This window comes from Chlorocebus sabaeus, chromosome 16 (assembly GCF_047675955.1).
Source record: "Chlorocebus sabaeus isolate Y175 chromosome 16, mChlSab1.0.hap1, whole genome shotgun sequence".
Lineage (NCBI taxonomy): Eukaryota > Metazoa > Chordata > Mammalia > Primates > Cercopithecidae > Chlorocebus > Chlorocebus sabaeus.
The window spans coordinates 52231790-52301890 of NC_132919.1; the positions used below are offsets into that span (position 1 = coordinate 52231790).

The window sequence follows — 70101 nt, forward strand, 5'->3', positions numbered from 1 at the left end:
ACATTTGAGGAAGGCTCATCATACAGAAGAACCAAACAAAACCAAACAACAAAACAAAGACATGACCACAGAGTGGTGGGATACAGTTCAAGGAACAGAAGAGAGTTTGAAAAACATCAGCAATCAAAGAACCAAAAAAACTTTTTGAAATAAAAATCCAGTCTCTAAAATAAATATTTGACCCAAGGATTGGAAGAGAAAGTAAAATCAAGAAATAAACAATATAAAAAGCTCCCCAGATGTACAACAAAGCCCACAGATATGGAAAATATAAAACGAGAGACAAAATGAATCGATTCAGGAAAGAAAGGGAGAGGGAGAAGGTGACAGAGAAAGAGGGAAGGGACCGTCTGAAGAAAGTGGGGAGAGACTGGGAAAGTCCGATTGGGCATCAGCAGAACAAGTAGTTTCCAACAGCAGCCAGGGGAAAGTGTGCAGGGATGGAGAGGATGAAATCAGGGCAAGAGGAAGCTAATGAGAAAAGGCAACTTCATTCCTGACCTTCCCCACTGAGCCCGGCCTTGGCTTCACAGTGGCTTCAGAGTGACTCAAGACCCTAGAGGAAACGGTCTAGGTGTGGGGGCAGTGGGTCAGACAGCCCAGAGCAGGAAGAGGCAATGAGATGTCCTACAGTGGGACTGCCTGGAAGGAGCCTGGGGCATGGGCTTTCTCCAGCAAGGCTGGGTGTGAGTCCTGTGCACTGTGGGCTTCCCAAACTGCTCCTCTCCCCGCACTCCTCATGGCCAGCCTTGTCTGTCCTCTCCTCCTGGCAGTAGATCCCATAGCTCCTCAATGCCTGGGTTCCTCCTGGCTCCTCCTGCTCCTTGGCTCCCACATGCGCTCCCGTGCAAACCTGACCAGGCCTGGACCCATTTTCTTTCCTACATGCACAAAAGTCTGGGCACACCTTGCAACACACACTGTACCATAGCAAAGAATGACACCTCTTTTCTCCTGATATGTAAAATAGAGAAGTAACCACAGACATAATAGGAAGTGAGCAAGAAACTTGAAGGAGATTCGGGTAGGTTTGCAGCATTGACTTCCGAGCTTGGATTCAAATGTCTGAAGGGCACCAGACACCTGTGATCACTGAGGAGAGGAGAGGAGACAGTACCATGTGGCTGTCCCAGGCTCTGCTGCTTCTTATCCTCGCAGGTGAGTGTGGCTGGAGCTTTAAGGTGCTGGAATGACCGAGGCTGGGCTGGAGACAGAGACACTCTGTTCTTAGGAAGGAGACACGCCAGGGAAAATGACAGCGCCAATTCATCCATCCATGCCCGTATTCATTAAATAGCAGTCGATTTTTTGTTATCTGACAGGTTCTGTGTTAGATGCTGCAGAAACAAACAAAGACAAAACAAAACAGGAATAGCTTCTTGTTGGAACTTTCATAGCACGGTTTTGTGTGGAGATATGTTTTCAGTTCTCTTGGGTATATATCTAAGGGTATAATTACTGAATCCTATGTTAACTCTATGTTTAACTTTTTGAGGAATCATCAAACTTTTTTTCCAAGTATTTGTATTTGAGTACAGCTTTGGCTGTCATGTCAACAACTTTTGATATGCAGTGTTTTCATTTCTGTTAAAATGTAACAAATCTATGTGCTTCTCATATGATCTATACTCAGATCAAGCTTTGTAAGAAAATGTTTCCTTCCAATCTCAAATTTATTTTCTTTTAAAGTTGATTATTATTACTATTATTATTTGTAGAGATGAGGACTCACTTCCATGAACCTTAGGGTTCTCAACCCTGACCCTTCTATATAAACAGATGAATGAACAGATATGAATGAAGGAAGGAACTAATGAATGAGTCCATTCTTGAAGAACTTTTAAAGAGCACGGATACTCGGGTTCCGGCTCAGACCCACTCAGTCAGTCATGGCGGACTCAAGCATCTGGATGGTTTAGACGCCTCCATACATGGTCTTGACTGGTTCTTAGCCACAGCTGAGAGACTTCCTGTAAAGAGCTCAGAGTATAAGGAGGAAGAGAGGCAGTGAGACAGTGCGTAATCATTATCTGAGAAGGAGTCTTGCTCTGTAGCGCAGGCTGGAGTGCGGTGGCGCAATCTCGGCTCACTGCAACCTCTGCCTCCCAGGTTCAAGCAATTCTCCTGCCTCAGCCTCCCAAGTAGCTGGGATTACAGGTGTGCACCACCATGCCCAGCTAACTTTTTGTATTTTTAGTAGAGACGGGGTTTCACCATGTTGGCCTGCCTGGTCTGGGCTCCTTGACCTCGTGATCCACCCACCTTGGCCTCCCAAAGTACTGGGATTACAGGTGTGAGCCATGGTGCCCGGCCAGATTTCCATTTTTTAATGCTCTGGAATTAGAAAATAAAGGATTTTTTTCCCTTAGAATCTTGAAAAATTACCTATAAGGTTATCTGACAACAAAGCCTTGACCTAGGGTAAATTCTTTGAATAGCTTGTATTTCCGCCCACCCCCACATGATTATTATCTATTCAGGGTTTTTTTGGCTTGTTTTTGAATAAATTATATCATTTCCACCCCCCCCCCACCAAGAAAGCTAACAATATTATTGAGTATATATTAGCATAAAGTTCTGTAGTTATAAAGCATCCTTTTATAATTTAAAATTTTAATACATGTTGTAATACACAGTCAGCCCTACATATATATCCATGGGTTCCTCATCTGTCAATTTAACCAACTACAGGTGGAAAATATTTGGAAAAGAAAGCCCTCTACCTGCACTGAACATGTACAGACTTTTTCTTTTCATTATTCCCTAAACAGTACAGTCTAACAACTATGTATGACATAGCAATTACATTGCATTAGAATTATAAATAATCTAGAGAGATTTAAAGTGTATGGGAGGATGTGTGTAGGTTATATGTAAATATCATGGCATTTTATATCAAGGACTTGAGCATCTGTAGATTTTCATAGCCACAGGGTCCTGGAACCAATTCCCTCTGGATATCGAGGAATGACGGTGCTCATTTTGATTACATGTGCCACAAGATTTTCCACGTTATTGTTGCTTCTCCTTTTCCCACATCCTCTTTTCTCCTACATTGAACTAGTCAGTTTTGAGATCTGGTTGGTTAACGTTAACTGATTTTATTATCTAATTATTCATTTCTTATAGGTATAATTTCTTCTTATTTCCTTGGGATTAGCACTTGCTATCTTTAATAAATGAAAGATTGTGATTATTTTTCTTTCTAAATTAATTAAATTATGTTAAGACTAAGAATTTAGTTTTGTCCAATTGAGATATAATTCATACACCATAAAATTTACTCAAAGTGTGTAACTCAGTGGCTTTTGGTACATTCACAAAGTTGTACAAAGATCACCTCTATCTAATTCCAGAACATTTTCCTCACCTCAAAAAGAAACCCCATACACATTAGCAGTTAACCCCTTCCCCAGCCCTTGGCATCCACTAATCTACTCTCTTGTCTCTAGGAGTCTGCCTGTTCTGGACATTTCATATGAATGGAATCATACAACATGTGACTGTTCATGTCTGGCTTCTTTCACTTAGCATGATGTTTCAATGTCCCTCAGTGTTGTAGCACAAATAAGAGCTTCATTCTTTTTCATGGCTGCATGATATTTCACAGTGGATATACCACATTTGGTTTCTCCACTCATTTGTTAATGAACCTTAGGGTTGTTTCTACCTTTTAAAAATTGTTAGTAATAATGTTATGAATTTTCATAGCATGGTTTTGTGTGGAGATATGTTTTCAGTTCTCTTGGGTATATATCTAGGGGTATAAATGCTGAATCCTTTGTTAACTCTATGTTTAACTTTTTGAGGAATCATCAAACATTTTTTTCCAAGGATTTATATTTGAGTACAACTTTGGCTGTCATGTCAACAAATTTTGATATGCAGTGTTTTCATTTCTGTTAAAATGTAACAAATCTATGTGCTTCTTATATTATCTATACTCAGATCTAGTTTTGTAAGAAAATTTTTCCTTCCAATCTCAAATTTATTTTCTTTTAAAGTTGATTATTATTATTATTTGTAGAGATGAGGACTCACTTAAATCCCCAGGCTGGTCTCAAACTCCTGGGCTCAAGTGATCCTCCCACTTTGGCCTCCCGAAGTGCTGGGATTATAGGTGTGAGCCACCATGCTTGGCTTCAAATTTATTTTCTGTAAACAATTTTCAGATATATTCTCCTTCCTTTCCTTCCTTCTGAGACAGAGTTTGCTTGGTCACCCAGTCTGGAGTACAGTGCTGGGATCAGGGTCCATTGCAGCCTTGACCTCCCAGGCTCAAGTCATCCTCCCACCTCAGCCTACTGACTAAGGTAGCTAGGACTACAGGCATGCGGTGTGACACCCAGTTAATATTTATTTATTTATTTATTTATTTAGTCTCGCTATGTTTCCAGGTCTGCTTTCAAGCCCCAAGGCTCAAGTGATTCTCCTGCCTCAGCCTCCCAAAGTGCTGAGATTATAGGTGTGAGCTACCACACCCAGCTCTTATTTCCTATATAACTTCCAGATGTATTTTTTCTTTAAATATTTACCTTAATTGTTGTCTTTCCATTCTGATGCAGAACTTTTTTCAGAGTGAATAAATGAAGCCCCCAAACCCATCTTTCCCCAGGAGGTCGTGTGTAGTTTCTTAGTTCCCTTCGGATGCCGTAGAAAGCAGATTTGGGCATGGAGTCCAATTTCTGTTCCAGGAATTCCTCGGGTTGTGCAGCTCTGCCTGTTTGTGGTGAAACTGTCTTCCACTCCTACCATGGTGAACCCTGGTTTTTCAAGACATTCCAATGAAGTCTAAAGTTTTCATTCCTCCAGGGGTAATAATAATAATAACAAACATAATACAGTAACATAGAGGTAGATGCCATTATTAGTCCCACTTACAGGAAACGAAGGCACAGTGTGTTAGTCCATTTTCACGCTGTTGATAAAGACATACCCGAGGTTGGGTAAATTATAAAGAAAAAGAGGTTTAATGGACTCACAGTTCCACATGACTGGGGAAGCTTCACAGTCATGGTGGAAGGTGAAAGGCACGTCTTACATGGCAGCAGGCAAGAGAGAGAATAAAAGCCAAGCAAAAGGGGTTTCCCTTTATATAACCATCAGATCTCGTGAGATGTATTCACTACCACGAGAACAGTGTGGGGAAAACCACCCCATGATTCAATTATCTCCCACCGGGTCCCCCCAACAACACGTGGGAATTATGGGAGCTACAATTCAAGATGAGATTTGGGTGAGGACACAGCCAAACCATATCACACAGAGAGGTTAATTTGCCCAGGTTCACAAAACTTGTAAGTGGTAGAGCCAGGATTCAAACCCAAGCCCTCTGGCACAGCCTGAGCTCTTAACCATGACCTTGGGTGTCTCTTGGCGTTTCAGAGACAACTTCTCTCCTTCCGTGGGAATTGCTCCCAGGGCTTCTTCAAGTGCTCCAATGTGCTTCTAGTTCGATCTCAAGTTTATGCTGCAGTAATCACAGCTACGCTTTATTACCAGTGCATACATAATCAAAATCAATCGTTTCTTTAGCTGGGTCTCCCTTTAGGTCAGTTGAATTTAAAGATTTTCTGACAAAGGTCTCACTTAAGGTATTTCCACTGTTTTGAATTGTTTTCAAGTGAAAGATTAGGCTGACAAGTTCATGCAGACTAGTCTTGTCCTGGAGCAAATTGTTTGAAAAGTGGAGCTAATTAGGTATGCCCCATTCCTCACCCTTTAGCTGACTTGAATCATGTCCATTATGTTTAGAGAAGAACTAATAAGATGCAGGAGAGTGTGGAATGGGTGCCGCTCTGTTTATACCTAACCTTTACTTGCGTTTATCTAAGTTAGCTTTTCCTAGGAATTTTGGAACTGGAATTTATAACAATGTATGGCGAAATGGAGATCTGTGTGATGTGGATCCCATAGCACATACAGACCGGTTGGTATCACTATTTGGTCAATTTCAAAGGGATTCATTCAGGGTGATTAACTACAGCAGAGCCACCAGAAACCATCAGAATCACCAGGAATAGCCAAGCGTCAAGGCAGCAATCATTCTCCTGGAAAAGGGTCTTCTGCAATTTCCTCCCCATCAGACCAGTATAACACAAAGATGGTTGCAAAAGGGCGTTCCTTGGAATATAATGATTTGTTGGCCATAGGGAGAGGGAGAGGGGTGAACTGCAGGAAGCTATTATTGCTCAGTGTCAACATTTGTGTTTCGTTGGGGATCTGCAATTGTGCTCTTCAGTGATTTTCCTGGTGACTTTGACCCAGTGGAATTTTGAAGGACAAAGATTTGTCTTGTGGAAAATGTATTCCTTCCTTGACTGTTATGAGGCAGTTGGATTTGGCCAGTACTCCCAATGCAGGAGGCTGTGGCCCTGCCCTTGGGGTGGGAGGTGACGGCACATGAATTTGTGTTTTCCAGGCTATTCCATTGCCACTGAAATCACTGGTCCAACAACAGTGAATGGCTTGGAGTGGGGCTCGTTGACTGTGCAGTGTGCTTACGGCTCAGGCTGGGAAACTTACTTGAAGTGGTGGTGTCGAGGAGCTGATTGGAATGGCTGTAACATCCTTGTTCAAACAAATGGATCAGAGCAGGAGGTAAAGAAGAATCGGGTGTCCATCAGGGACAATCAGAAAAACTGCTTATTCACCGTGACCATGGAGAATCTTAAAAGAGATGATGCTGACAGTTATTGGTGTGGGATTCAGAAAACTGGAATTGATCTTGGGGTCAACGTTCAAGTGACCATTAAGCCAGGTAAGAGGAAGTGTATATACGTGTGTGTCTCTCAGGTCCTGCTCTGTCCTGGTCCCTGAGGTCCCACTTGAGTAAATTAACTGTCACTCAGAGTCACCTGTGACAGAGGGTGGCTGAGTCCTGAGGTCTTGCTATGGTTTGAATATTTGTCCTCCCAAAAACTCGTGTTGAAACTTAATCCCCAATGTGGCAGTATTGAGAGACGAGGCCTTTAAAAGGTGACTGGGTCATGGGGGTAGAGTTTCCATGAATGAATTAATCCATTCGTGGATTAAAGAATGAATGGGTTATCATGGGAATGGAACTGGTGGCTTTATAAGAAAAGGCAGACAGACCTGACCTAGCACACTCAGTTCCATCACCACGAGATGCCTTGAACCACCTTGGGACTCTGCAGAGTCCCTACCATCAAGAAGGCCCTCCCAAGATGTGGCTCCTCAACCTCGGACATCTTAGCCTTCATAACTGTAAGAAAGAAATTCCTTTTCTTTATATATTACTCAATTCCAGATATTCTGTTATAACCAAGAAAAAGTAGACTAAGACAGGTCTCACAGGACCCTGAAGGACCGCTTGGGATTGAGGGGATCTCTTCAATGCCCCCATGGCTCCCAGGGCTGCCTCCAGGATGGGATTAAGCCTTTCTAGGCACATTTTGTTTTTCTCTGAACAGCTCAGTGTCCGAGTCTGTTGCCCACAGATGACAGGGTGATGGTTCCAGTTTCAGCCCATGGGCCAAAGGGACCCCCTTCCCTGGCAACCAGAGATCCCAGTCCCTGCCAGTGCCTTCTTGGAACTTCTTTATAGCACTAAGTGCCTGTGTCAGAAAAGGAGAAGGGCCTCAAGTCAATGGCCTTAGCTTAAGAAACAAGGGGAAAAAAAAGATCAAAGTAAACTTAAAGCAAAGACCAGAACACAGATAATATTAAGACCACAGTGAAAAATTAATGAAATCACAAACAAAAGTAATGGGGAAAAAAATGAAATGAGATACATCTCACATCATTGTGAGAACATCAAAAACACTGTTAAACTTCTAGCTAGACTGATTAGGAAAAACAAGAGAGAAGACGTCAATTATTAACATCAGAAATGAGAGAGGTAGCATGACAACAGATTTTACAGCTACTAAAAGAATAATAAAGGAATATGTGTCGTAAACAACTTTTATGCCAATATATTCAACAAGTTAAATGAAATGGAAAAACATCCTTGAAAGGTGCAAACTACCAGTCACAAGAAGAAATAGATAACTAGAATAGCTCTGTATCTATTAATGAAATAGAATTTGTCATTTGCAGTCTTTTCACAAAGAAAATGTCAGGCTCAGATGGCCCTTTGGTGAGTTCAGGACCAGATAATATCAATTCTTTTTTTTTTTTTTTTTTTTTTTTTTTTTTGAGATGGAGTTTCGTTCTTGTTGCCCAGGCTGCAGGCTGGAGTGCAATGGCAAGATCTCGGCTCACCACAACTTCCACCTCCTGGGTTCAAGAGATTCTCTTGCCTCAGCCTCCTGAGTAGCTGGGATTATAGGCATGCACCACTACGCCTGGCTAATTTTGTATTGTTAGTAGAGATGGGGTTTCTCCATGTTGGACAGGCTGGTCTCGAACTCCCGACCTCCGTGGAGAAGGGTGTAACTTGCAGGAAATAAGCAGTAGCTGAGCAATATATTCTCCTGGTTCAAAACCCCAAAGATCTTGTGACATTACCACTACTTGAATTTCTCCTTCATAATCAGAATCCATAACTCCTGGGACTATAGTAATGCCCTGTAAATTAAGACAGCTTTTACCCAAAATTAATCCCATATATCCTGTTGGCAAAGGTCCCCAAATACCAGTGGGAAGTTTGGTGGGTTTGTCTCCTCCCACTAACGTTACACCTGTTCTCTGGGAGATCGAATCCTGCACTTCAGGGTGTTCCTGGGGAGAGGGAATCAATGTCCTGGGGAGAGGGAATCAATGTGCCTCCGGGAGCCCATCCCTGAGACGGGGCTGTGGGCTGGATGGGGAATGCCTCCATTGTTTGTGGGGCCCGGGTCCAGGTCTCCTTCTCGTTTCCCCACAAGGGGTGCCATTCTGATGAAATTTTGAGTGGCATTGACTAGCCCAATGATTTCCTTTATTGCAGTGATAGCAAAATCCTCGCGTTTTTTTCTGTTGGGGGGTGCAGGGAACTGCATTATAAGATCCCTTCTGCCCCGTGTCTACTAAAAATACAAAAAATTAGCCGGGCGTGGTGGCGGCGCTTGTAGTCCCAGTTACTCGGGAGGCTGAGGCAGGAGAATGGCGGGAACCCGGGAGGCGGGGCTTGCAGTGAGCCGAGATCACTCCACTCCACTCCAGCCTGGGCGGCAGAGCGAGACTCCGTTTCAAAAAAAAAAAAAAAAAAAAAAAAAAATCCCTTCTGCCCAGAGGTCTGACGGTGTTCTTTTTTGAAGTGTCCGATTTTTCCACAATTATAACATTTTTCCATTTTAGGATTCGCCCCTTGGCCCTTTTTAGATTTGTCCACTACTAAATTAGCCGTTGCTTGAGGCAACATTGTAGAGTGATAAAGCTCAGTTCCCACATCTCGACAAGCTTCGAGAAAATTTCCCAAGTTTTTTGTACATCTCTCAGGTGCCAGTGCACATCTACAATCTGCATTTGCATTCTCAAAAGCTAGAGTTAAGGTTAGCATTTCTGCAGCCACAGTATGAGGAATCTGATGCTTCACTGCCTCTCGTAATCTTGCAAGAAAATATGCATAAGCCACCCTTGCATGATATGTAAAAAAGATTGTACTGGGTGGGACCCCTTCCTCAGGAATTGTGGCCCAGGCACGTTTAGCAGCCAAGGCACACCGCTTGTAAGCAGCGTCTGCGAGTGCCATTTGATGTTCCAGATCTGAATAAGGACCATTATCTAACAACATATCCTCTGTAATGTCTCTGTGTCCAGCAGCACGATTCTGTCTAGCCTGGTCTGCACACAGTTCTTGCCAATTTAAATTCCATGTCAGGTATGCACTAGCAGACAAACAAGTGCGAGCCAAATGCTTTACATCAAGCATTTGATGTGGAAGGCGCATAGCGTCAAATATAGATTCTAGCAATCCTAAAGTAAATGGGCTTTGTACTCCATTATTAACTACACTAGCTTTCAATTCCTTCAGCAACTTAAACTGTAGTGGGGTGTGTTCATGAATAAACTGCTGCAGATTATTTGGATTGGGCCTTACGGAAATGGGAAAAGCGCAAGGTCCTAAGGGCTCTCCAGCTATGGCAGCAGAGCGTAAAATTCTTTGTACTGGGGTCTCTATTTCTGCTACTGAAGGAGGTGGTACAGATGTTTCTGCTACTGGAGGGGGCGACACAGGCCAATTTTCATCCTCCTGCTGTTTATTATTTTTAATTGGTACTGTGGGTGAGACAAAAGATTCTTTCAGATTTTTAGACTCAGAATATGACTTCTGCTGTCTAGCAGAATAAGAAGGAGATAATGGCAGGAGGACAGTGTGGATAAAACTCCAAGCAGAAAAAACAGAAGAATCAACTTTAAGACCTTTTTGGTGAGCCCGTTTTAATCCTTCTCCTACTCTGTCCCAAATTTCTACATCGAGACTGCCTGTCTGTGTGGAAACCATGGGTTATGTATAGTGACCTTCTTGAGCATCTTTTTTTGTTTTTTGGAGATAGAGTCTCTCTCTGTCACCCAGGCTGGAGTGCAGTGGCGTGATCTCGGCTCACTGCAAGCTCCGCCTCCTGGGTTCACGCCATTCTCCTGCCTTAGCCTCCCGAGTAGCTGGGACTACAGGCACCCGCCACCACACCTGGCTAATTTTTTGTATTTTTAGTAGACACGGGGTTTCACCGTGTTAACCAGGATGGTCTCGATCTCCTGATCTCGTGATCTGCCCACCTCGGCCTCCCAAAGTGCTGGGATTACAGGCATGAGCCACTGCACCCAGCGCTTCTTCAGCATCTTAGTTAATGTCTGAGAACTAACCTGAGCACCAGATTGTTTAAGTAAAACTTTAAGCAAATGCACGTAATGTTGCACCTCAGTAGACAAATTCTGCCCCATGTTACCCTGATTCAGAGAGCTTCCCATTCCCAGTACCTCTCTAGGGCACTGACCTTATATTGGCTGCTGGCTGACTTGTGCCGAGGTTTCTCATTTGTCTTGTCAGTTTCTCTTTCTCTGCTCCAGCAGACTTTCTTTGCTCACGTTCCTGTCCCGGCCACCACTTGTTGCTGTTGGTTGATACAAGATTGAACAAACGGGGACGAATGCAGAAATGAAGACAAAGACAAAGAGATCTGTTTTGAAAGAAGGGGTCAGGGAGCTCCTTGCTTCTAGTGAACAAGGGCCCTGAGCTTCTACAGCCCTTCGTATTTATTAGGTAGAAAGAGCAGGGAGGGAGAGGTAACGGTTGGTCAGCTGCTTGATTTATCACAGGTTCACATGATTACTTTCTTTGTACAACAGTTTTCAGGTGTTCATATAGATAATCACAAGGAACACTGCACTTTGAGTGTGACTGCCCTCAGTGCCCCTTCTGGCAGCAGATGCAGTTGCTAGTTTTCCAACATCTTGCTTTCAAAAGAACAGTTTTCTGTTTGTTCACATAGCCTCCAGTGATATACTGAGTTGGTCATGACTCTTATTCTTTCAGCCTGTAACCAAAGTTAACATTAGTGACCTTGACACCAAGTGTTGGAGACACACTGGAGCACCTGGAGCCTCGCACCCTGCAGGTGGAAATGCACATGATACAACCACCTGGGAAAAGAGTTTGCAGTTTCTTCAGACATGGAACGTATGTCTTCCAGAGATGATCCAGCCCCTCAGCTCTTCCATATTTAGTCAAAATGATAGAAAGTTTTATGTTCACACAGAGACTTGTATGTGAACATTCATAGTAGCTTTATTTGTAATAGCAAAAAACTGGAAACAATTCAAGTGAGGGGAATTTTTTTTAAACATGTGAAATATGGGCTGGGCGTGGTGGCTCACACCTATAATCCCAGCACTTTGGGGGGCCGAGGCAGGTGGATCGCTTGAGGCCAGGAGTTTGAGACCAGCCTGGACAACATGACAAAACCCTGTCTCTACTAAAAATTAAAAAAAAACTAGCTGGCTGTGATGGCACTCACCTGTAGTCCCAGCTACTTGGGAGGCTGAGGCAGAGAATTGCTTGAACCTGGGAGGCGGAGGTTGCAGTGAGCCAAGGTCATGCCATGGCACTGCAGCCTGAGCGACAGAGAGAGACTCTGTCTCAAAACAAAACAACAATAAAACAAACAACAACAAAAAAAGTGAACTACCCATACAATAGAATACAACTTGCGATACAAGAAAACATTCTACTGATATACCAATGATAACATAGTTATGCTGAATAAAAGAAACCAGCTCAAAAACTTGATTTACACTGTAGGATTCCATTTATCTTAGATTCTGCAAAATGCAAACTCATTGATAGTAAGAGAAAATGGATCAGTGCTATCATCCCTTAGCTAAGGCTGTCACAACAAAATACCACAGACTGGGTGGCATAAACAACAGAAATGTATTTCTCATAGTTCTGGAGGCTGGAAGTCCAAGAGCAAGATGTTAGCAGGTTCAGTTGAGCCTGAAGCCTCCCTCCCTGGCTTGCAGGTGGCTGCCTTCTTGCTACCCCTTCCTGAGGTTGCCCCTCTGTGCTCGCACGCCCTGGTGTCTCCCCACGTGTCCTCATCTCCTCTTCAGAGAAGGACACCAGTCAGATGGCATTAGGACTTACCCTAACAGACTCATTTTAATTGCCTCTTGAAAGGTTTTAGCTCCAAATACAGTCACATTTTGAGGTACTGGAGACTAGGGTATCAACATATAATTTTTAGGGGACCACAGTTCAATCCCTAACACCTGGGGACAGAGTAAGGAGGAGGGCGGTCTTGGGGATTATGAATATGCTCACAGTCCTGACCACAGTGGTGGTGTTACCAGGTATACACATACATCAGTTTAACATATTGTTCTCTTTAAATATTTACAGTTTATTACGTGTGAGTTATACCTTGATTTAATCACAGGAAAATGATATTTAAAAAAGACAAATGTGATGCTATGATCTCTTATTTTTAGATTGCTCCAGAAGCAAACTTTGAATATCAAAACTCACCACACACCGTCAGAGTGAGTAGGGTGTGGTGCAGCAGGAACTGGCACACAGTGGAGGCTGGGATGCATCTAATATAGCCAGACTTCAACGGGGATAGGGAGGGTGAGATCTCAAAGCTGCTGGAAGACAGGAAAGGGCCAGAGAGGGAAGAGCGGAGGTGGAGGGCGCTGGGCCTGGCTGCAGAGAGCCAGGAATCCCGGGATCCCCAGAGGTGGCTCAGCGAGGGGGCCACAAGCCCAGCGGCCGAATCACTACAGAACAGGCCGTAAGGAGTTCACCTCGGCTGCGGCTGAGACTCAGAAAAGAGCTAGCCTAGCCCTAGGAGAGCGGAACGCTGTCGAGTGTGCTAAGCTGTGCCATGCAACTGGTGATTGCAATTTCCCTCCTTAGTCTGCTCCTCAGAATTTCTCACATGGTAATACTTCAGTAACTTCTCTTTAGAAAATAATTCATGTAATATTTTGGATGCTTACCAGAGAGTCTTGGACCCCAAGGCAGAGGCTCCTTAATTCCTAGGTGGAAAAGTCTTAGGGCCACAGCCAGAGCTGGGCCATCCATGGAAGGGGTGAACCGTGTTCTGCTTTGTATGTTTAGACACACAAACTCCAGCCCTGGAATGGACAACTGCAACAGCAAGCCTGGCTTTCACACCTGCAGCCACCCAGAAGACCAGCAGCCCCTTCACCAGGTAGGTGGAGCCAGGTCCCACCACTTTCCCACAGGTCTGGCCCCATGGCCTCTCCTCTAACACGGTTTGCCAGATACAGCAACAGCATGCCCAGTTAAACTGCAAGTTCAGACAAACAACAAAACATTTTTTAGCATAAGTATATCCCAACTATTTCATGGGCTATACTTATACTAAAAAAGCATATGTTGTTTATCTGAACTTCAAATTTAACTGAGGATTCTATGCTTTTATTTGTTAACTCTGATAACCCTGTCTTCTGGGGGTACTCAGGCTGAAACCCCCATAGGCCCCCGCTGTTGCATCTTTGTGTCAGTAAAGTCACTGCAAACCTCAGGTGGGCTGCCCCAACCTCGGTTTACCTTTGAGGAAAATAAGATTTCCCATGTAAGTGTTGGCAACATGAAGGCAAACTCTGCAACATAGGCATGAGCCACCACACGACTAAGGGTGGCAGGAGAGGGGCCTGAACATGCCCTACCCGCCTCCTGGGGTCAAGAGGGCATATCGAGGTTTGATCTCTAGTGGGTTAGGAGAGACACCTCTGTCATCTGCTCCTGGTTTCTGCCTAAGAACAAATATTGTTCCAGCCTCCCTCTCCCCAGGCACCAGAGTAGGGGAGTGGAAAATGCTAGAGGGAAAGGGGGAAGCTGGAAGTTCAGCGTTCTCACCCTCCCAAGCTGGAAGAGGGGTCTGGAGGATTAGTCTGATGCTCACCAACCTTGGAGGTGTCCAGAGGAGTCCCCAGAGGTCGGCACCTGTGAGCTAGCTATTGGGTTCCATCACGGCCTGCTGTGGTCAAGTCCCCCAGGTCAAGGCTGAAGCCCAAACCACAGACCCTCCTGCCCCTGCTAGAGCGCAGCGCAGAGGCCTGTGTTTCTGGCTCATTCCTCCTGGAACTCAAGGCCTGCCAGTTCCCTCTGCAGTTCAACTCTGTTTTTTTTTTTTTTTCATTCACTCGATCTTGAGTTCTGCGAATGTGTCTGCAGAGCTCCACCAGCGGAGCTGGCTTTAGGACTCCTTGACTGTTTCTTTTTTGTTTTTTTCCTCCTCCATGCTTTTGTGCAAACTGATGGGATTTTAGCTGTCGGGGACAGAGGACAAGGGACTCCAGAGGTGTAGTGGGAGAGCCCCAAGAGTGAAGAAGCTGGGAAGGACCTTTGGGGGCATTTGGACCTGTGGCCTGCTGTATAGTCCCTCCTCCATCTCCCCCAAATACCCTCAGTCCTATCTGAGGGCTCATCCAGCATTCTGGGGTTGGATATAATTTTGATTTTTCTCTTTCTTTCTTTCTTTCTTTCTTTCTTTCTTTCTTTCTTTCTTTCTTTCTTTCTTTCTTTCTTCCTTCCTTCCTTCCTTCCTTCCTTCCTTCCTTCCTTTCCTTCCTTCCTTCTTTCTTCCTTCTTCCTTCTTTCTCCTTCCTTCCTTCCTTCCTTCCTTCCTTCCTTCCTTCCTTCCTTCCTTCCTTCCTTCCCTCCTTCCCTTCTTTCTTTCTTTTCTTTCTTTTTTTTTTTTTTTCCAGAGATGGGGCCTCACTAGGTTGCCCAGGCTGGTCCTGAACTCTTGGGTTCAAGCAATCCGCCTGCTTTGGCCTCCCAAAGTGCTGGGATTACAAGTGCTAGCCACCACTCCTGGTCTGATTTTTAAAATGTATCTGTGAGCTGAGAGTGGCCTCAAGTTGCGCTGAGGTGAAAGAAACAAGTTGGGAGGTCAAGACCCTGGGAAGTGGGTGGAGGATGGTGAGGGGGTGGAATTGATGGTCAATAGAGTTCCGGGCCTTACACACCCATAGAAAGTAACAGGGAACATAAGGAACCCCAGGGTCAGGTGCTGGTCCACAGGCAGAGGGTCAGAGTAAGGTCAACCTCCAAGGCCTTCAAGGATAAGACGTCAGATCTGACACCTGAAAGGTGGGTAGCATTTGCACAGGTAGCGATGAGGGTGGGGAGGCCCTCTGGGTGCAGAATGCAGCAGAAGCCGAGGTAAGAAGAGACAGGGAATGCTAAACCCCTTTCAGATAGGTGAGGAGGAGTTACGGGAGACCAGCCAAAAAGGCCGGATGGGAGTTGGCAGACAGGACCTTGAATGCCAGGCTGAGTTGACTGGGGGTGTAGGGAGGACTGGAGGCCTCGCTGGTGAGCAGCATGACCATGCACCGCCAAGGGGGCTGTCCTGGCTGGGGTTCCAGGCTTGCCCTCACATAGACATTGGAAGCCAGAATCTGGGCATAGAGTTGAGAAGACCTGAGACCTCTGACCCAGGACGCAGCTCATTTCCTGTCACCATGTTCCCACAGGTCCCTACTCAGCAGCACCCACTTCCTGTTCCTGCTCCTCCTGGAGCTGCCTCTGCTCCTGGGCATGCTGGGGGCCGTCCTCTGGGTGAACAGGCCACAAAGAAGGTCTTGAGGGAGGAAGAATCAGACCGATGATGAGAAACCCGATGCCCACTGACATCCTGTCCAGGGAGAAGGGCCCTCCCACAGAAGAAAGAACCTTTTCTTTTCTTTTCTTTTCTCTTTTCTCTTCTTTTCTTTCTTGTTTTAAAATTTCTTTTCTTTTTTAATTTTCTTTCTAGAGATAGGGTCTTGCTCTGTCACCCAGGCTGGAGTGCAATGGTGTGATCTCTGTTTACTGTAACTTTCCCCTCCAGGCTCAAGCGATCCTCCTGCCTCAGCCTTCAGAGTAGCTGGGGTTACAGGCACATGCTGCCACACCCAGCTAATTTTAAAATTGTTTTTGTAGAGACAGGCTTCCACCATGTTGTCCAGGCTGGTCTCGAACTCCTGACCTCAAGAGATCTGCCTGCTTTGGCCTCCCAAAGTGCTGGGATTACAGGTGTGAGCCACCACACCTGGCAGAGAAACAACATTTCTTTGGAGAAGTGACTGGTTCTAGAGGCAGTGCTGGCCCCAGCTTCAGGGAACAGCCCCCTAGTCCCTTATCTCCTGCAGCTGTGCCACCTGGGGCTATTCCCTTCTCTGCACAGTCCCTAGGGCCCGACAGAGCCCTTCTTCCTTCTGAGGCCTCCAACACAGAAGAAAACACAAGAAGAATGCATTTTCCCCTGAGGCGCCTGTGCCACAGTGGATGTTCGTGATCTCAAGTCTGTGAGCCACCTGCAATGTTAACGGACCTGTCTTTGCATTCCGTGGGGTTCAAGGCTCCAGTCAATAATGGGTTTCAAAATCCTAAACCCATGAAAGCAGAAAAACGGAACCAAACTCTGGTAATGGGCCAACTTAAGGAAAGACGAGTACAGAAGAGAGCAGAGGTTTCCAGGCTGCCGTGCCCGCTGCTTTCCTGCCACTTGTGAGGAAGGGAAGTCGGGAGCTTCCTGGACGAGCATGACTGAAGATGTTGGGACATCACAGCCTCCTTTCGTCACTGTAACACTTTCTATTTGTGTCGATTGTTACGTTTTCTTACCTCTTTTAAGAGCATTACAGTTGGCTGCTACTCTCAATTTGAGGTATATGGGGAGATCGCCCATACATTTTGAGGACTGTGACATAATCCATAAACTAGATGCCAGAGCTAGAACTGTGAGCTGGGGCTGGCAGGGTCTTCAGTACCGCCTGCCTGGGTCCCCGGGGTGGTGCTCAGTCTTGGACTCTAATTACTGAGCCCCCTGCCCAGAGGGACCATCTGGTGGTTAGGACAGAGGTTAAATAACAGAAATTCCCTTCTGGGAACATGAACCAGGATCACCCAGCTGCCCTCTGTCAGGTCAATCTCTGTACCCAAGTGAGACTCTTATTCACTCCCCACCGTCATTCATTCGAAAAGGCCAGGCGTGGTGGCTCACTCCTATAATCCAGCACTTTGGGAGGCCAAGGTGGGTGGATCACTTGAGGCCAGGAGCTCGAGACCAACCTGGCCAACATGGTGAAACCCCATCTCTACTAAAAGTACAAAAATTAGCTGGGTATGGTGGTGCACACCTATAATCCCAGCTACGTGGGAGGCTGAGACATGAGAATCTCTTGAGCCTGGGAGGTGGAGGTTGCAGTGAGTCGAGATTGCACCACTGCACTCCAGCCTGGGTGACAGAGCCAGACTCCGTCTCAAAAAAAAAAAAAATAATAAAAATAAATAAATAAATAAATAAAAATAAATAAAAAATAAACAAAAACATTTATTAAACATCCACTAAGTACCAGGCACTGTTCAAGTATGGGTATCACCGAAATAAAGAAAAAGACCTGGGTAAATGCCGTGAAGGCAGTCTACAGGCTCAAAGATAAAGGATCACTTGGCTAGAAAATGATGAAATCACGGTTATTTTCCAGACTCCCCCACCCCCAACCTCACCCTTCATGAGCTCTGCCGTTCCTCTCTGGGCTGACCCATGTCCTGTCTGCTGCCCAGGCTCTGACCAGCGCTGCCCCCAGTCCCCATCCAGCGTGGACATCCCACCAACTCATAACATTCTCTGAGCGCCCATGTTTGCATCTCGTTTTCAACAACATATTGAATCTTTCTATTGACTTTCTGCAGCAAAAGATGAGGACTTCTGTATCTTCCTCTTTTCCCACCATCCCCTTACCCGTACTAATATTGTCGGTATGGTGGTGTTTGTATTGATGATATTTGGGTTTTTTTGTTTGTTTGTTTTTGAGATGGAGCCTTGTTCCATCGTCCAGGTGGGAGTGCAGTGGCACAATCTCGGCTCACTGCAACCTCCGCATCCCAGCTTCAAGCAATTCTCCTGCTTCAGCTTCCTGAGTAGCTGGGACTCATGCCACCATGCCCAATTAATTTTTGTATTTTTAGCAGAGACAGGGTTTCAACATATTTGGTCAGGCTAGTCTCGAACTCCTGACCTCAGGTGATCCACCCGCCCCACCTCTGGTAACTGTTTTTAAAAGTGCAGTCTAGCCAAAGTGAACAGGGACAAGAGTCAGACTGGGGAGCTCTTGTCCCTGTTCAAGAGGGAAGGCCTGTGGTAATCAGGGAGAAAGAGGGGGGTGGGAGGGCAATGGAGAAAAGTGGACAGATCTGAGGGTCTTGGGGTAACACAATGGCTGGGGCGTAAGCAAAAGGATGAGCCAAGGATGTTGTCCAGGTGACTGGAGTTTGACCTGAGAAAAAGGGGACCATGGGTGTAATTTACTGTGATGAGAAAAGAATCAGGCTGGGAGTTTGCAGGAGGTCAAATCAAGAGTTTCCTTTTGGGGGCCGGGCGCGGTGGCTCACGCCTGTAATCCCAGCACTTTGGGAGGCCAAGGTGGGCAGATCATGAGGTCAGGAGATCAAGACCATCCTGGCTAACACGTGAAAACCCGTCTCTACTAAAAGTACAAAAAAAAAAAAAAAAAAAAAAAAAATCAGCTGGGAGTGGTGGCAGGTACCTGTAGTCCCAGCTACTCCGGAGGCTGAGGCATGAGGGCAGGAGAATGGCGTGAACCCGGGAGGTGGAGCTTGCAGTGAGCCGAGATCATGCCACTGCCCTCCAGCCTGGGCGACAGAGCAAGACTCTGTCTCAAAACAAACAAACAAACAAAAACAGAGACGTAATCCTTGCCCTTAGAGAATCACAGTTTGGCAGATACACGTGTTCTACCTCCATTCAAGGTGATTCTACCCGCCAAGATGAAGGCACAAGCAGCAAGTGCCTAGATTACTTCAAACTCCCTTCCCAGAGCACCAGGAGAGAAAGCATCTGCTTTATCTCAGTCTCAGGTTCCTGGTTTCTGCTGTCTCCTTCCAAGCAGCAAGGCCTAAGCAGCTGGGCAAGACAATCAGGACATTTAGCCTCATGACTTCTCAGCTTCAGACTCCAATCATAGTCGCCGGGGAGCCATAGGTCACCAAAACCAGCAGCTCAACGTGACTGTGCTTTACTTGTCTTATTCTTGCCCTTCACGATCTCAATCTTTGTCTTTCCAATTTCTCCCCAGACCTACTAGCAAGAGGAAGTTAACCAGATCAACATCCTCATTCTTATGGTTGAAAGAACACAAATCGATTCTCATTCTGCCATTTTCCTTTCTTGTTTTGTCGAATCTCCCAGGGTTTCTCTTTCCTGTCAAGACTAGCTAATTTGCACAATTGTATCTAAATTTACTGATTTAATTCTTTCTATAAGCTAACTTTTCTGTTCCTGCTACCCATATAAGAGATTCTTTCTTTCTCTAATCAATACTCAATAATCAATAACATTCATAGACAAGTAGTGGGAATGTATTTGAATAAACACTGTGGTATTGATGGATAAAGGGTCTAGTGTAGCAGAAACTAATTACAAAAATGATAGCAAACAAATAAAGCAAAATCGAATATCCATGACAAATCCAAAAACAATTTCCTTGGAAAGATGTTGGCAAGTCTAATGAAATGAAAGATATATGATGTTGACCTCTATAACTGAATTAACTTGGTCATCTTCCCAACAAGATCACTATTTGAGTAGAATTTCTTTTCTTTTTCTTTTCTTTCTTTTTTCTTTTTCTTTCTTTTTTTTTTTTTTGAGATGGAGTCTCACTGTCGCCCAGACTGGAGTGTAGTAGCACGATCTTGGCTCACCGCAACCTCCGCCTCCCGGGTTCAAGTGATTCTCCTGCCTCAGCCTCCTGAGTAGCTGGGATTACAGATGTGTGCCACCATGCCTGACTAATTTTTTGTATTTTTATTAGAGACTGGGTTTCATCATGTTGGCAAGTCTGGTCTTGAACTCCTGACCTCAGGTGATTGGTCCACGTTGGCCTCCCAAAGTGCAATGATTACAGGCATGAACCACTGTGCCTGGCCACTATTTGAGTAGAATTTCTCACCTCATTTGCCATGTCCTTCCTATACCTGTGGGACCTAGTACTCCCAGGTAAACACTCTTTCATTGGAAGCTAGCTTGATGGTACCTTATGCTACTTCCCTATCATCACAACAGCTGGCTCTCCCCTCTGTTATCATATTGTGCTAAAATTCAGTTAAACTTTCCATCTCTTGTTGGGGGTACCCAAGACCACTCCCAGGTTTAATGATTCACAAGCATAACCATGAAAAGGAGGTCTAGAATAACTAACTCCATTTTGCTCCTGACCACACCCCTACCCTGCAATGTCTTTTAGCATATAACCCAAACTAACTGTGGGAGGAATTTAGTGTCTAGTTTACCTTTTTTTTTTTTTTTTTTTTTTTTTTTTTGAGACAGAGTCTCACTCTGTTGCTCAGGCTGGAATGCAGTGGTGTGATCTTGGCTCACTGCAACCTCTGCCTCCTGAGTTCAAGCAATTCTCCTGCCTCAGTCTCCTGACTAGCTGGGAATACAGGTGCCCACTACCACATCTGGCTAACTTTTGTATTTTTAGTAGAGTCGGGGTTTCACCATATTGGCCAGGCTGGTCTTGAACTCCTGACCTCAGGTGATCTGCCTGCCTTGGCCTCCCAAAGTGCTGGGATTACAGGTATGAGCCACTGCTCCTCACTATAGTTTAACTTTAAAACAAGGATAATAATAGTCCCTTTGCAACACCCCTGAAGCAATAAGACAGACATACACGCAGTAACAGTGTTATGCTAAAGATTTATAGGAGCATCATGACCTGACCAAGGACAAAGAAGGTAATGCAACCTCCTCAACTGAGGCCCAGATGTCTGTTGTCACCTGTCATTTCCTGGCTCAACCTCCTCCTTGTTCTGCCTTCCCCAATATAAAAAGAAGCTTGAGATTCATGCCTTTTAAGACTGTTCTTTAGGACATGAGTCCACCATCTCCTTGGTTTGCTGGCTTGTAAAGTCATCTTCCTTGCTCCAATAGCTTGTCTCTCGACTTACTGGCTGTTGCTTGGCAAGCAGTCTGAGCTTTGGACTCGGCTACACTAGAAGGACTCAGAACTCAGAAAAGCTGTTATGCTCATGATTATGGTTTATTACACTGAAAGGATATGGATTAAAACCAGCAAAGGTAAAAAGTGCATGGTGCAAGCTGCCAGCTGTCCTCTCCCAGTGGGATTTTGCAGACAATGTTTAATTCTCCCATCCTAGCAACAATGTGTCACAACACACACGAAGTGCTCCAACCAGGGATGCTCGCCCAAGCCTTGGTATCCAGAGAGTTCACTGGGGTCAGTCATATAGTCATGGAACACCTGTAGAACTGACCTCAGTGCCTAAGTCTCCAGAGATGAAACTAAAACTACATAGCTCAGAGTTCCCCCACCCACCCAGGAATTACATTGACGGCGTCAACCATCTAGCATGGCTAGAAGCCCCCGCCGTAATCACATTGTTAACATGAGCTATCCAGCGTGGCGTCAAAGCTCCCAGATAAACAAAGACACTCTAACCAGGCAGGATGTTCCAAGGGTTTAGAGCTTATCTCCCAGGAGCAAAGCAAGGGCTAAGCCTTTTTTGGGAAGATGCAGAGTTTGGACAACCTAAGCCTGCTGAGTTAACATTTCTCCTGCATGCATCCCTGCACTTGTAGCAGAACTGAGTACCAAGCAAATGAGTTTCAAGGAATGACCAAAATGCAACAGTGTTCTACCATTGATTATAATGCATTGCTGCTGGATTTTGGTCATTATTGAGAACCACAGCCATTGATTATCATTGAGAACCACAGTCCTTATGGAGTAACAGAGAGCTCCTCTGGTTTCCTGGTCCATCTACCAAAAAGAAAACTGTGTTGAAGTGTTCACTCTGCTCACATTGGAACCAGAGCCTCTAGTATCCATCAGGAGCCTGCAGGGTGTCAGTCTTGTTCACCAGTGCGTCTCCTCGTATAGCAATGTCTGGCACAAGTCACCTGCTGGATGGAATGAGAACACATGGCATGAGGTTGTAAGATGACCCTCCTGCCTGCCCGCTCTCCCTTGACCCAGCGACAGGAGGAGCTGTATAATGTGGGTTTCCTTTATCTTAGTTGGTAACAACTGTATTGCTGGGATTGGGTCCTTCCAAGAGTATGTATCTACTCAGGTCTAGTGCCCACTCTAGGCATTTTGAGCTGGAAGGTACTCAGGGAATTAGGTGCTTATAATATTGTGGAAAGGGCTGAAGAAGTAGCTCCTAAGATTGTCCCTCCCTCCTCCCTCACACCCAAAGCAGCCTACTTTTGAGGCCCCTAGGGTCACACAGGGAGCATGAAGTCTTGGTATCTGCCAAGCAACTGCCTTCCATATCCAGGAAGCTAGAGAATAATTTTATGAAGCTGCAATCCAAGGAATCTTCCTAATGGAAGTCAGATGAAGAAGTTGTCACTGCTCTCACTGCCTCTTATCACCCGGGAAGCTAGAAAACATACCCTGGAACTCTGCTTCATGAAAGTCTCCTGTTTCTTCTAATCCTTGTTTGCCAACAGCAATGGCTAAGAGCCATGGAGGATAACCTCTGTCTAACTGGGCCTTTCAAATGGCCTCAGAGACACCTTAGTTGGTGGAATCCAATCGTCATCCAAATCCCTGATTCCCAAATGAGGAAAGTGACAAGAAGCCTCACTGTTTCTGCAAAGGTCTTGCCCCAGACAGGGCTCCTCCAGGGAGAAGGAGCACAAGTGACTCATGCTGAAAAGCCAGAACAGTGAAGCACTGGGACAGACACCAGGACGTTGTCTCAGTCAGCTCAGGCTGCTGTAACAAAATACCATAAACCGAGTGGTTTATAAACAAGGGACCTTTATTTATTATAGTTCTGGAGGCTGAAAAGTCAAGATCAAGATGTTGGTAGATTTGGTGTCTGGTGAGGACTCTCTTCCGGACTTGCAGATGGCTGCCATCTTTCTGTATCCTCGTATGGCAGAGAGAGTGCTATGGTCTGAGTGTCTGCATTTCTCCAGGATTCATGTGTTGAAGCCTATCCCCAGTGTGATGGTATTAGGAGGTGGATCCTTGGGGATAATTCAGTTGTGGGAATGGAGCCCTTATGAATAGGATTAGTGCCCTTGTAAAAGAGACCCCAGAGAGCTGTCTCGCCCCTTCCACTGTGTGAAGACACAGCAAAAAAAGTACTCTTTATGAACCAGAAGGTGAGCCCTCAACAGGCACTGAATCTGCTAGCACTTTGATCTTGGACTTTCCAGCCTCCCGAATTGTAAGTAATACATTTCTGTTGTTCATAACCCACCCAGTCTGTGGTATTTTAAAATAGCAGCCTAAATGGACTAAGAAAGAGGGTAAGGTCTTTCTTCCTCTTCTGATAAGGGCACTAATCCCATGACGAGTGCCCGATCCTCATGACCTCATCTAACCCTAATTACCTTCCATAGGCTCATGTCCTAAGTATCACCACATTACGAGGTACGGCTTCAACATATGAATTTTGGGGGAACTCATCAATCTGTAGCAGACACCCAGAAGCAGGCTTTGTTGTGTTGTTAACTTCCCCTGAAGATACTTCCTGCTGTTCTGCAAATAGATATTGAATGAAATAAGACTTAGAGGGAGGCCTCTTCCACTTGCCATCTCTCCACCCATCTCACCCCTGCCTGGGTGTTGCAATCCCTACCTTGCATCATGAAAGCCAGAGGTGGGACCCCACTGAAGACCTGGGTTCAACTCCTGACCTCCTCACTTCCCATCACGACAGTTTAGTTTGTCTTTCCAGCTCCAGTCATCTTATTTAAAAGTGACCTGGCAGGGGTGTTGGGATGGGTGTGCAGGATTTAAATATACAGACTGCATGGTATGTAGAAGATCAAAAGAGGAAGGTTTCTCAGAGGGATGCCACTACCTTCAAACGCCTCTGCTCAACTCCTGGTACTGAGCAGGGTGAATATTTTTATTCCTGTTTCACAGATGAGGAGACTGAAGCTAAGAGACTTTTGCTGATTTGCCTGAAGTCATATAACTAGTGAATAGTAGACCCTAAATTCTGAGTCAGGGCTCCCAGCTTATGGCCAGAACCTTCTTCACTGTGCTGCATGGCCCACATCATCAGAGTCAGGTAGAGACCCTCTCTGAGCCAGGCTCCCTATAGTGCCCCAGGCCCCATGTTGGGAAGACCCTCCCCACACCCTGCTCCCTAGAGAGCCCTGTATTTGTAACAAGATCCCAAAGAGGCATCCATTGCCCAGAGCTGGTCGGGAGGCTGCCTTCTTGGTGATGTCTCCCTTGAGTGCCAGTGGGGAGGGAGGAAAGTGGGCAGTGGGGTCCACCACCCTTGGGCATTTGCCCATTCTCACCATGATGCACAGGATACTGAGAACCACTCCCCAAATGGATTGAAGTGGGGTAGTAGAGGTGAGAGAAGAGAGGTCCAACGCTTTCATACATTCCTGATCCCCTTTCCTGGAAAATATGGAAGGATCAGAGCTCTCACCCTCCAATTCAGCTCACAAGGCTGGGGCCGAGCTCCATCTGCATCTCTGGATGCCCAGATCGGTCCTGCCATTGTGGAGGCTACAGCCTTACCTGGAAATGGATGCCGTGCAACAGGACAATGACAACACAGGGACATGAGATTAAATACAGAAATAAGCATTGCAGACAACAAGGACCCCAGAGGGAGGGGTCTGGAAGGCCTGGAGCAGGCAGGGATGCCTTCCAGGAGAGGTGTGGCCTGAGCTCATCCTGGGAGAATGAGAAGGGAGGATGACAGTCTTCGAGGAAGCAGAAAGACAAGCACAGCCTTGAAAGGCAGGGATAACAGGGATAAGTGTGTGGGCTGCTCACAGTGTCCTACACATCACACGCCCAGAGTTTGCCCTAAGAATGCACCCCTCCCAGATGAGATCTGAATTTTCTGGAAGCCCCAAGAACTGTCCCCCCAGGGCAGCGATGGTGGGCGTCTCAGTGTGGTGCAGTGCCAGGCAGGGCCCCAGGCTCCCTGCCCTTCAGTGCCACACGGCTAGTGTTCATTATTCTCAGTCCTCCCCTAGCTCTGCCCTCCTGGAGAGGAGAGCATTTTCCAGGACAGGTTTCAGAGACAGAAGGACAAGGGCCTCCTGGGGAGGGGACAGTGGCTCCAGATGCTGGCCTTGACATGGAAAAAGCCTGGGAGTCCCAGATGTGGGCCATCTCTTCAAGGAATTTGTCATCTCCTGGGGGACTCCAGGGCCCAGAGCACATCGGCTTCAAAGGTGGGTTCCCTGTGGCATTGCCATGTCCTTCGCATTTGGCAAAGTGTCTGGTCTTAGCTAAAAAAATGGAACACACACCGGCTGTTTCTAAGCAGACCCTGCAGCCTCTCCCTGCCCCGACCTCGGATGAGCGAGAAGCCACGGAGTCGGTGTGCTGTGGGGGACCCTTCCAGCCCGATTAGGGAACCTCCGGTAGTGGGTTCTGTGGTTGTGGGCAGTGACTTACTGCCTCATACTGTAAGAGGACTGCGCTTCTCCTTCCCACTGACTTCAGGCTTGACCCTTTGACAATGAACGGTGAGCAGGAGCCGCATGTGCACCTTCTGAGCAGAGGCTCCGCGAGCCACCCAGTGCTTTCCCTCTCCTCTAGTGGACTGGGCTCCTGCAGCCTGGTGCCCAAGCAATGCTGACTCATCGCTTGCGTATAGATGAGCGAGAAACAAGCTTTTGTGGTTACAGCATGCAGTGATTTGGGAGTTTTGCTATGGCAGTGTGAGCCAGAAAAGAGCTGACTAGTACAACCGCGTGCACCCGGCGGTTTGCCCAGACGAGGCTGGTGAGGGTGCATTCTGGAAAAGTCTGCAGCTGTGCGTCATCTCCTTCACAGACTCAGATCCCTGCTTCCCAAGAAAGGCGCGTTGAGCAGCCCTTGACACAAAGTCAGGGAGACTAAGGACCAGGCAAGCCTTTTCTTAGCGCCCAGAGCAAGGCACAGAGGGTGGGGCTTGCAACCGGCTGTGGCTGCTGCAAGAGGAAACATCTTTATCCCTCCCAGCTCCTGCTTCCTCTCCACACACATGCACACACCACCCCACACACCACACACATACACCACATGTACACACACACATACCCACACACCCCCACACCCACACATGCACACACCACCCCACACACCACACACACACACCACATGTACACACACATACCCACACACTCCCACACCCACACATGCACACACCACCCCACACACCACACACACACACCACATGTACACACACACCCACACCCCCACACATGCACACACCACCCCACACACCACATACACACACCACATGTACACACACACACCCACACCCTCACACATGCACACACCACCCCACACACCACATACACACACCACACACACACACCACATGTACACACACATACCCACACCCCCACACATGCACACACCACCCCACACACCACATACACACACCACATGTACACACACACACCCACACCCCCACACATGCACACACCACCCCACACACCACATACACACACCACACACACACCACATGTACACACACATACCCACACCCCCACACATGCACACACCACCCCACACACCACATACACACACCACATGTACACACACACCCACACCCCCACACATGCACACACCACCCCACACACCACATACACACACCACACACACACACCACATGTACACACACATACCCACACCCCCACACATGCACACACCACCCCACACACCACATACACACACCACATGTACACACACATACCCACACCCCCACACATGCACACACCACCCCACACACCACATACACACACCACATGTACACACACACACCCACACCCCCACAACCACACATGCACACACACATACCCACACACTCCCACACCCACACATGCACACACCACCCCACACACCACACACACACACCACATGTACACACACATACCCACACACTCCCACACCCACACACTCCCACACCCACACATGCACACACCACCCCACGTACCACACACACACACCACATGTACACACACACCACATGTACACACACACACCCACACCCCCACAACCACACATTCACACACCACCCCACACACCACACGCATACACCAAATGTACACACACACCCCCCACACACCCCCACAACCACACATTCACACACCACCCCACACACCACACGCATACACCAAATGTACACACACACACCCCACACACCCCCACAACCACACATTCACACACCACCCCACACACCACACGCATACACCAAATGTACACACACACACCCCACACACCCCCACAACCACACATTCACACACATACACACACTACACACACCACCCCACACACATCTACAATGCACAGACACACACACACACCACACCACACACAGCACACCCCCACACATGCACATATAGACACGCACTACACACACCACCCCACACACCACACACATACATCACGCATGGACACACACACACACCACACACACTCCCACCCCCACACATGCACACACATATACTACACACACCACTTCACACACCACACACACACACCATGCATGGACACACACACCATACACACCACACCTCCACACATGCACACACATACACACACTACATACACCACCCCACACACCACATACACACCAAATGTACACACACACACCCCACACACCCCCACACCCACACATGCACACACATACACACACCACACACACCACCCCACACACCACACACACAACGCATGGACACACACACACCCCACAGACACGATGCCCCCACATGTGCACACGTATACACACACTACACACACCACCCCACACACCACACACATACACCACGCATGGACACACACACACCACACACACTCCCACCCCCACACATGCACCATATACATACACTACACACACCACCCCACACACCATACACACCACATGTACACACATACACATTACACACATCTTACACACACCACTCACATCACACACACCACACACTACACACATCCTACCCCACATACCGTACATATGCACTGCATGTACACACATCTCACACCACACACATGCACATACATGCACCACCTGTGCACACACCACACATGCAAACATACACACTACATGCACCCCACCCCACACATCACACACGTACATCACATGTACACACATACACACTACACACATCCCACACACACCACACACACCACTCACACCACACACACTACACACACACCAACCCCCCCACACATGCACACACATACACACACTACACACACGACCCCAAACACCACACACATATACACGCACTACACACATCTCACACACACCACTCGCACCACATACACCACACATACACACACTACACACACACCATCCCACACACCATGCACATACATCATATGTACCTACATACACACATAGCACACATACTACACACACTACACACACCACACACACTACACACATATCCCACATACCACACACATATACACACACGTGCACACACACAGAAATATGAGGACTTCGAATGCAGCAAAAAATGAACAAGCAGGAAATACATTTACTGAAACACCAAAGTAAGAGGAGACGTTTGATAACAGAATGCCAGGGTTTTAGAGTTTCCTAGTTCCAGGAATCTAAGTCCCTGGATGAGGCATTCTGAGGCTGTGCTTGCATTTATAAATCCTCCACAGCCATTCTGTGTATATTGGGCACACTTCTGGCCAGGTTCCCGGAGTTAGCTCTTGATATATTGAAACTGTTATATGTGGTCATCTTGGGCAACAAAAAGAGCCACACAGGTCAAAAGCAAGGCTTATAGATGGTCCACCAAGCTCTGCGTGGTACCAGGTCTGTGGAAACAGTCAGGCACTTGACCAAGACAAGGACCTCTGGGGTTTTCTGAAGTCAGAGCAAGACCAAGGGGTTAAGAGGTCAGAGGCTCTGAGGTTGCACCCAGCCTATCTGTACCACCAAGGATCAGAGATAGACCAGCGGGCATTGTGGGTGTGTCCCTACCCCGTGCAGTCTCACAGGCCCTACTCTTAGAAGGGTCCACGTTCAATGCTTGGCTGTCACCATCTTGAAATTCTTAATAATTTTGGAACCCTACGTTTCATTTTACACTGGGCTCTGCAAATAGCTGGTCTCATCCAGTGAATGCTGAGCCATACCCTGGGGCGGCTCATGCTGGCCACAGAAAACTGGCCATTCACAGAGGGGAGGACCTGCCCAGAAAATCCAGATGGCAGTTGGCCCAGCCGCACTGGTCCTGGGCCATGCTGTGATTTGGAGAAGGGCAGGCCTGTCAGCTGTGGGTAGTGGGAGGGACGCGTTGTCTTTACTGGGAACAGAAAGGGGAACAGCAAATGCAAACATATTTTATTAGGAAGAACTTTGCCAAGTTCTCAAAACTGTTTCACCTAACCACATAGCGCCCCGTGGCCCCAGTTTCCTCCATCCTGGCACCAGCTCTGAGAACCAAACCCAGAAGAGGCCGGAGAAGGAAACGAAGAGGCTGGAGAAGGAAACGAGAAGTGTCCAGAACAGCAGAAGAGGGGACAGACGAGCTGACCTTCTGCGACTGGGCTCCAGCCTCAGACCCTGCTGCCACAAGGGACGTCCATGCTGGTGAGATGACCCAGAGGGCTGGGGCTGCCCTGCTGCCATCAGCTGTGCTCCTTCTCTGTGTCCCAGGTGAGCAGGGCAGGTCCTGGGTGCAGGGGGGTCTGCTCTGGCGGGTCAGGGTGAGGCAGGCATGAGAAAAGGCTGGCAAGGGGCAAGAGGAAGAAATGATATCAAGAAAGAGAGAGTGGGGTGTGCATAGAAGCTTCTCAAATCTTCTCATCGGGATAGGTGGGGATTAAACGGTAAACTGCTTCCCACACAGTAAGCGCTAAGTAGATTTGGCAACTTTAATCATTATTACCATCATTATTAAGATCAGGAATGCCTCCACGATCCATCAGAGAGAAGGGGGAATAGGGGGCAGAAAACCAGTACTTACTAGTCTAATCACTGTAATACATGTCTTGTTTCCCGTTACCTAATTTAATTCTCATTGCAGTCCTGATGAAAACAAGAGACTGAGGCTCGCTTATAGAGGTGAAAATAATTTAGATTAAACAGTTTATAAAAGGCACAGTCAAGGTCCAAACCTACATACTTTTATTTCCAAGATCATTGTTCCTTCTATAATTCAATGTCAGTTTCTGCTGCACCTCCTTGTAAAGCTTCACTTACCTATCTGGAGGCACTGCTGCATCCCCGTGTGGGAACCCTGGGTGTCCCCACAGGTCTGGGCTGGCCCCAGGACTGCTACGTAATGGCCCCCAGAAGGGTGAGACAGCTGGGAACTTGTGGTCAGCCCTGGTCCGAGAATTTCCGTAAATGATGGTGGAGGGAGAAAGTGAGTTTCTTGGCAAGGCTGGGTAGGCGGAGAGCTTGCTGGGTGGCAGCGGGGTCGGGGTGGAGGTGGAGGGGGCTGCCCATGTTGGCTCAGGGTCAGGGTCTGGACTGAATATCCAAAGGGAGGGAGGCTCTGTGGTGGGATTCAGTGTGTGCCCCACAGTGTTTTTCCTCCCAGATCTGAGGAATTAGTCCCAAATCATCGAGAGAGAAATTTAAGGACCTGAAAGAGCAGGCTGACAGCGCCCCCAGAGCCTGAGCTGAGAGCAGCAGCAATAGCAGGAGAGGACAGGGGGTGCCCACCCCTTCCTTGCCCCCAAGCCTGTGCCTAGGAGGCAGTTAGCTCCCTGGGAAAGGCTCCTGGATCTCAACACTGTGGACATTTGGGGCTGCGTTATTCTGTGTGTTGGGGGCTGTCCTGTGCATTGTAGGATGTTTAGCAGCATCCCTGGCCTCTACCCACCAGATGCCAGCAGCAATTCCCCACTCAAGTTGGGACAACCAAAAATATCTGTAGTCATTGCCAAATGTTCCCCCCGCCCTCCAACCCAGGTGAGAATCACTGCTTCAGAGAGGCAGACAGCGTTCTAATGCAGAATAGGTCAGTGGGCCACGTGAGCCTGCTTTCTGGGAAATACAGTGAGAAAATGTGAGACAAGAAAATGAAGATGCAAAAGATACAGTTTTTCTGCTTTTCTCCTTCCTTCCTTCCTTCCTTCCTTCCTTCCTTCCTTCCTTCCTTCCTTCCTTCCTTCCTTCCTTCCTTCCTTCTTTCCTTCTTTCCTTCTTTCCTTCTTTCTTTCTTCTTTTTGACAGTCTCACTCTGTCGCCCAGGCTGGAGTGCACTGGTGCAATCTTGGCTCACTGCAACCTCCACCTCCTTGGTTCAAGTGACTCTCCTGCCTCCGCCTCCTGAGTAGCTGGATTACAGGCACCCACCACCACATCCAGCTAATTTGTTTGTCTTTTCAGTAGAGACAGGGTTTCATCTTGTTGGTCAGGCTGGTCTCAAACCCCTGACCTCAGGTGATCCACCCGCCTCGGCCTCCCAAAGTGCTGGGATTATAGGTGTGTGTCACCACTCTCGGCCAGATTTTTCTTTTAATTCACAATAAAACATAGCAAAGCCTCGCTGTCACTGGATGGCAATACATTACCTAGATGGATGGGTGGATAGATGAAAGATGGATGGATGGATGGATAGATAGATGATAGGCAGACAGATTACATCCACAATTCCTTTTCAGGAGCTCGGTGTTTTGCCAAAACCATTTCTCAATAGCTGTTTTGCCCTGGGTTAACCACCTACCTCCCCATCAAGAGCAGATGAGACAGCAGCTGTTTGGGACTGGTGAGGCCCCTGAGGCAGGAAACAGAGAGTTTGTGGGGCTGGGTCCTAATCATTTGGACCCAGAGCCTGCAGAGTGGGTGGAGGAATGAGAGAGGGGCCTGGAAGAGGGGGAGTAATGTCAAAATATTGGAGTGGGCAGAGGATCTGGAGAAGAGGCCCAGGACATGCCAAGGTGGGTGGGTGCTGCAGAGAAGTGGGGATGGGAAGGAAGCTCTGACGGGTGTCAGCATGGAGCTGAGCTCTACAGATGTCAGGCAATGGCTAGTGTCGCCACAGGATTCTGTCCCGGGGGAAAAATCCAGGTGTAAATGTCCTTGAATCACAAGAACAACCCCTTTCTACATGGCTCCTTGATATCCCCACGGGCAGCCCCCATATTCTTTGTGATCCAGACCTGGAAACAGGAGGTCTCATCTATATGGGCAGGGACTGCAAGTATGAGGCCCACAGATGATTTGGGAAGGAGACAGAGCCAGAAGCCCCAGGCTTCCTCTTTGCCCTCCGTACTGGGCTGCTTCTGGTTTTTCCTGGTTCTCAATATTATTTCCTTTCCTATTTCATCCATCCATCCATCCATCTGTCCATCCATCCATCCATCCATCCATCCATCCATCCATCCGTCCGTCCGTCCATCCGTCCATCCATCCATCCATTCATCTCTCCATCCATCCACCCATCCATCCATCCATCTCTCCAACCATCCATTTATTCAGAGTGTACTTAGTGGCTTCATTCAATCTTTGGTGTTCAATGAAGACAGGTGTTTCTTCTCAGGACTGACACTTCTGGGAGACCCAGAACCTGCCTGAGGCCATCGAAGTCAAGCCTCTCCCCCCTCTACGATGGCTGAGCCCACCCAGGCTGGGCATGGCCTCTGGAGTCTCAGCATCCCACACCAGGCATCTCCGTGGGTGTCCCCCTGCAAATAGCCCATAGCTCCTTGGTTCCTGACTGCTCCCTCCTCCAGCCTCAGGCGACACTGGGTGTGCAAAGGACCTAACACTCAAGGTTCCACTGGTCCAGGCTCTTCCAGGTGAAGAAGGGGAAACGGACTTGTGTTTTCCAGGCTGTCTGACTGTGAGTGGCCCCAGCACCGTGATGGGCACCGTGGGGGAGTCCCTGAGCGTTCAGTGTCAGTATGAAGAGAAATACAAGACATTTAACAAATACTGGTGCAGACAACCATGCTTGCCAATTTGGCATGAAATGGTGGAGATCAGAGGGTCTGAGGGAATGGTGAGGAGTGACCGAGTGGTCATCACAGACCATCCTGAGGACCTCACCTTCACCGTGACATTGGAGAACCTCACGGCAGACGATGCAGGAAAATACCGATGTGGGATTGCAACAATACTGCAGGAAGATGGCCTGTCTGGCTTCCTGCCTGATCCCTTCTTCCAGGTTCAAGTGCTGGTCTCCTTGGGTAAGAGCCTCTTTTCTCAGACGTCTGAGGCCATCACTGCAGAGCAGCCACGGAAATTTTGGCTCAGGAGAGAAGAACTGGGCCTCATGTGGGGGCCTAGTGTGGTGCATCAGAGCAGGAGAGTGTGTTGTGTGAATGTGTGTGGGAAATACGTGAGTGAGTGGGAGAGTGTAAGTGTGTTTAAGTGTGTGAATGTGAGTTGTGTGTAAACATGTAAGAGTGAGTGCAGGTGTGAAGGTATGTGTGAGAGCAGGTGTGTGTGAGTGTGTGCAAGAGCAGGTGTGTGTGTGTGAGTGTGTGCGAGAGCAGGTGTGTGTGTGTGAGAGTGTGTGAGAGCAGGTGTGTGTGTGTGAGTGTGAGCAGGTGTGTGTGCAAGAGCAGGTGTGTGAGAGCAGGTGTGTGTGAGTGTGTGTGACAGCAGGTGTGTGTGTGTGAGAGTGTGTGCAAGACCAGGTGTGTGTTAGTGTGTGCAAGAGCAGGTGTGTGAGTGTGTGAGAGTGTGTGTGAGAGCAGGTGTGTGTGTTGTGTGAGAGAGAGCAGATGTGTGTGTGTGCAAGAGCAGGTGTGTGAGTGTGTGGGAGTGTGTAAGAGCAGGTGTATGTGAGAGTGTGTGTGTGCAGGAGTAGGTGTGTGAGTGTGTGAGAGCAAGTGTGTGTGAGAGTGTGAGAGCAGGTGTGTGTGTGAGTGAGAGTGTGTGTGACAGCAGGTGTGTGGGAATGTGTGTGAGAGCAGATCTTTGTGAGTGTGTGAGTGTGTGAGAGAGCAGGTGTGTGTGAGTGAGTGTGTGAGAGTGTGTGAGAGAGCAGGTGTGTGTGAGTGTGTGCGAGAGCAGGTGTATGAGTGAGTGTGTGAGAGTGTGTGAGAGCAGGTGAGTTGCGTGAGTGCACATGTGAGAGTGTGTGCAGGTGTGAGAGTGTGTGTGTGAGAGACAGTGTGTGCTGGAGGGTAGTGGCGGTGTGTGGATACACTGGCAAGGATGAGGGGTTTTGGAACCTAAGCCCAGCTGACCTTCAGCACGTTGATTTTCAATGAGATGGGGGACACCAACATGGGAGAAGGTGGTCATCCTCTGGTCTGAGTTTATAAAATGCCCACCTGGCCCCAGAGCGGGACAAGACATCCATTGGGACAGGGTTGGAGGGGGGATGCTCTATGACTCTAGCCGGGCTTTGGTCTGCCTATGGGGAGATGATGGTCCTAGAACATCTGTCCAGCTGCCTCCTTGAGTGTCCTATGCTTTATGAAGTCAGAACCATGCAGGCGGCAGGTACTCAGCTGCGAAGATTCAGGCATATCTGTTCTTTATCCTCAGCCTCCAGTACTGAGAACTCTGTGAAGACACCTGGATCTCCCACCAGGCCCAGCCAATGCGAAGGGTAAAATGCACGTGTCCCAGTGTCTTTTGCCATGTGTGTAGCTTCTTTCGTAGGGTGGAGCTTCCTAGACACAGGTTTCCTCGATTATTCACCCACTCAACAGGTATTTATTTGTTATGTGCCAGAAACTGGTGGAGATTCTGGAGATGCAGCAGTGAACAAAGGGGCAAGATTGTGCTCTTGAGGAAATTGCAAATAGGTAGATTCAGACAGTGGCCAGATGGATAAATAGATAGATAGGCAGACGGACGGACAGACGGATAGATAGATAGATAGATAGATAGATAGATAGATAGATAGATAGATAGATGGATGGATGGATGGATGGATGGATGGATGGATGGATAGATAGATAGATAGATAGATAGATAGATAGATAGATAGATAGGCAGATGATAGAGATAGAGATATGATATGACAGATGATAGAGATGGCTGACTGGCTGGCTGAATAGACAGATGGAGATGATCGCTGGTAGAAAGAGATATGTAATAGAGACAGATAGATAGATGATAGATCAAGGAAATATGTCAACTAATGATAATAACTATGGAGGAAAATAAAGCAGATGTAAAGAGATAGGATGCCAGGGTGTATGGGAAGCTGGTGGGGCATGATTTGGGCTATCAAGGAAATACAAGATGTTCCACAGAAACGAAGAACAAAGGGACTGTCTTAGTTTGGGTTTCCTCTAAATCAGGTCCTGAGACAGGGACTTAGGAGCAATTTGTTTATTGAGAGGTAATCTCAGGAAGTACATTGAGAGAGCAGAAAATGAGACCAGGAAAGGGAAAGGGAAATGAAATGCACTGTAATGAAGGGGTTAACACTGTAGTAACTGGACACACTGGAGCTTAGTCCCTCTGGGCACCCTATGAGAGACTGTGTAGAAAGTTCCTCAGAACTGGAGACAGAATCTTCCAGGCAGAAGGCACTCCTGGGGGCATGAATTCTGTGGCCCATCTGGCCTGCTCTGCACAGGAAAATGTGTGCACTCCTGTAGATAACCTCAGGCAGAGAAGGGGAGCCTGAACTGGGCAATCTTTGGTGGGGCCAAGACTGCCTGCAGCTCCCAGGAGCTCAAGTGGGCAAAGGGGATATGGGGCAGGGCGCCAACAGAGTTTATTACAGGGGCTCGTCTTAGAGAGGATCGGGGAGGGCATCAGACAAGCTCTACAGGTGGAGGGCTGGGAAGGTGGAGAGATGGCACAACGGCCCGTTTTGGGGAGAAAATGCAGCATTTGAGAAGTTGGAATGGGGGCAGTGTAGTGGGACCCAAGGGATGGGAGGATTGGCCATGGGCTGAGCTTGGAGAGGTCACTCCTTGGGGTTGAGATAGTTAAGCAGTTTAAGGGAAAGAGCTGTTCTTGTGATCATATTTAATTTGAGTGAAGGTGGTTGTAAAGCAATATTTCATCCTTGAGGTTGTTCCCAGCAAGAGCAGAGTTTCTGCAGGCGTCAGTGACTGAGGGATCTGTTCTGGAAGTTGTTTCTGGGAGCCAGTTCCTGCCTAGGTTCCCATATCTCTCTTCTTCTCTATCCCTCACCTTCCAGCATCTGTTGGGTCCTGACACTCAAGGTTAATTCTGAGCTGAATGAAGGTCAGGAGCCTGTGACCCTCAGCATGGAGCTGCCTGACCCTGGTACCCACCAGGCTTGATGCTGACATTGGGTTTGAGGGCACAGGACCAGACGTCGAGGGAAGGAGGGGTGAGGCAGAGCCTGGGACTCCCCAGAGGAGGCAGCTTACTACTGGTCACTCTCTCCATCTCACAGGTCCCTGCCCAGCTGCGCCTACTTCCTGCTTCTCCCACTCCTGAAGGTGCCTCTGCTCCTGAGCATACTCGGTGCTATCCTCTGGGTGAACAGGCCTTGGAGGACTCCTTAGACAGAGTCCATGAACAGGAGAACTTGCCACACCCCACGCCCACTGGAACCCTGTCCAGAGACACAGCCCCTCTGACTGCAAAAAGGACTTCTGACCCTGACCCTATCGCTGGATACTTTTTTAAAAGTTAAAAAAAATGTAGGCCGGGTGCGGTGGCTTACACCTGTAATCCCGGCACTTTGGGAGGACACTTAACATGAGATCGACGTGATCTCTTAACAAATTTTAAGTGTACAATACAGCGTTGTTGACTACAGGGACGGTGCTGTACAGGAAATCTCCAAAAGTTATCCATCCGGTGCTTCTGAAACCTTATGACCATTGGCTTAAGACGTCACTTAGGGTTTCTTCAGAGACTTTTGAATAATTCTACTCTAATTGGATTGCTTCTCAGCTTCTGGGTCCCTCCTATCCCAAATATCTTGATCCTGGCCGCCACACCAATGAGGACTAGTTCCATTGTTTCCTGATGACCTCTCCAGGCTGAGTCCTCTAACCTGGTCTATAGCCCAGCCCCATTCTGGTCATTAGCCAGAGCTATCTGAGTAGGGATCACCACATTGCCCTTGGAGCCAACCAGATGTGGATGCAGACATTCAAGGGGCCAGGAACCAGGGCCCAAGGTGCAACCTGGGTGTGGAGACCTGTGGGGAGTTCTGAGCAGAGCAAGTTTCATCCCTAAAGGCAAGTGCCCAGGTCAGGGGGTGGAACCAGGCAGGAGAAAGGAGGACACATTGGATCCCGGTCCATGGCTTCTGCTGTGTTGAGAAGCAGCACACACACTGCACGTTGAACTTCTTAGTTTTGGGAGAGAAAGAGACACCCAGTGTCCCTGCTGAACGTGTTCACCTAGGCTGGAACTTGGTTTGGTGACAATCTTCAATGCTTCTTATTTGTGAACAAGGGAAGCAGTCTTTGAAGCACTAACTATAATCAGTGCCCCGAAAGGTCTGAGGGAAGGCAGCTGTGGGGATACGAAACAAGGAGAAAGGGGTGCAGGGGCAGGAAGTGGGTGGAGTGGCTGGGTCTATCGTGCAGGGTGGGGAAGCTCCCTAGGGTCTTTGGCCCTGGCTTAGCATCTCCTGACATGATGGGCTTAGGATCACTTTCCCCTGAAAAAGTCGGGAAGGTAGGACCAGGGACTACTTCATGTCTCTCTTGGATGTGCCACAGTTTCCCAACCTTGCCATGCACAAACTTGGTCTATTGACTTTCCCCCAAATCTTTGTCTCTGTCCTACAAATCTGTTCTTTTTCCACGCTTTCTTTCCATGATAGTTGCTGCAGCCCAAGTCCTGTAATCTCTTATTCCTCTCTCCTTTATCTCTCATCAATCCTTATATAAATCTCTCCAATCTTCCCATTCCCTCACTTTCCCTGATGCCACCATTGTCCTCTATCCTCTCAATACTATGGTGACTTCCCACTTTCTTCCCAATCCCTCTTGCCACCTTTTCTCTTTCTTCTACATAATGCAACAAGAGAGCACCTTGACACGGTTCTGCAATAGTCATGTCACCTCTTGTTCCATGTTCTTCAAATGAAACCCACTGTATTAGTCTGTTCTCATGCTGCTAATAAAGACATACGTGAGGCTGAGCGTGGTGGCTCATGTCTGTAATCCCAGTACTTTGGGAGGCTGAGGCTGGCGGATCTCCTGAGATCAGGAGTTTGAGACAAGTCTGGCCAACATGGTGAAATCGTCTCTACTAAAAGTACAAAAATCAGCCAGAAGTGGTGGCAGGTGCCTGTAATCCCAGCTACTCAGGAGACTGAGGCAGGAGAATTGCTTAAACCTGGGGGTTGCAGTGAGCTGAGCTCCTGGCACTACACTCCAGCCTGGGTGACAAGAACAAGACTCCGTCCCCACCCCACCAAAAAAAGACATAACTGAGACTGCGTAATTTATAAAGGAAAGAGGTTTAATTGACTCACAGTTCTACGTGACTGGGGAGGCCTCACAATCATGGTGGAAGGCAAAGGAGGAGTAAAGGAGGAGCAAAGTCATGTCTTACATGGTGGCAGGCAAGAGAGAGAGAGCATGTGCAGGGCAGGGGACCTCCCCTTTGTAAAACCATCAGATCTTGTGAGACTTATTCACTATCATGAGAACAACATAAGACCTGACCCCATGACTTATTTACCTCCCACCAAGTCCCTCCCATGACACGTGGGAAGTATGAGCGCTATAATTTGAGATTGGAGGGAGGACACAGCCAAACCATAGCACCCACTCTCCTTGCTTGGCCTACTTGATCTGAGGGGACCAGCCACTGGTTGGTTCTTCCATTTTATCTTATTGCCCTGTCCCCACGTGGTCTTTATGTTCTAGCCACAGTATGCATCCCTCCCCAGGGCCTTAGCACCTGCTGCTCCTCCCCTTGAATCCCTTCCCCAGATCTTCTTACCTCTGGTTCTTTCTTATCCTTTTGGTTTCACCTCTGACGTTGCCTCCTCTGAAAGGCCTCTGTGATCATCCTTCGCAGGGATCACCCCGATTGTCTTGATTATGGGTCCCTGTTTATTTCCTCCACGGTTTGCCAAATGCTGTTAATGTGTTTCCTTTGGGTGGTTTCTATCCATCTCCCTTTACATCACAGCAGCATTTGGGCCAGCTTCGTTCACCACGAATGCCCCGGCGTCCAGCTACAGAGTATGGTGATGTAATGGTTGGCATAAAAAAAAATACTTGCTGAGTGAGTAAACGAATAAGGATTGGATGTGACTGCAGAGGTTGGCCCTGGGCAAATGTGGCCCAACTATATTAGATATCTGTTGATGCATAACAAATTCCCCCATGACTTCACGGCCAAAAACAGCAAATGTTCATTATCTCATGGTTTTGAGAGTCATAAATCTGGGAGTTGCTTAGGTGGGTGGTGCTGGCTCAAGATCTGTCTTTCATTAAGTTCTAGTCAAGATGTTGGCCGGGGCTGCAGTCATCTGAAGACTGGACTGGGGCTGGAGGATCTGCTTCCAATGTCACGCATTCACGTGGCTGGTGGTGGGAGGACTCAGCTCCTTGCTCAAAAGAGCTGCTTGTGTGTCTTCTAGACACAGCCACCAGCTTTCCCCAGAGAGAGTGATCCAAGAGAGAGCAAGGCACAGCACCTTTGGCTTATCCTTAGTGAGGACAGAGAGAGAGACCCTCTCATATTGCTTTATATTGTTTTATACTCAGTACCTGTTTTAAGAAAAAAACAAGGAAGTAAAACCAAAGACAGGCAGCCCGGTGCCCAAAACCAGACCTTGGCCTGTCTGGCCTAAACCCGGTAGTTAAAAATCAACTCATAACTTAGAAACCGATATTATTCATAGATTCCAGGCATTGTATAAAAGAACGTAGTGAAACTCCCAGCCCTGTTTTGTTTCTCTCTGACCACTGGTGCATGCAGCCCCTGTCACGTACCCCCTGCTTGCTCAAATCAATCACGACGCTTTCATGTGAAATCTTTAGTGTTGTGAGCCCTTAAAAGGGACAGAAATTGTGCACTCTGGGAACTCAGATTTTAAGGCAGTAGCTTGCCGATGCTCCAGCTGAATAAAGCCCTTCCTTCTACAACTCGGTGTCTGAGAGGTTTTGTCTGCAGCTCCTCCTGCTGCATTAGAAGTCATAGCCCATGGCCCATATCTATGGATCACAGAAGCCCGCCCTATACCATACGGAAGGAGACTCGTCAAGGGCGTGGGTGTCTGATCTGGGTGGCTGTTAGGCAAGGATAGTCATCTCCTCAAATTTTGCTGAACTGTACATCTATGATTTGCGTTATTTTGTTTGTATGTTATACTTCCATCAAAGAATTTAAAAACCAAAACCTGAAATTATACCTCTGAAAGTTTGCTTGACTTTCTTTTTTGGTTATAGTTTATTGATATTTTTTCGACCTAAGGAAAAGTTTACATATATTAATCTCTCCTCCTTCCAGCTGCCTCACCAACAGCTCTGGCCTTGTAGCAGGACGAGCGGCAGACAAAACTCCTCAGACACCGAGTTACAGAAGGAAGGTGTCTATTCGGCTGGGGGCATCGGCCAGACTTCAGTCTCAAGAGCCGAGCTCCCCGAATGAGCAATTCCTGTCCCTTTTAAGGGCTCACAACTCTAAGGGGGTGCGTGTGAGGGGGTCCGTGATCGATTGAGCAAGCAGAGGGTACGTGACTGGAGGCTGCATGCACCGGTAATTAGATCAGAACAAAACAAGATAGGGATTTTCACAGTGCATTTCTATACATTGTAATCTATAGATAACAGAACCAATCAGGTCAGGGGTCGATCTTTAACTACCAGGCCCAGGGTGCGGCACCGGGCTGTCTGCTTGTGGATTTCATTTCTCCCTTTCAGTTTTTACTTCTTCTTTCTTTGGAGGCAGAAATTGGGCATAAGACAACATGAGAGGTGGTCTCCTCCCTTAGCCTCAAGTGATTTGCCTGTGTCAGCCTCCCGAAGTGCTGGGATTACAGGCGTGAGCCACCGTGCCCTGTGGGAATTTCTTTCTTCGACTCTCAAGCCTGCACATGAGGACCTGACTCAGGAAGATCCACATAGAAACTCAGGAAGACTCTGGCCAGGGAGGCCCTCCTCTCACCTGCAGAGTGACCACTCCACAGACATTGCCCGACGTTGATAAACTGTTTGGGTTTCAAGGCCTGCCATAGAGAAACTTAGAACACAACGCCTAAGGAGTCAACAAGCTGTACATTCAAAATCATAGAGCCATCCACTGAGGAAATTGAGTCCCTTTCTTTTTTGCAAAGGAAAAAATAATTAAGCAAAGATAAAAGTTAAAGCCCAAAGTTACTGTCTTTCCTTGGTCTGGAATCGGAAGCATCTGCTTTATTCCTCTCTGGCTTTCAGGGCCTCCCTAAGGTCCAGAGAGGCCTGGGCCACTTCTATTTTTGAGAGAGAGAGAGATGAAAAAAACAAGGTTATAAAAATTGTGGTATATTTTCAATGAGGGAAGTTCACAGATCAATTTCTTGGTACACAAAAAGCAATAAAGTATCATTAATTGAGCTATAAAAAAGAAGATTGTGGCTGGATGCAGTGACTTACACCTATAATCCCGACAGTTTGGGAGGCTGAGGTGGGAAGATTGCTTGAGTCCAGGAGTTTGAGGTTGCAGGGAGCTATGATTGTGCCACTGAACTCCAGCATGGGCAGCAAAGCAAGACGCTGTCTGCTGCAGTGGGGGGAAAAAAGGACACGTACAAATGTGTGGGTTCAGCACTTCTGCCAACCAGCCCTGCAGTTTGTGAAAGGAAAATAAATCTCCAGACCCCACAACCGCCAAGTCAAAGAGAAAACCCAAGCTGGGAACTGTTTAGAACAAACCTGCCTCCCGTTCTATTGCTAAAAAGATAGCTACTAAGGTTAAGAAAAAAAAAGCTATATACCTGTCATGCGTGTCCGTGTGAAGAGACCACCAAACAGGCTTTGTGTGAGCAATAAAGCTTTTTAATCACCTGGGTGCAGGCAGGCTGAGTCTGAAAAGAGAGTCAGCAAAGGGAGATAAGGGTGGGGCCGTTTTATAGGATTTAGGTAGGTAAAGGAAAATTACAGTCAAAGGGGGGTTGTTCTCTGGCGGGCAGGAGTGGGGGTCACAAGGTGCTCAGTGGGGGAGATTTTGAGCCAGGATGAGCCAGGAAAAGGACTTTCACAAGGTAATGTCATCACTTAAGGCAAGGACTGGCCATTTTCACTCCTTTTGTGGTGGAACGTTATCAGTTAAGGCGAGCAGGGCATTTTCACTTCTTTTGTGATTCTTCAGTTACTTCAGGGCATCTGGGCGTATATGTGCAAGTCACAGGGGATGCGATGGCTTGGCTTGGGCTCAGAGGCCTGGCAATACCTCTCTCACAGTTTGTTCACGAGGAAATTCCTTGCGGACAAAGGACAGATGTAATTCAATGTCATCCCTTTACTCTCTGAGATAAATGTATGTCTGATTGCTTCCTTTGGAAAGGCTAATCAGAAACTCAAAAAAATGCAACTCTTTGTCTCTTATCTACCTATGAGCGGGAAGCCCCTTCCCACTTTGAGTTGTTTTGCCTTTCTAGACCGAACCAATGTACATCTTACATATTAGGTTGGTGCAAAAGTAGTTGCGGTTTTTGCCATTAAAAGTAATGTTGCCCAGGCTGGAGTGCATTAAAAGTAATGGCAAAACTGCAATTATTTTTGCACCAACCTAATATACTGATTGATGTCTTATGTCTCCCTAAAATGTATAAAGCCAAGCTGTGTCCTGACCACCTTGGGCACATGTTGTGAGGCCCTCCTGAGGCTGTGTCATGGATGTGCCCTTAACCTTGGCAAAATCAACTTCCAAAATTAATTGAGACTTGTCTCAGGTACTCTTGGGTTTACAGGTTGTATAATTTAATTTAGGTCTGGCACTGGTTATAGTTAGTGTTTCAAAGACTGCTTCCCCTGTTCACAAATAAGAAGCATTGAAGATTGTCAGCAAATCAAGTTCCAGCCTAGGTGAACATGTTCAGTAGGGACACTGGGTGTCTCTTCCTCTCCTAGAAGTGAGAAGTTTGACATGCAGTGTGTGTGCTGCTTCTCAGTACAGTGGAAGCCATGGGCCCGAATCAGATGTGTCCTCCTCTTTCGCGCCTGGTTCCACCCCCTGCCCTGGGCACTTGTCTTTAGGGATGAAACTTGCTCTGGTTGGAACTGCCCATTGGGCTTCAGATCCAGGTTGCACCTTGGCCCCTGGTCCCCGGCCCTTTGAGTCTGGGGGTGCCTGCACCGGCCCAGGGAGCTTCTCTCCTGAGCTTTCTGCAATCTCCCATCTCCAGCCTCAGACTTGAGACAGAGCTGGACAAGGAAGCAGAGAGGGGAAGAAAGCAGAAGTGGGGCTCAGGCCCTGGGAGAGGGGACTCCACCTTGTCCTACCAGAGCCTGGTGCAGCAACAAGTGACATCTGAGAAATGGCCACCAGGGATCGGGCTGCTCGGTTACTGGCAGCTCCGTTCCTCCTGAATGTCTCAGATGGGTGGGTGCGCTCTGGACATGGAAGTAGGGATATGGAGAGAGTGCAGGAGGACAGAGGAGCACCCAGGGGCTGTCAGCGGCTGCCTCGCCAGCTGAGCGCCAGGCTCCAGGGCACAGCGCAGGTGAGTCATGTCCTGCTGCATCCTCGACAGAAGAGGCCCTGGGTGAGAGATGCCTGTGACTGTCATTGCCACAGTTATCCAATCCGAAATGCCATCTTGATGCACCACACATACAATCATAGATGCATGCATGTGTACACACATGCTTGCACGCACAGTGTTTTCCCAGTCCATGCCCTTCCTGTCTCCACGGAAACGCCCCTCCCCATTCCCACCTCTGCAGGGAGGGAGCTACTCACCCCTCAGTTCAGATTCCTGGATGGACAAGGGCTGTCTGCCTGCCACTGTCTCCTCTACAACCCTAGGGTCTGAGAGGCCCTGACCCCAGAGCATCCCTGACCCAGGCCCATCTGAGGAGAAGCTGGGACTTGGGCTTGTGTTTTCCAGGCTGTTTTGCTGTGGGCGGCCCCAGCACCATGACAGACACCGAGGTGGGGATCCCCGAATGTGCAGTGTCAGTATGAGGAGGAATACAGGACTTTCAACAAACACTGGTGTGGACAACCACTTTTTCTACTATGCAACAAGACCATAAAGGCCGGAGAGTCAGACGAAGTGAGGAATGGCTGAGTGTCCATCAGGGACCATCCTGCAAACCTCAGCTTCACAGTGACCCTGGAGAGCCTCACAGAGGAGGATGCCAGTGGATACGGGTGTCGGGTCAATAGACTATTGCTCTAAGAATTTCAAGATCTCGTCTCCCAAGACTTCGTCTTCCAAGACCTCGTCTTCCAGGTGGAGGTGTCGGTGTTCCCAGGTGAGCCCCCATTCACTCAGCACTAGGCCTGTCTGAGTCTAGGGCTGGTTATTCTGTCCCTGAAGAGAGAAATGGGAAGAAGTGTGTGAGGTTGCAGGTCAGTGACTTAGGACATAGTGTGTGTACGTGCATGTGTTTACGGTGTGTGCGTGTGCATGCACAGGTGTGTGTGCACGTGTGCACAGGTATGAGGTGTATTTGCAGTGCGTGTGTGTGCAGACACAGGTGTGGTGTGTGTGTGCATGCACAGATGTGTGGTGTGTTTGTGTGTGTGCACCCATGTGTATGTGTGTGCTGACATGCACAAAAGCACATTTGCATCTGTTGTTCAAGACTCCTCTGTGTGCCCCACTCTGAAGTGTCTGGCCTTGTGGGGTCCATCGGCCTGGCTGACATTTGGGGTTGAGTGGACTCAGGTCCCATCATTCAGGGAGGACCTCACTGACTGCCTGTCCTTAATCCCAGCCTCACTCCAGCCACTGCCATGCCCAGGGCCCAGGCTCCACAGTCACTCTGGGTCATGCTTCACAGAGTAAATGTCACTCCTCCCTCCTTGGCTGGGGTGGGGTCTGCAGACAGATCTTCTTTCCACAGACTCTCACGTTCCCCTAGAGAGCAGGTCGACTCTCGCACCTGAAAGTGCTCACCTGGCTATGAAGTACGTGGGGATAAGGCTAGGAGGGGTCCAGGGCCCTGGTCTGGCCTGGGCGTGGCCATGGAACATGTTGGACTCAGGGCATTTGTCCAGCATGTCCTGAGTGATTGTGTCTGTGGAAATCAGAGCTGAACAGGAGGATGCGTGGGAGACTCAAGCGAGGTCACCAAGACTGACCTGTGATGCCCTTGCAGCCCTGACCCCAGCCTCCAGTCCCAGAGCTCCACGGGCACCTCGGGTCCTCACAGCAGCCGCTGCTCATGACAAGCTGTCCTCTCAGTCACCAAACCGCCCTCCGTGCGCCCTGGGGTGTGTGCTGGCTCAGTTGCAGCCTCATATTGACCACAAAGTCCCACTTCAGCATCTTCACGCATCTGAACTCTCTGTCTCTCTCTTCTCAGTTCTCTGCCCTGATTCTCACTGGGGCGTGGATTTCAGCAAGAAGACAAGATGGAAAAGGAGGGTCTCGGGTGGGTGATGCCGCTCTGTGTCTAGGTCTGGGGGCAGGGGCACAAGAAGAAAACTCCCCAGGCCTGTGGGATTTTAACCTGCTTGGGGACTCAGCACCAAAAAGGGACATGCAGATGGTGTCTGGGTTCATAGTGCTAACTTCTGAGGCCAGAAGAAGAGCTGGGGGTCTTAGGGGCAGAGCTCTCGGCGGGGACCTAGCTGAAGATTAAGGGACACAGCCTCTCTCTTGTCACCTCCAAGGCTAAAGAAGATGGCAGATTTAGCTTCCAACCACAAGATTGTCCATCCTGACCAGGAAGTGACATGTCACGGAGGGTGGAGCAGCCCCTGTGGTAGGAAATGGCCCAGCTTGGCTCTGCCTTCTGCTGTGTGAGTAACACACTGAAGCCAGAAGCTGTGGGCTGTGGGGAAGTGGCTGCATTTCCTTCCAAGGGACCCTGAACTTTGCCAGACTTCGGGGTTGAGAGGAGCCACTAGCACCATCCCAGAGCTGTCAGCACCGGCCTCAGCCCAGGCGGCTCTCTCCCTGAGCTTCCTGCACCCTGACCCTCTCCAGCCTCAGACCTGAGACGGGGCTGGACAAGGAAGCAGAGAGCAGAAGAAAAGCAGAAGCAAAGCTCAGATCTGCTGGGAGGAGGCTCCATTTTGTCCCCTCCTGGGGTCTTGCACAGTGGGGCAGGTGACATCCGTGTTACAGGAATGACTGCCAGGGCCTGGGCCTTGTGGCGGCCTTCAGCTCTGCTCCTCCTGCTTGTCCCAGGTGAGTGGGCTGGCCCTGGACTCGGGGAGCTCTGTCCTGGGTGGGAGAGGGCAGGGCAGGGTGCAGGCAGTGGAGTAGCGGTCACAGAGGGGAGCAGGGGCAGGGAGAGGGAAGGAGGGCAGAGGAACACCCAGGAGCGATCAGCGGCCACCTCACTAGGGGACAGCGGGCTGCAGGGCACAGCGCGGGGGAGGCCTGTTCCTCTGTGCCTGAGACAGGAAGCCCTGGTGGGAGGTGATGCTGTGACTGTCATTGCCAAAGTTATCAAATCACAAATTTTATCTGGAACGATCACACACATAGTCACACTCACACACATAGCCACACACACACAGCCACACACACACACAGCCACACTCACATGCACACACAGGCCTGCACACATCCAGTGTTTCCCTAGCCTGGCTTTCCAGTCTCCATGGAAACTTCCCACGCCCTTCCCACCTCTGCACAGAGGGAGCCTCTGACCCTCAGTCCCTGCTCCTGGGTGGACAAAGCCTGCCTGCCTGCCATTGGCTTCTCCACACTCCCAGGGTCCATGACGGCCTGACACCGGGGCACCCCGGACCAGGACCCTCTGGTAAGGAGATGGGACTCCCTGGCTTGTGTTTTTCAGGCTGTTTTCCTCTGAGAGGCCCCAGCACCGTGGACAGCCCCGTGGGGGGATCCCTGAGCGTGCAGTGTTGCTATGAGGAGAAACACAAGACTCTCAACAAATACTGGTGCAGACCACCACGGGTTCTCCGATGTGACAGGATTGTGGAGACCCAAGGGCCAGCAGGAGAAATGAACGGCCGAGTGTCCATCAGGGACAGTCCTGAAAACCTCAGCTTCACAGTGACCTTGGAGAACCTTACAGAGGAGGACGCAGGCACATACTGGTGTGGGGTGGATACACCGTTGCTCCAAGACCTTTATGATCCCTATGTCCAGGTTGAGGTGTCCGTGTTCCCAGGTGAGCCCCTCCTTCCGTCAGCACCTAAATAGGCTCAGGTTGGAATTGTTGGGGCAGGAATCAGGTCAGAGACGCGAAGCCGACTGTGTGTGTGTGTGTGTGTGTGTGTGTGTGTGTGTGTGTGTGTGTGTAAGAGAGAGAGAGGTGGGGGCCAGGGGAACACAGTCAGGGCGTCTCTCCTGGAGCAGCCGACATGTCTGCCCAGTATTGAAGAAGGGGAGGGTCCGGTGACAGGGGGGCTGAGAGAGCGTTGCCTGTGAAGGAGCCAGGAGCGCACCTGTGGCTCAGTCCCACGGAAGTGCAGCTGTGTGGGGGAAGGGTGGGGCTGCACAGAGAGGCTGGGGGGCCAGATGGGAAGCTGCTGCCCTCAGGGGGAGCCTTAGCATAAGACAGGTCAGATTTGCAGTGTAGACAGACTCCTCTGCCGCAGGGAGGCCTGCAGGAGACCTGGACCCTCATCAGCAGGATGGAAAATCAGGACCATTGGGAGTGGCACCTGCGTCCTGTTCAGAAATGCCCAATTGGCCCAGAAGGGTCATAGTCCAGGTTGAGGTGTCTGTGTTCCCAGGTGAGCCCCTCCTTTTCTTAGCACCAGGCCTGCCTGAGTCTAGGGCTGGTCATTCTGTCCCTGAGGAAAGAAGTGGAACCGGAGTGTGTGAGCCTGGGGGTCAGTGACTCAGGACACGGTGTGCCGCTGTGTGTGGATGAGTGAGAGCGTGTCTTTGTGTGTGGGCGTCTGCATAGGAGTGTGGTGTGGTTTGTGTGTGTGTGTGTGTGCACCTGCATGTGTGTGTTGGGAGGGTGGGCACCCACAAAAGCCCCCTGGCCCTGTGGCTGGAGACCTCCCCGCTGTGCGCCCTCCCTCACAGCCTCAGGCCTGAAACTTTCCTGGGTGGGGTCTGTGAGGCCAGCCCTGACTCTGGGGTCCTTGCTATCTCCCTGTATTGACAAGGGCCGGGTCCACACTGGAGGGCGCCCACTGTCCCGCCTGGGTCTGACTTGCTCTTCCCCATGCGGAATGGGACCCCCCGATCACTGGTTGCCTTCACTCAAGGCTGCCCCTGCCCTGGGGACTGCATGGACGCCGCCCTGTCTGGAGGGTCCTGAGGCCACAACCTCCCAACCCTGTTCTGGGAGCTCATGCAGCAGCCACTGGAGGACACAGGAAGGGGCCCCAGAGCCCTGGGTGGGGTTCCCATGCTCCTGGGAACCGCATCCTGCCCCGCAGGCTGACCTGTGTGTCCCCCTTACTCTCTGACACCTTTTACCACAGGAGGGAACCCAGGGAAACCCCAGAAATTGCCCCCTCAGGCAGAGGGACCTGCGGATGGAAATGAGCTCTGAGGCTGGCATGGACCTGAGGGCCCCTCCCCGTGCCGCAGACCATTCTTCCCTCAAAGCCCCGCTCCTGTCTCACGAGACACAAACCCAGTGGCCTCAGTGTGGTTGCTTTTCCATCGTTTTCTTCTGACAATGTCCCAGGTTCCTCTGAGCGTCTTCTTGTTCTCCATTTCCCGGGGGGGGACGTGTCCCTCCTGTACCCTTTGTGCCTTCCCATCTAGGAGTGAGGAACTAAGAGCTACCTGAGGGTACCGGGGGCAGGAGGAAAGGGCCCTTATCCAGCTGTCTTCACCGCAGGCCACCGCCCAGGCTCCACCGGGTGCCCCCTCTCCAGATCTTTCTTCCTGGGCATTCCCTTCCCCTAAGAGGATGGTCCAATGGCCTTGTGGGGCCGCGGCGTGGCTGCCATTTGGGGCTGAGTGGACTCGGGTCCCATCGTTCAGGGAGGACCCTGCTGACTTCCTGTCCTCACTTCCAGCCTCTCTCCCACCACTGCTGTGCCATAGTCACTCTGGGTCACCCTTCGCAGAATAAACATCACCCCATTCCCCCAGGTCACCCTGTCCTTTCCTGGCTGGGGAGGAACCTGGAGCCCTGTGCCTTTGCCACAGACTCTTCCTTCCCGCTGGTGAGCAGGGCAGCTCTCACATCTGAAATGGCGTCCTGGCTCTGCAGCACCTAGGGATGGGACAAGGAGAGGCCCAGGACCCTGGTCAGGCCTGGGTGTGGCCGTGGGGCATGTTGGACACAGGGCGTCTGTCCAGCACATCATTGGTGACCTTGTCTGTGAAAATCGGAGTGAGAACAGGTGAGAGTAAGTGGGAGACCCATGTGATGTCATCAAGGCTGACCCGTGTTTCACCCACAGCCTCCAGGCCCCAGAGCTCCATGGGCACCTCAGGTCCTCCCACGAAGCTGCCAGTGCACACCTGGCCCAGCGTGACCAGAAAGGACAGCCCTGAACCCAGCCCACACCCTGGGTAAGGTGCCTGTGCACAGGACTGGGCCTCGTGGGCAGCCTCTCCACTGCGTGTGATGTTTAGGGGACTTGGGTCTCCCTTCGCCCAGTCCCTTCTTTGTTCACACCTCCCACACCTAATGTGAAGGTTCTCTGAAGTGTCGGGCTCTTCTTTTGGGATTGAGTCACAGCAGGGAACCACACAGCCACTGTCCTGCCCTCGTGGAAGTTGAGTTCTACTGCGTGAATTCACGCATTGACCAAGTCAGCACAGAGGCTGATGTACAAATACAGCAAAGGGTGATGAATGCTGGGATGAGATGTTTGTCTCTTGGGTTTGGGGAGAGCGTGTGTAGGTGTTGGAGTTGCTATTTCACGGACAATGGTCAGAAGAGGGTTTGAGGATTTGAGGACGTAAGCATGGAGACCTGAAGGGTTGGGGGCTGGGCACTCTGGGGTCTGGAGGAAGAGGGGTCCGGGCAGAGGGAGGAGCGAGGCAAATGTCCTTCGAGGAGCCTTGGGACCTGGCCAGGCTAGGGCAGGGGACAGATGCTCTGGGGTCCGGTGGTCCCGGTCCCCTCCTCTGCCTCCCTCGCAGCCCTGGCCAGAGTTTCATCCTGTTTGACAAGCCCAGTCCTCTGAGGAGCTGAGAGCTGAGCTGTCCATTCATTCATTCCTTCAGCAAGCACTGAAGTTGTAGGGCAGATTATTGGAGACTCAGGATAGGCACCAGGTACTCACTGTGAATGAAACAAATGGTCCCTGCCCTCCTGGAAACGCTGTGTACAGGAGAGTTGACACCAAACAAATAACCCTTTGTGAATTCCGGGACCCCAGCTGGGTAATCCTCCATGGGGAACACAGAGGTAGACAGCTGTGTCCTGGACACAGACCCTCCCTGGATCCCTGGTGTGACCTCACATCCTCTCACGGTCCTGCCCTTCCTGTGTCACAGTCCTCAGGTCAAGGGCAAATCTGAGGCTGAGGGTTAGGGGCTGTGATGCTGAGATGGGATGGACTGTCCAGTGGGGGTGCTTATGTGGTTGGCTGTGGTCACAGGATTGGGACACAAGGGTCAGGGGATGGTGGAGGACACCTGGGCCTCCCCTGGGGAGGTGACTCACTGCCCATCACCGTCTCTCCACAGCTCCCTGTTCAGCAACGTCCGCTTCCTGCTCCTGGTCCTCCTGGAGCTGCCCCTGCTCCTGAGCATGCTGGGTGCCATCCTCTGGGTGAACAGACCTCAGAGAAGCTCTAGAAGCAGGCAGAGTTGGCCCGTGGGCGAGAACCAGTAGCATTTGCTGTCCATCAAGGCCCTGCGCTGCGACAGAGCCCCACTGCCGGACTGGAATGACCTCCTGACCGCTCCCTCCCGGGCTGCTCTCCCCACATCTCCCGGAATCCTCTGTGAGCCCCCTTCAGCCTTTTCCCTGTGCCCGATCCTCATGTGTCACACGTGAACCTGATGGACACGGACACCCTGAGCTGTGACTCCACGTCTCATGTGCACGCCCTGGACAGCTAAGCCTCAAGCTGTCAGCAACACATCCGAGTGCCCGTATGCCCTCCCTGCACCCTTCCTTTTCCTCTGGGAGCCTGGCATTGCTTCCTCCACCGTTTTTACAGGGAGAGGCAGGTCCAGGACTCCCCTGCACCTTTGCCACCATAATCGCCCACACTCCCTGGGTCCAGGAGTGCAGAATATGCGGCTGCTTCCAATTACTGAGTGTGTCGATTCCATGATGCTTTCAAACTTTAAGAAATGACAATGTGTAGGTTTGGGATGTATCAGGCCTACTAAGTCAGACCTGAGTGAGAAATCCATTGTTCCCTGATCTCCACAGGCCTTTGCTGAGAATAGTGGACCAAGCCCCATGTTAGGCCTCTCAGAATGGGGAGTCCCTGCAGAAAAGGATCCAGGATTTCCCCCAAAGCCTGACTATTCCCTCCTTCAGGTAGACGCATCCTGGCCAGTGTCTCTAGGTCCCTCTGGGAGAGCTGGTAGAAGATTCTCCATGTGAACTGTGGTAGCATAGCCAGGCCTACCCTTTCTCCTTCTTCAAGGGGACCTGACCTCTCCTTCATTCCAGGGCTGTGGGTTTTAACTGGTGCAAATTTGGAAATGGACTGAGGGCTGTGACTCCTTGATGTGGTAGTTAACTGAGTCTTTTGCTCAGTAGTGTAGACCATGTCTGCCTGTACAGATGAAAGAAGATGTTATCATTTGCTCATCATTTCTGTTCCAGGGTCGCCATGATGACCTGGCCAACACCTGTGAGGCAGATGGTTCCCATGAGTCCTCCTGGTCAACGAGGGCCTCGCCGGAGGTTCTTACCTTTTTTCCATTCAGCAGATACTTATGGGAGCTTCTGGTGTATCAGACCATGATACACCAGTCAAGGAACTCTGTTTACATTGAGCCCATATTCCAGGTGGGGGATAGAAATGATAAACACACGCAAAAATACACGAATAAGTTCCAGAGGTAAATGTAAAACACAGAGGTGAGAAGAGCCACGGAGTAAAATAAGAGAAGTGGGGTGACTGCTTTGCAGGAGTGGAGGGGTCCGTTATGAAGCCCCTCTAATAGGCGATGAGCAAGCAGGGATCAGGAGAAAGGAGGGGATGAGCGCCAGGATCCCTGGAGGAGGAGCCCTGAGGCAGAGAGAGCAGCAGGTACACGTGTCCTGCCAGGGGACATCTTAGACTTGGATCTGGAAAACACAAGAAGCAGATCCCTCTCTGGATCCAATGGCTCCAGGGCCTGCAGATAGCATTCTCTGTCTCCTCCCCAGCCTGAGTCGGATATGGCACACCAGCATCAGACAATTAAGTTTTCTGAAGGCAGGTAAGACTCGAGAGAGTCATGCATGCATTCATTCAACAGGCAATTTGTTGACTTGCCTTTGGCAGACCCTAGGATGATAGCAAGTGACAGCTGTGACCAAGACAAGACACTGCCCTGGTTCTCCATGAGCTACCAGTCCAGATGAAACCCACGATGAACACAAGAGGGAAGTGTGAAATGGGTCATGAGGACCCCTAAAAAGGGAGCCACCATAACCCAGGAAGGTCAAGGAACACACAGGCAAACCTGTTAGCTGGAGCCAGGCAGAGTGGGAAGTTGAGGGTCTGGACAAAGGCCCGAGTGGGGAGGGCGGCAGCACCGAGGTGAACCTGGAGCCAGGAGGTGGGAGCCACTTGCCGGGCACTGGGAGCTGCCAGGACCTGTGTGCCGAGGCCAGGTCAGGTGGGTGCCATCCTGTGATAGCAGGAGCCATTGGGAGTTGAGCAGTCCCTCCCCAGGGCCACGTGTGTGTGTCAGGGATCATGCTGCTGATTCTGGGGAGAATGGAATGAGCAGAAGGGGAGACCAGGTCAGGTCCTCATGGCGGGGCTAACTACTGCCAAGCTGGGCTAAAGCCAGACCTGAACACTGGGCAGGTGGGAGGGCCTGGGATTGCACTGGGCTGGCAACAGTCCCATGATGTGAGTTTGGGGTCATCAGCACCAATGACCCCAGTGCATGCTGTGTCCCTGAGAGTGTAAATGGAGGGACGACAGGGCAGGACGAGGGTACAGTCACCCCTTCATGGTGCCGGCTCCACCCAGATTCCCCTGTCACTCTCCACTCGGCTTCACGGCTGTGTGCACATACTGGTGCTATTGACTCTGATAGGAAGAAAGGAACAGAAATCTGCAGGAGGGTTGGGAGAGTCAAGGAATATGCTTAAGGCATAAGAATGTGGAGAAGGGGTGATGCCCTTCAGGACAAACAGGAGGCAAACCCTGCACCTGACTAGCCTCCTTGCCCTTTCCAGGGTAAAGACACCCTGAGCCCATCATGTCAGGAGAACCAGCCATGCTAAGTGGGGACAGACCTGGGTCCCCGCCTCCTGGGAAGGCCTGTCCGCCATGTCTGCTCCCTGGGGAGGCACGTGACCATCACAGTGGACCCAGGACAGACACTAGTAGCCGCTGCTCAACAACCACGAATTTTACAGACTGATGTTTGCAGCCACAGGGAAGGTGCCAGTGTATCTGTGAAGAGGACAAGACAGGGCTCCTGCCTTTGCGGGAAATGCCATCTGGAGAGGAGCAGGCATTCAACAGATATCCGGGTTACTGATTTCTGCACCTCTGAAGGGTGTGCTCCTGCACACGAAGGGCTTTGGTAGAGATTCTTGTGGATTCAGGTCCTACCAGGTCCCTGAGTGTCCCCTCAGATTGCTGCCATGGCTCTGCCCTGCCTCAGCCCACAGCCCCGAGTCTCAAGGCAATTCTTAGGGTGATAATTAAAGGGCATTGGTCTTATGTGTCTGGCTGCTATGTCCAGGTTAGTTCTTGATTTTTGTGGCCACAGTACTTTGGCACTGGGGATAGGGGCAAGGTGGAGGGCACCAGGGCCTCCCCTGCAGAGGTGACTCACTGCCTGTCACTGTGTCCCCACAAGTCCCTGCTCAGCAGCCTCCACATCCTGCTCCTGACCCTCCTGGAGCTGCCCCTGCTCCTAAACATGCTGGGGGCTGTCCTGTGGGTGGACAGGGCTCAGAGGAGCTCGGTAGGGAGGCAAAGTCAGCTGGATTGTGAGAAACAGTGACTCTGATGCCCATCAATACCCTGCCAAGCAACATACTCCCACTTACGTATGGGAATGGCCTTCTGACCAACAAATCCATGTTTCTATCAGAAGATTTGGAAGCTTTTTTCTCGTGATGTATCAGACACACAAAAGAATACATGCACTTTCAACCAAGAATACTCTTTAACCCGTGTGTGCCCCCCATCCAGTTTAAGTCATAGAACATCATTCATACTCATGAAGCCCCAAACCGCTTTCTGATCTTATGCAATTTCTTTTCTATCCTCCTCTCAGAAAACCACATCCTACATTTTATTTTATTATTATTTTTTATAAAGATGGGTCTTACTATGTTAGCCAGGCTGGATTTGAGCTCCTGGGCTCCAGCAATGGTCCCGTCTCAGCCTCTGGGGAGCTGGGACTACAGGCATGCACCGCAGCACCCGGCTCACATTCCGATTTTTATGTTCATCATCATCTTGTTTTAAGGGATTTGCCTTATATATGCATGTGGATTTCCAAAGAGTATATTATTTAGCTTTGTTTATTTTTGAACTTTCTGTGAATAGTATTAGGCATTTTTATTTCTAAGCAATCGGATTTTATCATTCAACCTTTTTTTTTTTTTTTTTTTTTTTTTTGACGGAGTCTCCCTCTTTCACCCAGGTTGGAGTGCAGCGGTTAGATCTCGGCTCACTGCAACCGCTGCCTCCCAGGTTCAAGCGATTCTCCTGCCTCTGCCTCCTGAGTAGCTGAGACTACAGGCATGTGCCACCATATCTGGCTCATTTTTTGTATTTTTAGTAGAGATGGGTTTCACCGTCTCCGGACCTCATGATCCACCCGCCTCGGCCTCCCAAAGTGCTGGGATTACAGCGTGAGCCACAGTGCCTGGACCATTCAACACTTTATTTTTGAGATTCATCCATGTTGATGTGTTGATGCATTGATGTGTCACTTCTTTGTACTGGTCTACATTCTGTTGTACGAACATACCATAACTCACACATCCTCTTGCTTGAACGGGTGTTTAGCTTGTTTCTTTTCTTTCTCTTTTTTATGCTCTTCTTGTTTTCCTCCTTCTCTTTCTCCATCCTTTCTCTCTCATCTTTTCCTTCCTCTTCCTCCTCCTCTTCTCCCTCCTCTTTCTCCTCCTCCTACTCTTTTCTGCCTCCTCTTCCTGCCTACTTCTCCTCCTCCTCCTTTTCTTCTTTCTTTTCCTCCTTTTCTTCTTTTTTCTTTTCCTCCTTTTCTTCTTTTTTCTTTTCCTCCTTTTATTCCTCCTCTTCCTCCTGCTCTTCCTCCTCTTCTTTTTTCTCTTCCTCCTCCTCCTTTTCTTCCTTCTCCTCTTCTTTTTTTGTTGCCGTTACTTATAATGTTATTGTGAACATATATCCTAATTTTATCTGTCCAAAAGTGTCTCCTAGAGTAGAGTTCTCAGCAAATAATTGCTAGGTTTTGCTGCATGTGTGTAATCAGCTCTACTAGGCAATTGCAAATTATTTTCCAAAGTAACTACACCAACTTTTGCTCCTCATCAGCAGTGCTCCTGCTTGAATCTTAGACTTTCTAAGTTTCTTCAAGTTAATGGATACGAAATGATATCTCATTGTTTTAATTTGAATTTCTCTGATTACTAATATTAAACTCATTCTCATGTGTTTTTTGGTTATTTTAATTTTCTCTTTTGAGAAAGGCCTCTTCTAATCTTCATCTACTTTCCGTTGTTTGTGTTTTTTTTTTTTTTTTTTTTTTTTTGAGACAGAGTCTCACTCTGTCACCCAGGCTGGAGTGCAGTGGCGTGATCTTGGCTCACTGCAACCTCTGCCTCCTGGGTTCATGCCATTCTCCTGCCTCAGCCTCCCAAGTAGCTGGGACTACAGGCGCCCACCACAGCCCGGCTAATTTTTTGTATTTTTAGTAGAGACGGGGTTTCACCATGTTAGCCGGGATGGTCTCGATCTCCTGATCTCATGATCCGATTGGTGGAAGCTCTTTGCAAGTCTTTTGTTAGTTACCGTGCTCCACATATCCTTTCCTGGTTTATTGGCTTTATGATATCTTTTGAGAAACAGGATTTTCAATTTAATGTACAAATTATTCATTTTCCTTAATGGTTTATACTTTCATCTTGTTTAACCAATTATGGATACTCCCAAATTAAAAAAAAATTCTCCTATATTTTCTTCTAAAAATTTTTAAATATTTCCTTTCACAGGTAAGTCCTTGACCCACTTCTAAATGATTTTGTTTCTAGGCTGAGATAATAATCCATTTTTCTGTCTTCCATTTGGATAAACATTATCCACATTTCTCCAGCAATCTGCAAAGAAACCCCTGGCATGTATTTATTTCTATATATGCTTGGACCTTTTTCTAACCACTCTATTATGTTGAATTTGCCTAATTGCCTATTTTGGAGCCCAGACAACACTGTTTTAATTACTATAGCTGTGTTAAAATGTCTTGTTATCTGGTAAGGCATGTCACTATACATTGTACTTTGATATCGGGAATGTCTTTGCAAATATTGGTCATTTCCTCTTCTGCAGAAATTTTAGAATTAACCAGTCAATGTTCTAAAAAAGAAAAAAAACCTCTGTTGAGACTTTAAATGTAAATGTATAAAATTTATCTTTATGATAATTTCTCTATGAACATGGCATGTAATTCTAATTATTTATGAGCTTTTAAAATGTCTTTTAATAATATTCTATTTTTTTTTCCACATCTGCAACAGATTTTTTAAAGGAATGGATTTTGAGAGAAAACAACACAGGCAGAAGCATGGAATAGAAAACAATTACAAATGTAGGCTATTCTGCTAATTGTTTTATAACCACAACAAACTAGTACAGAGAATGCCCTGTACAAAACACAACAAAGGTTCAAACATTGAGGTGTTCCCTTAGCGAGGCTGAAAATTTCAGTCTTTGGTATTTGGAATTTAGGCTGCAGTCCTATGAGGACTCATACAGGTATGAGGAGGTGGCTCATACCTGTAATTCTAGCACTTTGGGAGGCCAAGGTGGGTGGATCACCTGAAATCAGGAGTTCGAGACCAGCCTGGCCAACATGGTGAAACCCTCTCTCTACTAAAAATACAAAAATTAGCTACACATGGTAGCGGGCGCCTGTAATTCCAGCAACTTGGGAGGATGAGGCAGGAGAATCACTTGAACCTGGGAGGTGGAGGTTGCAGTGAGCTGAGATTGTACCACTGCACTCCGGCCTGGGTGACAAGAGCAAGACTCCATCTCAAAAAAAAAAAAAGAAAAAGTACATAATTGGGCAAGGCCTCTTTAAGGGAAGGCACGTGCTAGATTGAACTTTATATCTTGCTATTATTATGGCCTGTGCTAAAGAATTTACCCTTAGAAAAATGGTTCTGGTTAACTTCTGGACTTAAAAACCCCCTTACTAATTAAGTACCATCTTAATCGGAAACAGAATAAGTGACTTAAAGGAATGTAGGAACCGAATGGCCATATTCCTGCCGGTGGGACAATACTGAGACTAAAATTTGGCTATGGAAGACATCTTAACTCCTAAATGCTAAGGGCAGAACTTTCAGAAGAGGCCTAGAGCCTGATTCCTTTTCTTTCTTTTTTTTTTTTTTTTTGAGACAGAGTGTCACTCTTGTTGCCCAGGCTGGAGTGCAGTGGCATGATTTCGGCTCACTGCAAGCTCCACCTCCCGGGTTCAAGCGATTCTCCTGCCTCAGCCTCCTGAGTAGCTAGGACTACAGGCACCCGCCACCACGCCCGGCTAATTGTTTGTATTTTTAGTAGAGACGGACGGGGTTTCACTGTTTTAGCCAGGATGGTCTCGATCTCCTGACCTCATGATCTGCCCGCCTCGGCCTCCCAAAGTGCTGGGATTACAGGCGTGAGCCACTGTGCCCGGCCCAGCCTGATTTCTAATCATGCAAAAAGAAGCTGCGGTTTGCCATGAAAAAAAAAATATGCTTTATGTAGAGGATTTCTATTTCTACTAGGTGGCACTGTTGACTTAGAAATACTATGTGCTCAACAGAGACGTGGTAGGGAGAAAGGGGAGAACTCTGTTCCTAGAAGATTGCAACCGCATCTTCCTGATTTTGCCTAACAGGATTACTTTCCTAGGCTGTAAAAATCGCTACACATTTCACACAGAGAAAGTGAAAGAGACCGCAGATAGAGAAGGAAGGAGAGTTTTGTGACAAGATTGAGGATTCTTTGCCAACGCCCAGATTGGGCCACCAGAGGCTGGGTCCAGTCCAGAGGCGTTTGATTCATGCCAGGGTGTGCTCTGCCCAGAAATTCGTAGTTGCCTTAGAACTTTTCCCAGCCTTGCACAATGGCGAGGTCTTCCTGTGAAAAGAAGCTGATTTGAAACATGGCCAACATTCCCAATGACCCAGGGGTACTGGGGGGTTCTCCGTGTTCTCACCAGCAAGCCTCACATTCGAGTCTTTAGTATGGCAGCCAACACTAAGTGTATGTACCCGGCTGACGGATGCCCACTGACTTATTTTATTTTATTTTATTTTAAAATAGAAGCTAAGAGTGCCCTGGAATGACAGAACAGATTTTAAGCTCACTCCCATACTTACCACTCCGATGAATGCTGGATTTCCGGCCAATGCACCAAAATGATATGGCTCTGATGACTGGAGGAACACCAGGTTCCTTGGTCTCCTGCTGGTTTTAATAAAACAACATGCACACATGTGGAGTGGTTTTAAGGAGTGGAGAATTTAATAGACAAGAAAGAAGGAAGGAAGAGGCTCCCCCTGTACAGAGACTGAAGGAGGCGGGCTCCAAGCTGAAACAGGGAACCTCCAGTGTGGTGCAAAACAGCCAGTTATATGAGGAGGCTGGAGGAGGCGGTACCTGATTTGCATAGGGCCCAGGGGATTGGTTTGACCAGGTATATCATTCAAGTAGCCCACAAAAAAACTAGCCCTGCTACCCTAGCCTTTTAATATGCAAATACAGGCGCCATGATGTTCTACACACATGGGGATTTGTAGGGGCGGCCATGTTGCCAGGCACATGTGGGGACAAGAAGAAGACTGCGGGAGTCTCCATGTTTGGGTGGACCCAGTTTCTGATGGCCTGTATTTGCATATCAAAGCTTGCCTGCCCAGCTCTAAGAGCCAGGGCTTTTCTGCTAGACAAGAAACATTTACGGAGCTGCTTTAAAAGAAAAAAAAAATCTTCCCAAGGACCCCTTTTCCTCTCTATCTGCCTAAAATAATTTCTCAATAACTCCTATAACAACAACAAACATTATGAACCCAATTAATAGACGCAATAACTGAGGCACAGAGGTGTTGATTGCGCTGTCCACAGTCACGCAGCTTGTAGGTGGTGCTCGTGGGGTTAGAGTCAGGTCTGTCTGAGCCAACAGTCTGCGTGTTTATGCACTTGGCTGTAACACCTAACAAACGAATCTTCAGGTGTGCCCAGCATGGCCCATCTGACATCTGAGTTGGGTGTTCCTTGCTGCTGGGACCTGTCACTGTGGTGTAGAACAGTTCTGAAATTGACTCCCAGAGTGTTATACCCCTTGGACCCAAGGCCTGCTAGGCCAGATGCCCCCTCACCCCACCCCTTTTCCCCCTCCCCTCCTGACCCTGCACAGTCCCCTCCCTCCTCTTTTTTACATAGTGACAGCGCTCAATCCCTGTGGCCCAGCCTGCCTCTTTCATTGAATAATTAAAAGCAGGAACTACCCACTCTATAAAAGGAAGTGAATGATTAAGAAAGTCAAAGGCGGTCTAGATGCACAGAAGGTGCAAGCCTGAGCTCAGGCAGAACTTCCAGAGTGCATCTGGGATCCGCATTTGTCACTGGTGGCAGATCAGGTGGACGAGGAGCCGGGAAGGCAGAGCCATGTGGCTGTCCCCCGCTCTGCTCCTTCTCAGCCTCTCAGGTGAGTGGGGCTGGGGCCTTGGGCCCTTGGTATGACAGGGGCAGGGCAGGAGGCAGAGGGCATTTGTCCTTCCACATCCAGGGAAATGAGAGGTGGCTTTGTGAAGTCATTCAACAAAGGTGCACTGGGGACTGACATCGTGTGCTTCGGGGCCTGAGGACATCAAGAAAAAAGAGGAGGAGAACTGGCCATTAAAGAAGACTCCAGGCTTGAGGCGGTGGCTCATACCTGTAATCCTAACACTTTGGGAGGCCAAGGTGGGAGGATTGCTTGAGTCCAGGCATTTAAGACCAGCTTGGGCAACCTAGTGAGACCTCGTCTCTAAAGAAAATGAACAAAAATTAGCTGAGCGTAGTGACACATGCCTGTAGTCCCAGCTACTTGGGAGGCTGAAGCTGGAGGATCCCTTGAGCTCAGGTACTCAATGCTGCAGAGTTGTGATCGCACCACTGCACTCCAGCCTGCGTGACAGAGTGAGACCTTGTCTCAAAAAAAAAAAAAAAAAAAAAAAGTAAAAAGACTCCAGATGGCTTAGTGGGTGAGACATACACATAAACAATGAGCAATTGCAGGACACAATAAGGCATTGGTTGGAGGTGTGTGCGGAGGATGAAGCAGTTCTCTCTGGTGACTAGAGAAAGATGAAGCTGTGCACTTGATGTGCCCTGTAGAAGGAAGGTCAGACACTCTAGAGAGCTGGGTGTGTATGTGGGTGTGTGTGTTGGGGGACCTGTGCAGAGAGATGGAGGCTTAGAAAGAATGGTGGATACATGCAGAGGGAGCTATCAGTGTGCAGGACATCTTGTGGGTGGCGAGTTGGATATGAGGTTGGAAACACAAAAGACAAGATTATGAAGGCCTTCCATGCCATGCTCAGGAGCTGAGACTTCCAAAGAAAAAACTTCTCAAGAACCCAGGTGGAAAGTGGGATGGGCTAGATGATCTTCTCCATGGCAAACCTTGGTGGATACCTAGAGGGCATTAGGGGACAATCCAGAATTGTACGCATGGTGTGCAATATGTGTGGGCCACACAGTTCTCTCCTGGAGCCTAGGGACTGACCATCTGGCACAGATAGAGCAGTCCACAGAGGTACAACAGGAAAGAACACAGCCGGGGAGTTCTGAGACCCGACTCCAGTCCTGGCTGGACTTCAGCCCTTCGGCCAGTTCAACAGGGCTCTGCTCCAAGCTGACGGCTGCCCTGTCATTTCCATCCCTATCGTTCCTCATACCAACTCTTGACAACACATAGAAGCCTGATTAATAGTTCCAGCCATCATATTCTGTGGTTAGAGAAACCCCCACATATATTTTTAAATGGGCCTAATTACATTGTGAGCCCTTTACAGTTTGAATGACTGAAGCTAGGATTCATGACACTTTGTTCAAGGCAGCAGCATCTCTTTTCTGCTGTTAGTGATTGCTGACAAATCCAATTTATGCTTTTGGGTATATTGTTTTTGGTTTTTGTTTTTGAGACGGAGTTTCACTCTGTCGCCCAGGTTGGAGTGCAGTGGCACAATCTTGGCTCACTGCAACCTCTGCCTTCTGGGTTCAAGTGATTCTCCTGCCTCAGCCTCCCAAGAAGCTGGGATTAAGGCACCTGCCACCATGCCTGGCTAATTTTTGTATTTTTAGTAGAGACAGAATTTCGCCATGTTGGCCAGGTTGGTCTCGAACTTCTGACCTCAAATGATCCACCCACCTTGGCCTCTTAAAGTGCTGGGATTACAGGCATGAGCCACCGTGCCTGGCCCCTAAAAGATTTTTAGATGCTCAGGGCAAGTGCAGCTGACGATGAGGAGGAGACAGTGTCAGTACCCAACTCAGGCAGTGGTTTGGAGAGGAGAGCAGAGGGAGCTGTTAGTGTGCAGGACAGCTTGGGGGTGGCGAGTTGGATATGAGATTGGAAACACAAAAGACAAGAGTATGAAGGCCATAATCCTCAGGAGAGGAGAGTTGGGGAGGATGCTGCTGGGGCTGGGAAGACCTCTCCAGATGCCACTGTCATGATCTAGGCACAGATGAGGTCCTGACCTGTTGATGAGCTGTCACTGATGGAGCAAACCCCAAATGTCTGGTATTGGACTATATCCAAGTCTTCCTTTAAATTTAAAAGCAGATAATTTTTTGAAGACAACGCCTCACTCTGTCACCCAGGCTGAAGTGTAGTGGTGGGCGATTGGAACTCACTGCAGCCTTGAACTCTCAGCTCAAGCGATCCTCCCACCTCAGCCCCCCAAGCAGCTGGGACCACAGGCATGCACCACCACTCCCAGCTAATCTTTTACTTTTGCAGACACAGGGTTTCACCATGTTGCCCGGGTTAGTCTGGAACTCCTGGGCTCAAGCGATCCTCCTGCCTCAGCCTCCCACAGCTTTGCAATTACAGGCATGAGCCACCTTGCCCAGCCTACACACATCCAAGTCCTATTACCACCTTCAAAGTAGAGGGTAGCGTGACTGTCTTATGAATAAGGAAGCAAGACTTGCAGAGGTTAAGCAACTCTGCCAGGGTTTCCCAACTAGTTCAGCATCAGGTCTTTCTGCATTTAAAGCTCACAGTTGCTCTGCTGCCATGCTGTCCTCGGGGCCTGCGATGACAGAGGCTGAAAGAAGAAAAAAACCTGAGGAGCATCTCTAGGATAGAGCTGACTAAACTGGCTACCAATCAGCTCTTGGGGCTGAAGGAGAGGACAGCACGAAAGAAGATGCCAAGCTCTTCTGGAAGGCTGGGTGGTGGAGCTGCTGGTTTGAAGAGAATCAAGTTGGTTCTGCTGATTGAATGCTATGTTAATTTCCAGTGGCTGCTGTAACAAATTAACATGAACTCTATGGCTTAGAACTGCACAATTTCATCATCTCATTGGTGCTTCTGAAGACCAGAGCCTGGCATGGTCTTACTGGTTAAAATTGAGGTGCAGGTAGGGTTGGGTTTCTTTAGAGCAGTTGTCCCCAACCTTTTTGGCATCAGGATCTGGTTTCATGGAAGACAATTTTTCCACACCAGGAGTGGGGTGAGGATGGTTTGGGATGATTCAAACATATTACACTTATTGTATACTTTATATTATCATTATATTGTAATATATAATGAAATAATTATACACTGCACCGTAATGTAGCATCTGTGGGAGCCCTGAGCTTGTTTACCTGCAACTAGACGGTCCCATCTGGGAGTGATGGGAGGCAGTGGCAGATCATCAGGCATTAGATTCTCATAAAGTGTGCAATCTAGATCCCTCACATGCGCAGTTCACAATAGGGTTCGCACTTCTGTAGGACTCTAATGCCACCGCTGATCTGACGGGAGGTGGAGGTCAGGTGGTAATTTGGACAACGGGGAGTGGTTGTAAATACAGATGAAGCTTCACTTGCTTGCCCGCTGCTCACCTCCTGCTGTAAGGCTCAGTTCCTAACAGGCCATGGGCTGTTACCCATCTGTGGTCCCGGGGTTGGGAACCCTCTTCTAGAGGCTCTGGGGGGAATCTGCTTCCCTGCATTTTCCAGCTTCTAGAAGCCATCTGCTTTCCTTGGCCGGTGGCCTCTTCCTCCACTTCAAAGCCAGCAACAGAGCATCTTCCAATCGGACTCTCCCTCAACCCTCTTTCACTTAGAATGTCCGTGGAGATTATTCAGGATACTCTTCCTGTCTCAAGGTCCCTAACTTCATCACATCTGCAGAGTCCCTCTGGCCATGTCAGGGGACATATTCACAGGTTCTGTGTATGAGGATGCCAACACCTATGGGGGACATTATTCTACCAACCACGAATGCAAAGTTCAAGAAAACTAAAACAGCTTCAGGGAGAAGGCCCAAGCTGTGAGGAGGTGGCACCTGCCTGGGGAAATAGACCGGGCTCTCTCCACCCTGCAGAGACCCCCGGCCTGGGCCTGAAGCTCTGAGGCCACGAAACAGTCAAGAGAGGCTTCCTTTGTGATTCTCTGCCCCTGTATCCACTTCTGAGTGATCAAGAAACCCGTGTCATTGCCAAGGAAAGAGCCACTCTGCACACAGCCTAACTGGAGTCAATCAGCGGAGGCACAGGCAGCCATTTGATGATGCTCACCTCTAATCTGCTTGGCTTTCACCAGGCCTTTGTTACTCTGTCACATCCAATGCCCCACTAGAAAAAAATACCAAAGGAGAGTAGTTCAGGGTGAGAGAGAAAGTGCATTCCGTTCTGCAACATAGGAATTCAGAGACATCCAGCGTGTCTTTGTAAATAGTGGACTTGCTAAGGGGAGTCTGAGCTGCAAATATGGATTTGAGAACCATCAGGAAACAGGTAATCATTAAAGCCATGGAAATGGAGAGACTCCCTCCATGGAGGCTTGTCAGGGGAGATAAGACGAAGGCTGGAGAGGGAACCCTGGGTACCCCCGCAGGGTGCTGGGGCTGGCTCACAGGAGCTGGCTTGGGACACCTTTTCCCAGTTCTGTGTCCAGTGACATCACATGGATTACCTGACATCTGCCACTGTGGGAATATTTACACTACGGAATTTGGCAAATATTAAAACCAGAGATTTCTTTTCTTTTCTTTTCTTTTTTTTCTAGACAACAGTCTCACTCTGTTGTCTAGGCTGGAGTGCAGTGGTGTGATCTCAGCTCACTGCAACCTCTGCCTCCCGGGTTCAAGTGATTCTCGTGCTTCAGCCTCCCATGTAGCTGAGACTACAAGTGACTGCCAGCACGCCCAGCTAATTTTTGTGTTTTTAGTAGAGACCGGGTTTCACCATGTTGGCCATGCTGGTCTGGAACTCCTGACCTCAGGTGATCTGCCCACCTTGGCTTCCCAAAGTGCTGGGATTACAGGTGTGAGCCACCGTGCCCGGCTCCTAAACCAGAGATCTTTTTCTCCCAGAGGGCTGGTAGTTAAATATTTGGCTCCGATGAGAACAGCATTGAGAGGACAAGGAAAGAAGGTGGTAGGAGACCATGGTGTCACATGCTAAGCAGGTCTAGAAGCTGGTGGGGGGCTGGACTGAGGGGGAGATGGGGATGAGGAATTGGGTGTGCTAGAGACACACTCGGGACTCTTAAACACCAAACTGGCTCAGGCAACAGGAGTTGTATCTTGGGATTCTGTTTTTCAGGCTGTTTCTCCATCCGAGGCCCAGTGTCCGTGAGAGCTCCAGAGAAGGGGTTCGTGAAGGTGCGGTGCCACTATAAGCGAGGATGGGAGACCCACGTCAAGTGGTGGTGCCGAGGGTCCCGCTGGGTCTCATGCGAGATCCTCATTCAAACCAGAGGGTCAGAGCAAGAAGAGAAGAAGGACCTTGTGTCCATCAAGGACAGTCATACAGACTGCACATTCACTGTGACCATGGAGGGGCTCAGGCAAAATGACTCAAACATTTACTGGTGTGGGATTCAGAGACTAGGACCTGACCTTGGGACTCAAGTGCAATTGACTGTTGACCCAGGTAAGAACTTTCTCATCTACACGACGAGGCCCTGGAGCTCAGGGCTGGGAAAGTCAATGCTCCGACATGCTCCTCCCCAAGGCTGAAGGGGAATGACGGTGAGCCTAAGAGAGACAGCGAGAGAGAGAGACAGACAGACAGACGGACTGGGAGGGAGGTGAAAGAAACTAAGGGAGAGTGGCGGCCAGCATCGCTCTGCCATCTCAGTCCCTGAGGTCTCTCCAAGGAATCCAGGTGGGGCTTGAGATGGGAGTGAGAATGGGGACTTCAGCTTTGGTGACTGGTGGCCCAGTCCTGCTCATGACATGGCAAAGAGGGAACCTAGAGCGGCCCAGGGAGTCCTAGTATTGAGTCCCAGTAACTGCACCAACCCAGAGTAGCTCTGGGCATCTTACAGTACCCTCCTTTCTAGGTCCCCAGCCACTTGCTCCGCTACTTTATCTGGCTGTGTAAGATGAGCACGGGGTAAGAAAATCCCAGGGAGATGCGTGGGTGACAGTGGACGCTTTAAAGGGAAAGGATGGCTTCAATCACGGTCAGTGTCAGGGACTTCTCTGGCTGCCCTGGCATCTCCTCCATGCCTTGGACTCCACTGACAGACTCTGGGGTCGTCCTGCTGCTGTTGCTGGAGTCTGGGAAGCAGCCCTCAACCTCCACTTCCACCCACACACCCGTACTCAGTACTTCGTCAGCTCAGTGTCCACTTGGATCCATTTGGTGGTGATGTGGAAATAGACAATGCCGGCCCTAGAACAAGCCTGTATACTGTTGGGGTTGGTACCAAAGAGGCACATGGACACAGTGGCTACAGCTGGGTAAAGAGGAGTCCAGAAAGGGTCAAGCAAGACTTCCCCAGGGCTGCCAAGTAGGGGAAGCCCAGAATATCTATGGGGGCAGAGAGGGGATTGAGCAAGACATGCAGGTGGTACAAAGAGACAAAAAGCCATGGCCAGTGTGGCGCTTTAGGGAAAGAGATGTTCTGGAGTGTTGGGTGGGGGACCTACAGGGGTACCAGCCTGTAAGACGATCAGGGGCTTCATAGGAACTGTTGTGACTGGAGTTACCTGCAGCTTAGACAGGAACCTACCTAGCGTGGCCCCAGCCTGGGACTTTTTTGTTTGATTTTGTTTTGTTTTTTGAGACAGGGTTTCTCTCTGTAGCCCAGGCTGGAGTGCAGTGGGGCGACCTTGACTCACTGCAGCCTCGACCTCTTGGGCTCAATTGATCCTTCCACTTCAGCTTCCTGAGTAGCTGGGACTATAGGGGCACATGACCACGCCTGGTTCATTTTGTATTTTTTTGTAGAGACAGGGTTTCACCATGTTGCCCAGGCTCTTTTCGAACTCCTCGGCTCAAGCGATCTGCCTCCCTTGGTCTTCCAAAGTGCTGGGATTACAGGCGTGAACCACTGCGCCTGACAGCCTGGGACCATTGAGAAGAATTTACTGGGGCCGAGGACTGAAATAAAAGATCACTGTTGGGTCATGGATACTCAGTGCCGGGCTGGGCTCAGGGGCCCCCCCACCAGACTGCCCCCAACAAATTGCCTGTATAGTTGCTCCTAAAAATGTTCCGTTCCTCATAGTCGGTGTTCTCTATTTAACTGGAGTGTGCCCTTTTCTTCATGAGCCTTCTGGAGCCCCCTTTCCCTTTTTCTGGACTACCCCAATTTCTGGACAGCCCATTTCCAGAATCTTCTCTCCTTAAGCCCTGCTCAGGCATCACTCCAGTGGAAAAGACCAGAAATTTATTTCCCCATCCAATAGTCCCACTTACAAGATAGGTGGAAAGAAAGTATGAAAAAACCTCTCTCTCTCCCATAATAGACTACAGTGCTTACTCCTATTTATTTTTTAATTTTTCTTGCCACACCTGAAAATGATGGGAAAAAATGTCTGTGTGTTGAGATTGAGGTGACTCAGTAGAAGCACGAGGGGCTGTAGCAGGAGAGAAAAATCCTCCTGCTCCAGGGGAAAGGGTCTTCTGGTGAGGGCTGGCAGGGTCGGGTGGTTTTGTGACCCATGCACGAGCTCCCACCTGTGCTGCTAACCCATGGTTGACTTTGCCTGTGTCTAGAGGGAGCAGCTTCCGCACCAGCAAGCTCTTCTGTCAACGGCAATATCATAGTGTCCATCAGCTCCCACAAGAGGTGAGTCATGTGGTTCTTTCTCCTGTCCCTACCTGGGGTACCTCCTAAGGGGAAGCCAAGCCTGAGAACTCCTGCCTATCACCAAACACCAACACCTGTTCTAGCCAGAGTCGAGGCCCCAAGCCCACCCTCCATCTCTCTCCTGCCCCCATCACTGCAATCCACCATCTCCCCACTCTAGCTCTCACCAGAAAACCACTCTGCAGAACTCTTCTCAGTGAGCATCATCCGCCCAGTCAATCAGTCAACCTTGTATTGGTGGCCTCATGGGTGCCGGGGGGAGATAAGATACCACCCTCTGTGGTGCAAGACATCAAGGGACACAGAACAGGAAGGGTGATTTACCAGTCTGGAGCTGGCATTAGTAGGAACAGAGGCAGGAAACACAACCTGTATTTGGTGACCTCTGGCGCTTCTGTTGAGCTGAGATGTACTTTGAGCAAAGAGGGTCCCAGAAGGTAACGTTAGAAAGGAAGACGGGCCCCGTGTGAAACCAGCCAAGGTGACTGTTGGAGGAGCCCTTGAGGCTGAACCAAGGAGGAGGTTTACAGGGATCTTCAGAGTGGGGTTGCCCGGCCCAGGGTCACAGGCTTTGACTGATGGCTCACAGGGTTAGGGGATGGGAGTGACATGGCCTGGGGGTGCCCAGGGCTCTGACCACTGTGTCCCCTTCCCCAGGAACCACTACATGCTCCTGGTATTTGTGAAGGTGCCCATCTTGCTCATCTTGGTCGGTGCCATCCTCTGGTTGAAGGGGTCTCAGAGGGTCCCCGAGGAGCCAGGGGACCAGCCTATCTACATGAACTTCTCCGAACTTCCGACTAAAGACATGGCCCCTTAGAGAGATGGATCTGCAGAGCCTTCCTGCCTTGGACCACGTTTCCAGAAGAGACTTGGGCTGTGGAAGGAACATCTCCAAGTCCTCGGGATGCGGCAACTGAGATAGGGGCCCTGGCCTCTGCCCTGGCCTTGGAGCTGGTGGGCACCTCCCTGCCCACCAGGGCTGGGGCCTCTCCTGAGCCACCATCACCTCCTGGGGTGCCAGCACCTGTTCTCTTGGTCAGGAGCTGCAGAGATGGAGCTCAAGCCTGGATGACTGTGTCCCCACTGCTGGAATAACTCTGGCACAGAGCATGGGACCAAAGTACAGAGAGAGGTTGGGGGAGACCCCCCAGCTCTAGACTTCCATCATCCCGGAGACCAACTCAACACTGTCTTTGCCTTAGAGCCTGATATATCCATTTTTAAAAAATATTTTTTTCTGGCAAAGTTGGGTTTTAATAACTTGTGTTCATAAGAAACCTATCTGATCCCACACACAAGGAGAGTGATTCTGGGATGAGTTCCTGATTCTAGGGCATGAGGGGCTGGATGGACCCTTTCCCCAGGGAGGACATGGCTCTGAGTCCACAGGGTTGAGGAGGAACCTCCCCCTCCCACCTCCTCCTCCTCCTGGCCCCCCAAGCTCCCTGCCCACTCCCCCTCCTCTGGGGGGCTGCAGCTTGGGAGCCTCCTCAGCGTGACAGCTCAGGTCTCCTCCCCAAAAGAGCCTGTTGGGCCTCAAGAACCACCTCCAGGTGGGGAGGGCAATAACAAAAACCATCGCAGGAAATGGCACCTTCCCTTTTCAGTAATGTTGAAATCATGTTACTCATGAAAACTGTCCTAGGGAAGTGCTGCTGTCTCCTCACATGCCTCACCCACGGCGATGAGGCCCTCAAATGTGGTCACTTTGTGCTGTATAGGTGAGGGACCCTCACACCAAAGGGACCTTCACTTCTTGTGAGGAGAACCAGCTCCATGTGAGACGCTCTCCCTCCCCAACCTGCACACGCAAACACACCACACATGTTCAGCATGTTGCCCTTTGAACACCCATGAGGACGCCTCCCTCCTGCTCTTGGTTCTAACAGGGAGCTCTGACTGTCAGCAGTGGATAAAGGAGAGGGGGCCCTCTGGTCCCTAGCATGGCAACCGGAGCCTCCTCTTCCCACTGTGACTCTTTAACCCCCTCTTGTTGTCCTTCAGCCAAAGAGAAACTTTCTCTGACACTCAACTGAATTTAGGGCTCTGGACAATGATGGGCCTGAAAATTCCATAATGGCCAGAAAGGAAGGAGAGTTCGAGCTGGGCTAAGACCCCCTGAGTCATTCTGTGGGGGACCAAGACCCACAGTCCACCACCCCCAGGGCCCTGCT

At 49.1% G+C, this 70101-nt stretch overlaps 4 protein-coding genes across 5 annotated transcripts in view; all 4 read left to right on the forward strand.

The window, feature by feature from the left end:
• The first annotated feature begins 1118 nt into the window (after positions 1-1118).
• On the forward strand, positions 1119-17640 carry CD300LD (CD300 molecule like family member d). The gene is made up of 4 exons (XM_008011868.3): positions 1119-1158; positions 6422-6760; positions 13508-13601; positions 15898-17640. The coding sequence occupies exons 1-4, from the start codon at positions 1119-1121 to the stop codon at positions 16007-16009; spliced, it is 585 nt and encodes a 194-aa protein (XP_008010059.3). The 3' UTR covers positions 16010-17640.
• A 12167-nt stretch (positions 17641-29807) lies between these two features.
• On the forward strand, positions 29808-38418 carry CD300H (CD300H molecule). Of its 2 annotated transcripts, XM_008011871.3 has the most exons (4): positions 29808-30058; positions 33187-33543; positions 34856-34919; positions 36696-38418. In XM_008011871.3, exons 1-4 carry the CDS (start codon positions 29998-30000, stop codon positions 36805-36807), a joined length of 594 nt encoding a protein of 197 aa, XP_008010062.2. In that variant the 5' UTR covers positions 29808-29997; the 3' UTR covers positions 36808-38418. The 2 variants fall into 2 exon arrangements, with proteins under 2 accessions (XP_008010062.2, XP_072861165.1); XM_073005064.1 differs by lacking the exons at positions 34856-34919; positions 36696-38418 and having other exon boundaries at positions 33187-34845.
• Positions 38419-46136: 7718 nt separating this feature from the next.
• CD300C (CD300c molecule) lies at positions 46137-57683 on the forward strand. Its single transcript, XM_037995856.2, has 4 exons — positions 46137-46568; positions 47185-47523; positions 49733-49844; positions 50970-57683. The coding sequence occupies exons 1-4, from the start codon at positions 46508-46510 to the stop codon at positions 51115-51117; spliced, it is 660 nt and encodes a 219-aa protein (XP_037851784.1). The 5' UTR covers positions 46137-46507; the 3' UTR covers positions 51118-57683.
• A 2489-nt stretch (positions 57684-60172) lies between these two features.
• The window catches only part of CD300LB (CD300 molecule like family member b), an 11125-nt gene continuing 1196 nt past the window's right edge, over positions 60173-70101 (forward strand). The window contains exons 1-4 of the mRNA XM_037995859.2: positions 60173-60323; positions 65425-65754; positions 67831-67903; positions 68582-70101. The exon at positions 68582-70101 is cut by the window's right edge and continues 1196 nt beyond it. Coding sequence (XP_037851787.1) covers positions 60173-60323; positions 65425-65754; positions 67831-67903; positions 68582-68744 — 717 coding nt within the window. The 3' untranslated portion in view covers positions 68745-70101. The remainder of the gene's footprint in view (positions 60324-65424; positions 65755-67830; positions 67904-68581) is intronic.

What these genes read in the sequence shown, in the direction of transcription:
- CD300LD (XM_008011868.3), top strand. Translation starts at nt 1,119, where the DNA reads ATGTGGCTGTCCCAGGCTCTGCTGCTTCTTATCCTCGCAG. An exon ending in GCTGCTTCTTATCCTCGCAG is followed by an intron (nt 1,159 to 6,421) that starts GTGAGTGTGGCT and finishes TGTGTTTTCCAG; the next exon opens with GCTATTCCATTGCCACTGAA. An exon ending in TCAAGTGACCATTAAGCCAG is followed by an intron (nt 6,761 to 13,507) that starts GTAAGAGGAAGT and finishes TTGTATGTTTAG; the next exon opens with ACACACAAACTCCAGCCCTG.
- CD300H (XM_073005064.1), top strand. Translation starts at nt 29,998, where the DNA reads ATGACCCAGAGGGCTGGGGCTGCCCTGCTGCCATCAGCTGTGCTCCTT. An exon ending in GCTCCTTCTCTGTGTCCCAG is followed by an intron (nt 30,059 to 33,186) that starts GTGAGCAGGGCA and finishes TGTGTTTTCCAG; the next exon opens with GCTGTCTGACTGTGAGTGGC.
- CD300C (XM_037995856.2), top strand. Translation starts at nt 46,508, where the DNA reads ATGACTGCCAGGGCCTGGGCCTTGTGGCGGCCTTCAGCTCTGCTCCTC. An exon ending in GCTCCTCCTGCTTGTCCCAG is followed by an intron (nt 46,569 to 47,184) that starts GTGAGTGGGCTG and finishes TGTGTTTTTCAG; the next exon opens with GCTGTTTTCCTCTGAGAGGC. An exon ending in GAACCCAGCCCACACCCTGG is followed by an intron (nt 49,845 to 50,969) that starts GTAAGGTGCCTG and finishes GTCTCTCCACAG; the next exon opens with CTCCCTGTTCAGCAACGTCC.